General features: G+C 43.9%; 2 protein-coding genes across 2 annotated transcripts; one reads left to right on the top strand and one right to left on the bottom strand.

Annotated features, from left to right (window-relative positions):
- Positions 1-8,416: 8,416 nt before the first annotated feature.
- Positions 8,417-32,988, bottom strand: LOC112115857 (small RNA 2'-O-methyltransferase). Its single transcript, XM_029912365.1, has 8 exons — positions 32,880-32,988; positions 31,071-31,203; positions 30,369-30,498; positions 27,870-27,982; positions 24,820-24,954; positions 23,400-23,582; positions 9,851-10,028; positions 8,417-8,851 (listed from the first exon to the last, which is right to left on the bottom strand). Exons 1-8 carry the CDS (start codon positions 32,986-32,988, stop codon positions 8,417-8,419), a joined length of 1,416 nt encoding a protein of 471 aa, XP_029768225.1.
- Positions 32,989-53,881: 20,893 nt separating this feature from the next.
- Positions 53,882-65,846, top strand: LOC112115846 (pre-mRNA-splicing factor 38B). The gene is made up of 6 exons (XM_024213041.2): positions 53,882-54,270; positions 59,779-59,847; positions 60,176-60,327; positions 60,411-60,471; positions 63,220-63,443; positions 63,754-65,846. Exons 1-6 carry the CDS (start codon positions 53,986-53,988, stop codon positions 64,598-64,600), a joined length of 1,638 nt encoding a protein of 545 aa, XP_024068809.1. The 5' UTR covers positions 53,882-53,985; the 3' UTR covers positions 64,601-65,846.
- The last annotated feature ends 6,243 nt before the right edge of the window (positions 65,847-72,089 follow it).

The following is a 72,089-nucleotide window of genomic DNA, read 5'->3' as shown; positions in this document are numbered from 1 at the left end:
TGACAGCACAGTAACACTATTCTTGAATGTAAAACTCTGGCCCGGTGATAGGACTATAGATAATTAGCACAAATGGCTCGTGAAAATATGCCTGGCTATTTTAGCAATAGGGTCCATTCCATGCTACCCTTGCACAGTGAGGAATTAAGTTACTGCACCATAGTTGGCTATAGAAAATCAAAAACAAATACATCAGTATACTTTTGGATATTAGTAGCAATAAGGAAACTCAAACTCAGATCCTGTTAAGTTTTCTCTCAAGACACATTTGTTTAAATAAAAAAAAAAAAAAACCTTTTAGATTATGGACAGGATTGGTAGTTTGTGTAGTGGGCTTTTAAAAAAAAAAAAACCACTACTGCCTCTGCTTCTGTCCCTTTGTCTTATTTACTCACTCTCTTCCTTGGTGGTGGGGGGGGGTGTGTGATATATATATATATATATATAGTAGGATGTAAAATGATCATTACTATGGTAAGTTTAATTCTGGAGTTAGGGGAGAAAGAGACTACCTTTAAGGAACAAGAAATATGAATGTGTAAACACATTTGTTTGGGGGGGCAAGGAAAAGATGGCTATGGCGGCAGGGAGGGGGAATTTTCCTTCTAATGAAAAAAGGGGGGTAGGAGGGACATGAAATACCAGGTCTTACACCTTAGTACTGAACGCTTACATTTTACTATAACTGCATTCTCAGGTCAGACATGCCACAAATGGATAACATTTATCATCAGGAAGAGTGGGAAGTGATTTATTACTTAACTGGATTTGTGTATTAAACCACACATCCTCATGGCAGAGCCTAGAAAATCTAGTGATTTATATAAATACCTGCACACTAATCCTACCTCCTCCTGGAATTTTTCAGTTAGAGCTAGCAAATACATAGAGGTTTGCACTGCATAGGGCAGCAGATTCTCATGTAGCACCTTTCCATATCAGAGGCAGTAATGAGTAGGATTAGTGAGGGCATCTACTTACATTTTAAGACTCTCTCCTTTTGGGTATAATATAGCTTCTTTTTTGCTGATGTTCTTCAAAAACTACATGACTTTAAATATTGTACACATCTTCAGACCTGTGCATTTTTCTAAATTAACCAATTAAGCTTGGTCCAAAGTGGAAGTTACAGTTGTACGTAAACTTGGTGACTACAAATAAGATTGTTCTTGCATTTGGAAACAGGAATGTCATGTTCAGGGCTCAAACACCTCTTCCTTGCAGATAGTCAATATTCTTCTCTACTCTCTGATGTGTCTAACATTATGTGCTAGCACAAATTTACTCTTTTGGGGAAGGAAATTTTTTTCCTATTTAACTACACAGCTTCCAGGACATTGACTTTGATTTCTGTGGCAGTACAGAAATAAAGCTAAGGATAAAGCATGATTTTCCCATCCATTAGCAGATTCAAAGCAGGTGTAAATTGAGATTGTAATAGGTTTAAATTAATTAAAATTAGGAAGAGACCTATTTTATGATGGTGTAATACTTCCTACTACAAACAGTGATTGTCATAATAGGAATACTATTTAGCTCATATGGTGCTTTCAATCTATAGACCTCAAACCACTTTACAAAGAGGTAAGGATAATAAGAATACAGTATCAAGACAAACTCTTTTAGACAGTCTAACACAGGGGTCGGCAACCTTTCAGAAGTGGTGTGCCAAGTCTTCATTTATTCACTCTAATGTAAGGTTTCGCGTGACAGTAATACATTTTAATGTTTTTAGAAGATCTTTCTATAAGTCTATAATATATAACTAAACTATTATTTACTTTACATACAACAAATGGTTAAGAAAATGTTTAAGAAACTTCATTTAAAATTAAATTAAAATGCAGAGCCCCCCGGACCGGTGGCCAGGACCCGGGCAGTGTGAGTGCCACTGAAAATCAGCTCGTGTGCTGCCTTTGGCATGCGTGCCATAGGTTGCCTACCCTTGGTCTAACATGTGAGTCCCAAACAATGACTGCTAAGAGAAGTGTGCCATCTCCTGGTCAATGACAGTGTCACATGAAGACTGAAATTTTTATTCTGTACACCCCTTTGGCTTCCTCATTTATAGTATTAGGATTGACCTTTTATAGGGCCCAGATTTTAAATTGGTAAGTTATCTAACTGAATGCCTATATTTAAAACATCTAAAATCAAACTTATTATTATGAAGAGTCCTGTTTATCATTACAGGAAATTCTGAGGGAAGGTGTTACTATACTAGAGAACTACACTAGTTTAATTTAAAAATTGCTCTGGTTAAACCAGTACAAACCCCATAATGTAGACCTACCTGAATCAGTTTAACCTTTGCTTATGTCAGTTTAACTCAAATCAGTAAATTACCAACTTAAGCTAAATTAATATAAGACTATGGCTGCACTCCAGCGAGAGCTCTCCTGTTGACTTAATTAATCCACCCTTAACGAAGCAGGGAAGCTAGCTCAGGTCACAGCAGAGATGAGAAGCTACAGCTTACACATCCTGGGTGTCAGCGAGAGCAGATGGACGGGATCAGGAAGATTAACAGCAGCCTCGGGAGAAATTTTGCTGTTTTCTGGGTGGGATGAAGGACAACACCATGAGGGTGTTGCCATCCTTTTGAAGAAGGGAGTGGAGCATTCCCTGCTTTAATGGAAATCTATCAGCAGCAGACTCATGAGAGCCAGATTTAAAGGGAAACACAATAATATCACCATGATTCAGTGTTATGCTCCAACAAATGACCGTGATGAAGAAGTAAAGGACAAATTCTACCTTACACTACAGGCAGCGTTAGAGAGAGTACCACGCCACAACCTAACTATCGTCATGGGAGACCCGAATGCCAAGGTCAGTAAGGACAACACAAACAACGACAGAGCAATGGGAAGACATGGGTGTGGCACTATGATGAAAACGGAGAAAGGCTTGTTGATTTCTGTAATATGAATGACCTAGTCATCGGTGGAACCCTATTTGAACATCGTGAAATTCACAAGCTGACATGGTGTTCTCCAAATGGCAGAGATAAGAACCAGATTGATCATATCATGATCAATGGCAAATGGCGACGCTCACTGACAGATGTGAAGGTGAGAAGGGGTGCAGATGTTGGCAGCAACCACCACCTTGTGACAGCCTCCATCAAGCTAAAAGAGAGAAGTGTGGGACCACCAAACAAGGGACATAGACATTATGATATTGACAAGCTAAAGTCCCTTGAAATACAGAAAGCCTTCATTCTGCAGTTAAAGAACAGGTTTCAAGCACTTGCAGACCTTGATGAAGAGGAGGGGAATGCAGATGAGGAGATCAACAAGAAGTGGGACAAAGTAACAGCAATTTATAAACAGAGCAGTGAAGCCTGTCTAGGCTACAAGCAGAAGAGAAGGAAGGAGTGGATTACACCCGGCACATGGAATGCCATAGAAACCAGATGAGCCCTGAAGAAAAAAGTTTTAGACACAAAATCCCAGAAGTTAAAGGACAAATACCATGAGCAGTACAGCAAGGCACACTGGGAGGTCAAACGTCTTATGAGAGCGGACAAACGGCATTATATTGATAATCTGGCAACACAAGCAGAGGATGCAGCTGCTTGTGGTGAACAAGGAACCGTCTACAAAATGACGTGGCTTATCAGCGGTAAACGGAAGACACCAACAAACACTCATCAGGAACAAACAAGGACAGCTACTAACAACCGAAAAAGAACAAGAAATGTGCTGAACAGAGCATTTCAAAGAATTGCTGAACAGGGAGCCACCTAAAGAGGAAGCAAACATCCAGGAGGCAGAAGAAGATCTTAATATCAATGCAGACACCCCAACTAAGGAAGAGATCATTCAAGCCATTAAATCCTTAAAAAATGGGAAAGCTCCTGGTAAGGATAACTTGAATGCAGAATTGTTCAAGGTAAATCCTAAATTAGCAGCATCTATCCTGGCCCCTCTATTTACATCAGTCTGGGAAAGGGAAAGTGCCAGATGAGTGGACCAATGGGGTTATAGTGAAGATACCAAAGAAAGGAACTCTCAGTGATAACTGGTGTGGTATCAAACTTTTATCTGTGCCAAGCAAAATATTGTGTAAGATCATAGTCCAGCGTATATCAGAGGCAGTTGATAGCGTTCTCAGAAAAGAGCAAGCTGGTTTTCGGAAAGGGCGTGGATGCACAGACCAGATAGATCTACACTCTATGAAACATAATAGAACAGTGCTTAGAATGGCAACGGCAACTCTACATTAATTTCATAGACTTTGAGAAGGCTTTTGATAGCATTCACAGGACCAGCCTATGGCACATTCTGCGGGCATATGGAATTCCTTTCCGTAGAATCAACGTCATCAAAAGCTTCTATTTCAACTTTACATGCAGTGTCGATCAGTGAGCTCAGTTTTGAAGTCAAAACAGGAATACGTCAGGGGTGTGTCATGTCTGCAATCCTCTTCAACATTGCCATCGACTGGGTAATGCAGCATACAACAGAAGACATGCCAAGAGGCATTAAATGGATGCTCTTCTCATCCCTTGAAGACCTGGACATTCCAGATGATGTCGCTCTCCTATCATATATCCAACACCATATACAAGAAAAAACAACTAGACTCAACACATTCAGCCAGCAAATTGGACTGAAAATCAACCGCAATAAGACAGATATCATGACCTTTAATATTGCCTCACCATCACCAGTACGGATAGAGGATTATGTTCTCACCAATGTAGAAACGTTCACGTACTTGGGCAGCACCATCAGCCAGGACGGTGGAACACGCCAGGACATCCGGAACAAAATCAGTAAAGCCAGGAACACCATCAGGAGCTTAAATACAGTCTGGAAATCATCAAAATACAATACCAAAACCAAACTCAAGATTTATCAGAGCTGCGTACTTTCAACACTACTTTCTCATTCCCCAGCATTCTGCACTATAAAGTATGACATGTCCAAACTGTCTTTATTTCATACAACCTGCCTCAGAAAAATCCTCTATCTTTTGGCCCAGAACAAACTCAACCCAAGATCTATTGACACAGTGCAGCCAAGAGGATCTGAGCACCATCATTGCCAGGAGGCATTGGAGATGGATCGGTCATGTGCTTCAGATGGAAACTGATTCCATCAACAGAGTAGCAATAAGATGGACACCTGAAGGCAAGCGAAAATGAAGCCTCCCGAAAACAACATGGCGAAGAGCTGTGGAAGCTGAGCTGAAAAACCTGGGGCACAGCTGGGGAACCATTGAAAGACATGCCAGAAACAGACAGGAGTGGAGGAGCTTCGTCACTGCCCTAAACACCAGAGGCGTAATAGGAACGTGATGATGATGAACGAGCAGCGGTAGCATTGTCGGAGGGAGAAGCTCTCTTGCCAACATAGCACAATCCACACCAGTCCTTACATCAGTGTAACTTACGTCACTCAGGGGGGTGGCTTATCACACTCCTAAGTGACATAAGTGGTATTGTAGACATAGAACCATGGCTTAGGCTATCACTGATTGGCTGTAATAGCTTGGGCAAGTCACATGACTTCACCATGACTCTGAACACTTTTACAAAGAAGCTTACCTGCCTACCTCACTGAGATTTATATGTCTTAACATTTATGAGGTGGTTTGTCTTCCCATGAAAGGCATCACAGAAGCACAATTTATTTGTTCTTGGATTCTTTCTTCTCCCTTTAAGATGTTAACATCCAGTACTAATTCCTAACAGTCAAGATTATAGAAGGAAAAAGTAATCAGTGCTGCTATGTGTAAGTGGAGTTTTTTGGAGGCTATTATAAATCCTTTGGGATAAAGGTAGCCAACCCAATATTCAGAGAGACCAATTTCCAACTGGGTTTACAGAACAAAATGTTAGGGGGTCTGATCTTTTCAAGAAAAGTAAGTGTTTCTATGAGCACCCCTATAATTAGATGTAATGTAACATAATAGTCAAGGCAAATGTTGTTCCAATTCTGCCAGAACCACCTGTTCCTTATTTTAAATGACTAGGTTACAAAGTACACTAAATAAAGAAATACCAACAAGAAAAAACAGAGTGGGGAAGGAAGGAAGGGGGCGGGGGAACAAAAAACCTTAACAGATATAGTAACTGCTAAATGTGCCTTACAGTTCACCACTGAGTTGCACGGATATCTTCAAAAAAATGGCCAAGCTAATGGTACTGAACTCTGCACTAATTAAACAGGCTCATTATTAGCCAAAGAACAGTTTATTTACAAGCTTTGAAGTTCACATGTGTAACATTTAAGGCATTTTACAAGATAACTGTGCAGCCAAAAAAAAATAAACCACCGAGGAAGTAGTTCTAAATAGTTTTTGATTACAAGTTAACATTTAGTAAGCATAGCTGTTTAACAGGGATGAAAAAATTCCACACAAAACAAAGTAAAAGTATCAAGAAGTTATAAAAGCATTTGGAAGGAGGTGGAATGCTTCAAAGCATTTGTTTCTTTCAGAGAAACTCATCCTACTTATAGATTCTGAACCTATCCCTCTGCTCTAAGTTACTGCCTGCCTTTTCTGTCTGCTCTTTCACCATGAATGATTTGAGAGTTGAAGGAGGGCCAGAAGAGACAGGAGCCTCCCCACCCACAGATTCTGAAGGTGGAGCAAAGGTCATCCTCTACGACACTAGTTAGTCTTTACACAGAACTGCTTTACATTTTTGTAAATATCTCACAAACGTTAAGCCTGATCCTGCAGCACTTGCCCCCCCCCCCCCAAATCTGCCAGTGACAGCAGTGGGAGCATCCAAGGAGTGAGGCCTGTTCACTAGTTAATTGTGCATTACCCATGAGAAACATTTTAGCATTTATCAGATATTAACAAAAGAAAACCATGTTCCTTGACCTAGTCACATCAAAAATATTACTTATCTTGGACAAATTTTGCAACATGTGTGAACATGCTATTCTTGTGCATACATAACAGTTTTAGTTCTTGGAGATTAATAAATAGTTTGTTTACTACACATTTATATGTGTGATATATCCTTGCCTAAGGCAGGCAGGCCAGCTCTTTCTAGTAGAATCATCTCCATGGCCTAAATCTCACAGCTCCACTATCACAGGTATTGCACAGCCTTCTATTTCTATTGAGAGTATTAGGAATAGCATGTATTTTTAGGGAACAATTACTTATTACTTTGAGGGTAATTTTTCCTTAAAGCAGATCTAGGAAGTTTAAAAATCTTTAATAAAATAAACAGAAGTCAGAGATATTTAACAGAAAACGGTGGGAACACATTTTATTTAGTAATACAGTACTTTTACATTTTAATGCCTGCTACTTTCCCATCAGATTATTCTCATTGAACTTCTCCTGCCACCACTAACTAACTAGCTGTACCACTTTTCCCATTAACCTAGAAGAAGCATTTGACTTTCTCCAAGCCTGAAACTGTGCTCGGGGTTGCAATGACATCCATCGAAAGTGTTTTTTTTAATAAACACCACCTACAGTTGTGAGACTCTCACGTTAATGGGCCTTACACAAGTACAGAGGAGGACATATCCCTATGTTTCCATCAAGTTATGTCCATGGGTTCAGTGCTGCTACAATAAGATGACCAAAAAAGGGAAGGAGAAAGAAAACATATAAGAACTGGTACAATGGCTATGCCCATCTCTCCATTAGTGGCTGATTCTACAGGAATATTTTTACTTCTGTATTAGTCCAAATTTATGCTTTTTCTCCCCCTCTCTCCCCCCCTCCCATCCTGCTACATGTCTTCTACCTGCTGCTTTTATTTCTCTTCCAGCTACACTATACAGTGATCAATAAGATAGGCTTTCTGAATTTCCATTTCTCTGTCTTCACATTCACCCTTTCAACCAAAAAAAAAAAAAAAATTAACTTGCAAGCAAAAAAAATGTAGGTAAATTTTACCAAAAATATTAACATTTTGGTCCTCCTTACCCAACAGCTTGTTTTATAGCTGACATATGCTATAATTATAACTGTTGTCTAGGTTTTAGCATTAGAATCAATATGTGAAACCTATAGCTAGATAGGTGGTGACGCCGTAGTGCTCTACCACACCACCATTCACATGACTAGTCTCGGGGGACTCAGTTACAGCTAGTGAAATCTGTATATATACTCCCAACATACCTAAAAGAGTGTAATTATGATACTTGAGAGATACATAAGGGGAAAGCAAACAAAACATGGCTAAATAAACTATTGCCCTTCAATGGCAGTTGGATGCCTAACTGCTCCCTTTTGTGCCTTTGAAAATCTGCCCTATAATCCTTAAAGGTGCTGCCTTTAACAAGCAAAAATTCTAGGTCCTGCTGGAAATATTTAAAACTAAAAAAATAGTATAAGTGAGTGCGGTAACTCTAGTCACTATATAGAAATAACATCGGCATGAATCTACTAACAAGGTTTTCTTTGTCACCACAGTTTGAAGTGTTTTCTAATTCTCTTGTTCTTCATTTTCATATTCGATAGTGACTATCACAGCAGAACCATCATTGCTCAGTGCTACTTTGCCAGCAATAAGCTTGCTTAACTTCTCAAAGGTGCCACAAAGTTGATTCACTTTGGGAATAGAAAAGATTTTTGCCAGAGGTATATAAACTGTGTTTCCATCAATGAATGGCTCCATGCTTCTATCAGCAGCAAGTTTTTCAGTTTCAGCTAGAGAAAGGTTCTTTGAACACCTCATGAAATATTTAAATGGCTGGAATTTGAATTTTGTCTCAAGGCCATCACTATGCTCCTTCCACTCAGACTTGAAATTGCCCAGTAGTCGTCTTTTAATGATGTCTGCTCCGAAAAGAACTTCACTGACCACTGCATTCTGCAGGTACTTTTCATCTTTAAGACTTGGGTACACTGCCTTGAAAACCTTTACAATGTGCAAAAACCCAAAATATTTAACATTATGACAGACCCAGAAACAACAGCAGTCTCCAAAACAAAGCACACAAACGTCACCGCCCAAAACAAAGGCATATCCAAGGCCACTCAATAATTTGAACTATATGGGTGGGAGGCATTGCTGAGTACTGTTTTGGATAAGAGTGTGTGAGAGAGACAAGCAGAAGGCAGACAGTAACAGACTTGGGCCTTGTCTACACTACACAAAAGTCAGTTTTTGGCAACAAAACAGCGGCAGTGTACACACTGAAATGCTCCTCCCGCCAATGTAACTCACCTGCTATGCCGACATACTAAAACAACCTCAACAAGAGGCGTAGGGCTTATATCATTGTAATGAGGGTGATGCAGTGTCTGTGTAGCCACTGCATTCCTTACATTGGTTGTTGGCTGTCATAATTGTCAATTTCATGGCTCTGCTGGAGTCGTGAAATTGACAAGAAAGTCGGCTCCCGAGCCAGGGTGCTACCCGGTCTCTGCTCCAAGGTGGGCTGCCACCTAGGCTCCCGGCTTGGACTGCTTCCCGGGCTTCCCACTACCTGCTGGGAGTCCTACTGGTTCCCAGGGTCCGACTCCCTGCCGGGACCATGGCAGCTGACCAGATTCTGGGCATGGATCTCCCTGTCACAGGCAAGAAGTCATAACGTCAGTCTGAATGTTTGGTATTTTTAAAAACATAATCACAGGCTTATTCTTTTCTCAATGCTCTTGAGTATGAGCTGGTCTACACTGGGAATTTACATCAGCATAGCTATGTCTCAGGGCTGTGAACCCCTCCTGTCGGCGTAGGCAGTATCTACACTGAAGCACTGCAGCTGAGCCACTGTAGCATGTAGCAATAGTCGACTCTGGTATACACATAACCCTTATGATTCTGTCTCACAAAATTGTCCCTTTGTTGTTATTTATTGATCCCTATACAAAGTAAACTAAATGGATATGTAGAGGGAGAGCAGGAGATACTTACAGTTTTGTAAGCATGTTCCGTGTGTTTCTCAGAGTTAACAGTTTCACCATTCTTTGGATATTTTCTCACAAACACACCTATTTGGGTACAAAACCCAACATCCTCAGTTCCAGGTGGTGGGGTCCCAAGTCCAGTAAATTCCACTGTATAATTATAGCTAGTAGCTGCAGCTACTGCCCTAAGAAAAATAATGTAATCTTATTATATTGAATGGTCATATTTTTAATGTGATGAAGAAATATGAACACCAGTTCAAAAAATAAAACCCCGATCCTGCTAGCTCTTATGCACTTGTTTAACTTCAAGAATATTTATTTCAATGGGACTACTCATGTGCTCGAATTTAGGCACATACATAAGCATTTTCAGGATGAGAGCCTTAGTCTGTAGTACTGTGAAATAAGATTAAATCAGGGGTAGGCAAACTATGGCCCGTGGGCCTGATCCGGCCTGTCAGGGCTTTGGATCCAGCCTGCGGAATTGCCACCCCCATGGCGCCGCGGGGCTAAGCAGGCTCCCTGCCTGCCCTGGCCCCGCGCTGCTCCTGGAAGTGGCTGGTACCATGTCCCTGAGCCCCCTGGGGGCGGGGAGAATGGGAACCGCGGCCAATGGTTGCTGCAGGAGGCGGTGCCTGCAGGCGAGGGCAGCGCGCGGAGCCCTCTTCCCCAGAGGCCGCAGGACGTGGTGCCTGCAGCTTCCGGGAGCAGCGTGGGGGCAGGGCAGGCAGGCAGCCTGCTTGAGCCCCGCTGCGCACCGCTGCCACCTGGAGCTGCTCAAGGTAATTGGTGCTGGGCCAGAGCCTGCACCCCTCCTGCACCCTGCACCCCAACCCCCTGCCGCACCCCTCCTGCACCTCAACTCCCTGCCCTGAGCCCCCTGCCACACTCCAAACCCCTCCCTGCACCCCAACCCCCTGCCCTGAGCCCCCTCGTACACCCCACACCCCTCCTGCACCCTAACCCCCTGCCCTAGATTCATAGCCCTGCATGCAATGTCCCACCCAGATGTGGCCCTCGAGCCAAAAAGTTTGCCCACCACTGGATTAAATTGTTATCTCTGCATTTTTAAATAAACCAGAATTCCTTTAATATTTCACAAGCACCTGCTGCAAAATATACATATTCATTATTATGCCCTCTCTCTCTCTCTCTCTCTCAATAAAGCAGACAGAATGAATAAAAATACAACAGCTTATGGAAAACATCAGCTTTTTGTACTTTGTCAAGTTTTCAGAATTTAATCACACTATTATCTTTTGAGAAGAGTGCATTTAAAAAAGACAATACTGGCTAAATGATAGAAATATATGCTTGAATCTCGAAGTCTGCAGGCCCAGTATAGCTATACTAGTATCTGAAAGCCCACACTGTTGTAGAGGTGTAATTTATGAATTCATAATGGCTGAGAACTTAAAATTTGGATGGTACCAGACCATGAATCCCAGTGATTATTGAATCTGGTGATATTCTAAACAAAAGAATCTTTAGAGTCATGCTTGCAGCTGCTTCCTTTGCATCACACTTACTCAATATTCTAGACTTCAAAATGTTTGGGGTTAGAGTGTGCCGGTTGTGTTGTTGTGTGGGTGGTTGTGTTGTATTGCGAGATTTGTATTTATTTGTGTAGGTGGTAAATAAAGGGTGTGTGCTGTGGTGAGGGACTGTGTGTGTTTGGGGCTACTGTGTATGCTGGCTGTGTTTTTGTGTAGATGGTTGCATTGATTTGTGTCTGGGGGAGATGTGCTGGGAGATTTGTGTTGATTTGTACATGTAGAGAATGAGGGATATATGCTGCAGTGAGGAGCTGCGTGTGCTTAAGGTTATTGTGTGTGCTGATTGTGTTGCTGTGTGGGTGGATTTGAAAAACTGGCAGTTGGGTCATGTCTCCCTCATCTGTGCAGTCTCCCTTATACAACCAATTAAACTGCTACATGCAATATAGCTGTATGGGGGGGGAGGGTGATTGGTTTAGTTACCTCTGGTATCACAATGGTCTTCTGGGGACTCTTGGCATGGCATAGATACATGCCTTGCTGTCTAATAGATTTAATTTGTAAAGTCAAAATGGCTAAGAACTTAAAAACTGGACAGTAGCAGGCTGCAAAACCAACCTGATGATATTCTGAACAAAAAGAGAAGCCCAGAATGTTGAGTCAGTGTGATGCAAAGAAAACAGCTGCAAGCATGCTTGTAGCAGTTCCCATCACTTCTCACTGACTCTACAGACATAATAAGGCTTCAGAGTGACAGTCTTGGAATCTTATATAGATGAGGAGAACGGAGGCATCTCAGGTCCATAACACTGTGCATAGGAATCATATTAAGGTGAGAAAGAGATCTAAAAGGGCCACCTCTCTTCCTCTGCACTATTCCAAGGATACGGTGGCCAATGGGTATGATAAAGCTGGCAGACCTAAGAAGAAGCTCACTGGAGACAAAGCACCCAGGTGTAGAATTTTCTGCCACAGAAGATCAGGAATGCAAGACTCACACAATTCATAACACAAAATTTAAATATTTTCCTATATTTATTACACCAAAAACACAGACAGATGTTGTGACATAAGAACGCCTCAATGCCAACTGGCAAGGGAGTTACAGGAATATCCTAATTCTAGTATGTACATTCTGGTTTATCAAAGAAGGTCATCTGATGCCTTAAATGAAAGCCAGGGTCATTAATATTGTTGTGAAATGTAGGTACAAATATTATGTAAGGAACTATAGGTGTATACTGAAAATATTTCTTAGCATCTGTATCACAGCAGAGGCGAAGAGTTTTCCCGACAGAAAAGATGTTTATTCCTCTGTCTCTCTGTTGGCATGTAAATTAAGCATTGTAAGCTAACACAGTGGACAGGGCAGGCTTTAGGCCAATTCCCCTGAATCGGGCCCCGCCCCTAAGAGGGCCCTGCGCCCAAGCCCCGGTACAGCGTACCGGCAAGAGCCGGTGCACCGTACTGGGGTGGCCCGGCTTCCCCAGGGGGCAATTAAAAGGGCCTGGGGCTCCCAGCAGGTGCTGGAGCCCCAGGCCCTTTAAATTGCCACCAGAGCCCCACTACTGGAGCCCTGGGGTAGGGCTGCGGGGCTCTGGGGGCTATTTAAAAAGTCCGGGGCTCCCATTGGTTCTACTGCCCCAGCCCTTTAAATAGCCCCCGAGCCCCGGGCTGCTGCTGCTACCCCGGTGGGGGAGGGAGGAGGAGGAGGCACTTACCGTACAGGGTGGGCTGTACCCCCTGCTCCCGTACCCTCTGCCCGTAGCCAGCCCCTGCTGCACCCCCTGCCCGCACCAGCCCCGCACCCCCTGCCCTGCCCACAGCCAGCCCCTGTCTCCAGACAGCCCCACGCCCCCTGCCCTGCCCGCAGCCAGCCTCGCACCCCCTGCCCGCAGCCAGCCTCGCACCCCCTGCCCGCAGCCAGCCCGTCTCCAGCCAGCCCCGCACCCCCTGCCCTGCCCGCGCCAGCCCCGCGCCAGCCCCGCACCCCCTGCCCTGCCTGCGCCAGCCCCGCATCCCCTGCCCTGCCTGCGCCAGTCCCGCACCCCCTGCTCTGTCTCCAGCCAGCCCCATACCCCCTGCCCTGCCTGCAGCCAGCCCCCGTCTCCAGCCAGCCCCGCACCCCCTGCCTGCAGCCAGCCCCTGCCGCACCCCCTGCCCGCACCAGCCCTGCACCCCCTGTCCTGCCCACACCAGTCCCGCCCCCCCTGCCCTGCCGCTGCCTGCAGCCAGCCCTGCACCCCCTGCCCACAGCCAGCCCCTGCCGCACCCCCTGCGGCCCTGCCCGAAGCCAGCCAGCCCCACACACAGCCCTGCCCGCACCAGCCCTGCACCCCCTGCCCTGCCTGCAGCCAACCCCTGCCGCACCCCCCTGCCTGAAGCCAGCCAGTCCCGCACTCCTCTGTCTCCAGCCCTGCAACCCCTGCCGCACCCCTCTGCGGCCCTGCCTGAAGCCAGCCAGCCCACCCCACACCCCCCTGTCTCCAGCCAGCCCCGCACCCCTTGCCCTGCCTGCAGCCAGACCCTACCTCCAGTCAGCCCCTGCCCTGCCTCCAGCCAGCCCCATGTCCACTGGTGCCCCTGCAGTTCCCAGGACAGTAACCCTGCACACCTGCTTCAATGCGGGGGGCAGGGAGCAGCTGGGACCCACACATGTGCACATCCTAGGGTGACCAGACAGCAAGTGTGAAAAATCAGGACGGGGGTGGGGGGTAATAGGATCCTATATAAGAAAAAGACCCAAAAATCGGGACTGTCCCTATAAAATCGGGACATATGGTCACCCTAGCACACCCCCAGGGAGTGGCGGGGACCCACACATGTGAAACGGAGCTCATTTCTAGTTCAGGCCCATCTTTTTAAAAAAGAACTTTAGGTAGGGTTAACATACATCCGTATTTTCCCGGATATATCAGGCTTTTTGGTTCTTAAATCGCCGTCCGGGAGGAATTTTTAAATTTAAAAAATACGGATGTATGGTAACCCTCCTGGTACAAAAAATACATACTGTGGCACATCCCTTAAATCAGAACTTTTTATAGGGAACCGGTTGCTAAGAAATGAAAGGCTTTTTTTTATATGTTTTTTTTTTTTAGTCATCCCTGCCGGGGCCCCACCAAAAATGTTCAAATTGGGCCCCGCACTTCCTAAAGCCAGCCCTGACAGCGGAGGCACATTTACATACAAAATCAACAGAAAGATACGAAGTGAACCACAAAGAGCACACAATGGGGGAAGAGAACCTTGTCTTGAGCCACACTTCAAAGGTTTGCTGGACTATATTTGGGGAACAGAGAAGACACCTCACCCTCCTGCACTGAGGAAGTAAACAGGCAGTGTGTTTAGGTTCATGAAAATAGGATCTTAACCATCCTTGACTCAAATGCTTCAGAGGACATTTGGGGTGACAGAAGATTATCATCAAAAAGGCTGATAAAGGACATTATCATCAAAGAGGCTGATAAAGGAGGTGCTGTTGTCATCATGAACAGGTCTGACTACCAGAAGGAGGCTGCCAGACAACTCTCCAATACCAAATTCTACAGGCCACTTTCCTCAGATCCCACTGAGGAATACACTAAGAAACTGCACCATCTACTCAGGACACTCCCTACACTAACACAGGAACAAATCAACATACCCTTAGAGCCCCGACCGGGGTTATTCTATCTACTACCCAAGATCCACAAACCTGGAAATCCTGGACGCCCCATCATCTCGGGCATTGGCACTCTCACTGAAGGACTGTCTGGATATGTGGACTCCTTACTCAGACCCTACGCCACCAGCACTCCCAGCTGTCTACGTGACACCAGAGATTTCCTGAGAAAACTACAATGCATTGGTGACCTCCCAGAAAACACCATCCTAGCCACCATGGATGTAGAGGCCCTCTACACAAACATCCCACACACAGATGGAATACAAGCTGTCAGGAACAGTATCCCTGATGATGACACAGCACAACTTATTGCTGAGCTCTGTGACTTTATCCTCACGCACAACTATTTCAAATTTGGTGACAATATATACCTCCAGACCAGTGGCACTGCTATGGGCACCCGCATGGCCCCACAATACGCCAACATTTTTATGGCTGACCTGGAACAACGCTTCCTCAGCTCTCGTCCACTCACGCCCCTTCTCTACCTACGCTACATTGATGACATCTTCATCATCTGGACCCATGGGAAGGAGACCCTGGAAGAATTCCACCATGATTTCAACAGCTTCCACCCCACCATCAACCTCAGCCTGGACCAATCTACACGGGAGGTCCACTTCCTAGACACCACTGTACAAATAAGCGATGGCCACGTTAACACCACCCTATACCGAAAACCCACCGACCGCTACGCCCCTACCTTCATGCCTCCAGCTTCCACCCCGGACACACCACACGATCCATCATCTACAGCCAAGCACTGAGGTACAATCGCATCTGCTCCAACCCCTCAGACAGAGACCAACACCTACAAGATCTTCACCAAGCATTCTCAAAACTACGATACCCACACAAGGAAATAAAGAAACAAATCAACAGAGCCAGACGTGTACCCAGAAGCCTCCTGCTACAAGACAGGCCCAAAAAAGAAACCAACAGAACTCCACTGGCCATCACCTACAGTCCTCAGCTTAAACCTCTCCAACGCATCATCAGTGATCTACAACCCATCCTGGACAATGATCCCTCCCTTTCACAGACCTTGGGAGGCAGGCCAGTCCTCGCCCACAGACAACCCGCCAACCTTAAGCATATTCTCACCAGCAACCACACACCGCACCATAACAACTCTAACTCAGGAACCAACCCATGCAACAAACCTCGATGCCAACTCTGCCCACATATCTACACCAGCAACACCATCACAGGACCTAACCAGATCAGCTACAACATCACCGGCTCATTCACCTGCACGTCCACCAATGTTATATATGCCATCATGTGCCAGCAATGCCCCTCTGCTATGTACATTGGCCAAACTGGACAGTCACTACGCAAGAGGATCAATGGACACAAGTCAGATATCAGGAATGGCAATATACAAAAACCTGTAGGAGAACACTTCAACCTCCCTGGACACACAATAGCAGATGTAAAGGTAGCCATCTTATAGCAAAAAAACTTCAGGACCAGACTCCAAAGAGAAACTGCTGAGCTCCAGTTCATTTGCAAATTTGACACCATCAGATCAGGATTAAACAAAGACTGTGAATGGCTATCCAACTACAGAAGCAGTTTCTCCTCCCTTGGTGTTCACACCTCAACTGCTAGCAGAGCACCTCACCCTCCCTGACTGAACTAACCTCGTTATCTCCATACTGATTTATACCTGCCTCTGGAGATTTCCATTACTTACATCTGAAGAAGTGAGGTTCTTACCCACGAAAGCTTATGCTCCCAATACTTCTGTTAGTCTTAAAGGTGCCACAGGACCCTCTGTTGCTTTTTACAGATTCAGACTAACACGGCTACCCCTCTGATACAGGAGATTAGCCTGTTCAATTAAGTTTAGTCTCTAGAAAGCATGCTTTTTTTTTTTTTGCTTCCAATATCCTTACTATTTCTTGAATCTTGGGTCATAAACTTATCCTTGATTTCACTATAAATATATCAGAGTGCTGTGATATTAAGCTAGGTGCTGAACCTGAGTTGAATCCTACAAGTTGCTGTGTGTACTGTTTCCTTGGTGACAGCAGACCTGGTATTTCTGTGACTGTTCAGTGGATAAGAGGCTGGTACTACAGGGGAATGCTTCAAAGTGACTCCGAGACTGAGTCACACCTATTATTAAACTGTAAGGCAAAGTAAGGCTGGCATACCCCAGAAGAGAGTGCATGTGTGACTAACAGGCTGGTACTGTCAAGCAGATGACATCCAGTTAAACCTAAGCAAGCCTCCTCCTCACTGGAGGTCAGGGTAACAAGGTGACTCACAGTCCTGGGTATCCCAAGAAGGGAAAGTTACTTACCTGTAACTGGAAGTTCTTTGAGATGTGTGGTCCCTATCTGTAGTTCACTGAGGGTTATGTGCATGTACCAGGCACCCAGAGCCGGAGCTTTTTCTAAGTAGCAACATCCGTCAGTCCGTGCATGCACTCTTGCACCTCCTCGTGGTTTCGCCTGAGGCGATAAAGGGTGGGGCAGACCGACCACATCTTCAGTTCCTTCTCCACCACAGATCTACCAGATCTGCAGCAAAGGGGAAAGAAGGTGGGATTGGAATACAGATAGGGACCACACATCTCGAAGAACTTCCAGTTACAGGTAAGTAACATCCCCTTCTTCTTCAAGTGATGGTCCATTCTTGTATTCCACGGAGGATGATTAACAAGCAGTGCCTAGATAGGCGGTCGTTGCGAGGAAAATGACAAAATTGTGGAACAGAGGACCGCTGTGCCAAACAAGGAGTCCATTGCCGAATTATGCACTAGAGCATAATGAGAACAAAAGCTGTGTACTAAACTCCACGTGCCTGCCTTCTATATGTCTTCAAGGGGCAGTCGTGGCACACAACGGTAGTTGATACTTGTGCTCTCATGGAATGGGCCTGCATCCCACCTGGTGGGGACCATCCCGATAATTGATAGCAGAGCATAATGCACCCTGAGACCTACTTCAAGATTCTCTGGGTGGAGATGGCCTGCCCTTTAATTTTCTCTGCTATGATGACAGTCTGGGAGATTTCCGGGATGGCTTCTTCCTTTGTAGGTAAAAGGCCAGGGTCCTATGTACATCAAGAGAGTGAAGTTGCTGTTCATCACTTGAGGTATGTGGTTTAGGAAAAAAAGTGGGTAGATGTATGGTTGATTTAGCGGGAAACCAGTTTTGGTAGAAATTTGGGATGCAGGTGCAGTGAAACTTTGTCCTTATTGAACGTGATGAAAGGGGGGAGTTGCCACCATGGTCCCCAGTTCACCAGAGGTAATAGCAACCAGGAAGGCGATATTCATAGAAAGGACGAAAAGAGATTAGGAAGCCAGAGGTTCAAAGGGGGAGTTCACTAATGACATAAGAACTAGGTTGAGTTCCCACTGGGGAGTTATAGACTGAATGGGCGGGTATTTACATACAAGGCCCTTCCAGAATCCGTCAGAGGATGGGTAAAAACCCGAATGTCCCTCTACCAGAGGGTGGAAAGTGGTAATAGCTGCTGCGTGCTCCCTGATGAAGCTGAGCACGACCCTGAGGTTTTCAGATGGAGGAAATAATCTATGAGCATTGGGATGTCCACAGCCTCAGGAACAAGACCTCTCTGTTGGGCCCAAGAAGTGAAACGTGCCCATTTGGCTTGATAGGATTGTCTTGTGGAGTCCTTCCTGCTATTTGAGAGGACATCTCATACTGCTGACGAACACTCCTGTGCTAGCAGAGGTGTTCATCCAAAAACCAAGCTGTCAGGTGAAGCATCCGTGGATCGGGGTGACACAGTCTGCCGTTATGTTGTGTGAGCAGTACCAGAAAAGTCGGTAGCGGGAGGGGAGGATGCTTCAATATATGGAGAAGAAGAGGAAACCAGAACTGGCAAGGTCAGAATGGAGCGATCAGGATGACCATCACCCTCTCCTGTCAGAGTTTGTGAAGGACACGTGGCAAGACTGGTAGGGGAGGGAAGATGTAGTTGATTCGGTCCAACCAGTCAACAAGGGTGACGTCTTGTGAATGGGCACCAAGTCCTGCCCTTCAGGACAGGAGCGGGTGACCACCCCGCTACAGGGAGCATTTCACAACTTTAAACGAGCATGTTCCCTACTTGATCAGCAGCTTAACAACAAAACAATGTTAACCGGGACGACTTTAAGTGAGGAGTTACTGTACTAGACATTTTGCATGCATTGGTACCAAGTGCATTCAGTACTGTTCAAGGGGAGGACTTCCTGCCATGCTTATGCACATGCTTCCGTGACCCATGGCTAGGCCTTGGTGCGGGGTCCATAGCACTTGTACCAGCAGAGCCAGACTCAGGCTCCACAGTAGGAGGCACACTCTTGGACTGTTCAGGCAGGTGTATGGGGGGGGATCTGTGGCCCCATGGCGACTTCCATGAGGTGCTTCTTAAGACGGAAGACTGCTTTCCCAAGTACGAGCAGGGAAGGAGAGGCAGACACTGTACCTGGACGTAGTGTGGGTTACCCCCAAACAGTACAGACAACATTGATGCTCATCACTGAGGGAAAACCGATGAGGGCAGGAACTACAGACTTTGAATCCCAGCCTTTTCAGCATAATCCAGTATCTCAACCTGGATGGTGGGATGAAGATAATTTGGTGGGAAACTGCAAAAGCGGCACCCAAAGTCTTTAAGCATACCAGAACTTTCAGAAAGAAGAAAATTACAGTACTACAAAAACAGCAAAAAACAACAACCCTTGACTATATACAGTATCCAAAACTGGACACTGGGGGAGCAGAGAGGGATGGTTTAGGAATTGTTTGGCAGGAAACTGCCAAAGCAGTGTTCCCAGCCCTTAAACCTACAAAAACTCTAGAAACAAGAAAACTACTATGAAAACTGTAAGAATCCTGACTACGTACAAAAATCAAAACATTTTTTTCCTGAAAAGTTTGGAAAATGCATCACCAAAGACAAGAGACCAGCAGAAGTTCCAACTCAGACCATGCAGTGGTGAGAAGGAACTGAAGACACGGTCGCCTTGGGCGAAACCACAAGGCCGTGCAAAGGCGCATGCACGGACCAACAGACATTAGTCCTTTGAAAAAGCTCTGGCTCTAGGCACATAGTGCATGCACATAACCCTGAGAGGAATACAATAGGGACCATCACTCAAACAAGAACCATCACAGATGTATAGTTAACAGAAGGATGAATTGCAGACCACAAGCCTCAGAAAATTCAAAGCCAGAATACCAGTTCATACAGCAGTTACTAAAAATAAATAAAAGTAGTTATGGAAAAAAGTTTCCAAGACAGACATGAGAATCTCCCAATTTAAATTAGAACCGTAACAATATAATAACCTGGGAGATGGTTTTATTTTTATTTAAGTATTTTTTCACATTGCTGTGCAAAGTCCTTTACCTTAAGTTGTCCAAGATAACAGAAGTCCAATTCAATCTGTTACCTAAAATTGTCAGCAAAAGGTAAAGACAAATCGACTGGTTCAAACTGAATTGGTTAGGTTAAAAGAACTGTGATAAGAGGCCCTCCCCAGCACCATGGGTGCATTGTTTCAGGCACCCAGTGGAGAGGTATCAGCATGGTGGGGAGGGGAGCTGGGGACGCCCTGGCTAATGGCTCCTACGGGCTCAGCTGCTAGTCCCAGCTGGGCTGAGGAGGAGAGGACTTCCTCTTCCACTGCAAGGAGGGGACGGGTCAGACCCATCCCCAGAAACCTCCCCCAGCTGCAGGAAGCTACACACACACACACACTTCCTGTACCCATCGCTCCTCAACCGCGGGGTAAGGAGTCACTGTATGCTGGCAGTTGCTCCCCCATCCACCCAACCCCATGCATCCGGACACCCCCCCCCATATCCAACCCCCCACTGAGTCTCACTCCCCCCGCACCTGAACCCCACCCCACCAAGCTCCACCCTCCTGCATCTGTATACCTGCCGAGCCCCTCCTCCCTGCATCCACCCGCACCCCTGCACCCAGACCACACCTTTCTGAGCCCTCCGAACTCAAACCCCATCCTGATGAGCTCCACTCCCACTGCAGCTGGACACCCACACTGAGCCCCAATGACCTGGACTCCCACACTGAGCTCCAATGACCAGGACCCTCACCCCTCCAAGCCCCACTCCCCCAGCACCCAGACCCCCCGCCTCTTGAGCCCCCCAAACCCAGACACCCCTCCTACTTAGCCCCAACTACCTGCACCTGTACCCCCTGCAGAGTCCCATTCCCCCTGCACCTGGAACCCCCCCAACAAGCAACAAGATCCCCTTCTGCACCCAGATCCCCACACTGAACCGCTCACACCCAACTGCCCCACAGAGAACCCTCTCACTCCACACCAGGATCCCCACCTGGATCCTGCCGGGCTGAGCCAGCCTCACCTGGATTGGGGACCAGGGCTGGGCATGCTTGCGAGACTCTGTCCCTCTCGCTAGCTATCCTGGTGTACCTGGCGTGGAAGGGCAGGGCCCCAGGGTGATCCTGGGGCAGGCCTGGCCCTTGCACTGTGTCGGGGTCTGTTGCAGCCTCACCACCAAATCCATGTATTGGGGGGCAGAGGTTGCAGGGTGATCTCCCACCTCCTTGCAGACAATGGCCAGTGCTCCCCACTGCCATTCTGGAGCCTCCACATTTATTTATTGACAAATAAAATATGTAGAATTTTAAAATATTGTGCATAGAATTTTTTGGCACAGAATTCCCTCAGAAGTAGTCTTGGAGGCTCCTAGTAGGTCACAGGTTGAGATAATGAGGTGCAAATTTCTAGAAATGAGAGGAAATGTTTACAGTGAAATGTGTTTTGATTGATTAATGTTAATGGGATGAGATTGGCACACCTTTTTGTATGTAGTTTATCTGAGTGTCACTGAATGGTAGTATTATGGGCATGGATGGACTAGAAGGAACGAGCTTTACCATTCTGGCTGCCACCCACACCGTCTCCCGGGACCCACTATGACATATTGGGCCTTCATAGTCTGGATTGTGAGAAACAAGGGGGGAGGGAGGATAAAATTGAGGTCTATAAAATCATGACTGGTGTGGAGAAAGTAAATACGGAAGTGTTATTTACTCCTTCTCATAACACAAGAATTAGGAGTCACCAAATGAAATTAATAGGCAACAATTTAAAACAAACAAGAGGAAGTATTTCTTCACACAACACACAGTCAACCTGTGGAACTCCTTGCCAGAGGATGTTGTGAAGGCCAAGACTATAACAGGGTTCAAAAAAGAATTAGATAAATTCATGGAGGATAGGTCCATCAATGACTATTAGCCAGGATGGACAGGGATGGTGTTTGCCTCTGTTTGCCAGAAGCTGGGAATGAGCGACAGGAAATGAATCACTTGATGATTACTTGTTCTGTTCATTCCCTCTGGGGCACCTGGCATTGGCCACTGTTGGCAAACAGGATACTGGGCTAGATGGACCTTTGGTCTGACCCAGTATGGCCATTCTTATGTTCTTAAACATCCTGACCAGAAAAGGCCAGAGAGAGAGAGAACCGCTGCCACCACCAGAAATCCTGAATACTACCTGCTCACACCCTTTCCCTTGTGAGTTCTTTTCCTTCTTGCAACTTATTTCTTCCTCTTTTCTATCTCTCTTTTTTGCCTTCTGTTTAATAAGAGTCTGGTTTAGCCTGCATCTTTTGCAACACAGCTGTGAGCTCACAACTAGTGAGGCAGCTAAAAGCAATCCCCCAAACAACCCAAAGCTGGTACCATTTTGCCAGGCCTTGGACTGGCTGATAAGAGCATGTGATATGCACCTGTGTTTCTCCAGTAGTGAAGCTGCAAGTGAGAGTCAGCACCAGAGACAGAAGCTGCATTTTCTATATTTGGTATTCTTTTCTGTTCCCATTTGTGTGTGTTTGTCTTGTTTTGTCTTCAAGGAAACAGGACTGGACTTTAAACAACAACAGCTCCTAATCAGAACAACTAAATTCTTCTCTTTTCCCAAAAAAGGACAGTTATTACCATATTTACTACCATCCAAGACTGTCAAAACAGGGTATTTTACCCACAAAAAACTCTCTACAGCTAAAGGGAAAATTGGATATTGTTAAAATGAAAATCTTACTTAAAACTTCACATTTCAAATGTTTTAGCTGTTTTTCCTTCTTTTTCTGTATATTTACCCAAAAGTTTAAGATTTTTACAACTGTTGTTACAATGAGAGTAAGCCAGTGGCAACTTGACACAAAACCCAGCCCACACTTATCTGTTTAATGTAACAGTATACAAGGATTTCATTAACATATTATCCCTAGTTGGGCCCAAGACACTCACTTTTCAACACACCAACCACCCTCACACATAAACTGTATTTAAAAAGTAAATCTCTACCATTGCTTTTTACTGTTTTGAGTACAAATAATGTAATGTACAGTAACTAGCAAACTCACCAACTTTGAAATTGTGCTCGGTCCCATTCAAATTTATGGTCTGAATGTCTGAACAGTGTCACTCCTGGGAGCAAAGGGTTAAATTCTGAGTTTGGAGTGCTGATTACAACCATGGCTGGAGCCATAAAACCGAATACCACTTCTGGAAACTTTTCCAGTTCTGCTGCTTCCAGGTGCTCTATTCTGAAAAGGATAGGATTACATAGGTCCTTAAAGTCTCACAGGGTCTTTTGACTTTCTCTACAATCAATTCAACTAGACTATGTATGTCCTAATATTTTAGTCATGTGCTGCAAAGTGAATAAATATAAGTTGTCGAAGGGGATTCTTTACTATTTTTCATAATCTCTCCCTCTTTCATACTTTTTTTCACCCTTCTATCGACACACACTGCCCCAGGTTCCTAATATGATTAACTTCACACTTTAGAAAAGTCAGCCACATCTTGCTAATCTTCCATTTGAATTATGAAAGTGTTAAATGTACAGGATTGAACAAGTTTGCTAAGAGTAAAGGCTTTAAACTCTAATTTCAACCCTCCTGACCTCAGTGAGTCTTGCCACATTACAAAGTACAATGCAAAGGAAGAACAGAATGAAACATGGAATTCTGCTCTATGAATATTTATATTTACAACGTGTTGGATAAGAAAAATTTGAGTACTCATAGACTCATAGACTTTAAGGTCAGAAGGGATCATTATGATCATCTAGTCTGACCTCCCGCATGATGCAGGCCACAAAAGCTGACCCACCCACTCCTGGAATAATTCTCTCCCTTGACTCAGCTGTTGAAGTCCCCAAATCATGATTTAAAGACTTCAAGTCGCAGAGAATCCTCCAGCAAGCGACCCCTGCCCCATGCTGCGGAGGAAGGCGAAAAACCTCCAGGGCCTCTGCCAATCTACCCTGGAGGAAAATTCCTTCCCGACCCCAAATATGGCGATCAGCAGAACCCTGAGCATGCGGGCAAGATTCTCCAGCCAGACCCTCCGGAAAAAAGTTCTCTGTAGTAACTTTTAATATCCCATCATTGACCATTGTTACTAATTACCAGCGATGGCACGTTATTGACCTATTGACTAAAATCACGTTATCCCATCAAACCATCCCATCCATAAACTTATCAAGCTTAATCTTAAAGCCAGAGAGGTCTTTCGCCCCCACTGTTTCCCTCGGAAGGCTGTTCCAGAACTTCACCCCTCTGATGGTTAGAAACCTTCGTCTAATTTCAAGCCTAAACTTCCCGACGGCCAGTTTATATCCATTTGTGATCGTGTCCACATTAGTACTGAGCTGAAATAATTCCTCTCCCTCCCTGGTATTTATCCCTCTGATATATTTAAAGAGAGCAATCATATCCCCCCTCAGCCTTCTTTTGGTTAAGGTAAACAAACCGAGTACGTAAGCTTAATACTCACAATTCAATGCACGATACCAAGTCAAAACCAAGCATGCAAGGATCTTTATGAGCAACTGAGCCATGATGCAGGGTCACAGTTAGAGATCTTTCACTTGGTTGCAGATAATCAGCAGGAAGGGGAGACAACCTATGCCTAGGAAAACATTCAAAATTAAACAGCTGTTGACCTAAAAACTCTATATCCTTATAAAGGCTATTAGCTTGGCTATGTGAGCAAGTGTACCCATATGCTATGTAGTTGTGCTAAGAGGAGGAAAATGCCAGCTTGCTAGAAATTATTAGCTCAGGAATTGTTAAATAAGAATAAATATTGTTAGCAATATTCTTCACTAACCCCAACAAATACCAGATATTTAGGTTAGAAAAATACAGTAAGTAAATAACAGATGTTTGATCATGCAGTTGGAGATTTATTGGAAAGTTTGTAAATATGCTAAAAAAAAAGTCTGTCTGTGAAAAAGAGGAAATTAAAAAAATGAAACTGTAAACAATTCCTGTATAAAATATGCCATGTTGTAAGCAAAATTAGAACCAGACAAATAGGTCAAGCTAATCATTAGGCTGCAAGGAGCAGTTCTCACAGACTTGACAATGTACCTTTCTGTTATGCTCTGACTAACAAATTATTTAATAAAATCAATTAAAGTGACTAATCTGAGGTTTCTTTAAGTACTGAGTAAATTGGAACCTCACTCAATTTGTAACACAATACAAGAAGGATCTGGTTGAGACAAGATTCTTGTCCTGAGTCTGTCCTTAATAAGGGCCTCCCGTAAGAAGCTGTATACGCTTAACTCCTGTTGATTTCAATGGGAGTTGAGCGTGTTCTGCAACAAACAGGTACAGGAACATGCAAGACAAAAGGATAAGTACGCATTTGTAATTGTTTGGTGCTGAACAATTAATATGACTCAATCTTCCTAAAAAACATTAAAGTTAACTTTTTACCGAGGATAAGTACCTCTTAACAGACAAAACAGTTTCCAGTACAATTCTGTCTTTAATTAAAGACCATTTTTACTACGAGATGATTTTTGAGATGGAATCACTGCAGTCCCTTACATAGAAAAATATCAATAAATCAATAATCTTCTGAGTGTGTCAATAGACATCCAAGACTTAAAGGAAGCAAACAAAAGAAAAACCTACTATGTAAAGACTGAAGTTAATTGAAATCTATAAATAAGTGCACAAGCTGAGGCTCCATCTTTAAATTATGATAATGTTTAAAATCTATGGGACCAACAATAAGTTCCTGACTGGAAAAAAAATCAGCTTAGATGTTTTGCCTTGATGATTTGAAACCCAAAACTTATTTTTACTTTGTTTTTCTTTTGAAATTATGAAGATTCTTCATACATGTTTCCTTATTACCCAATCACTGCAGCCTGGAGATAGTAAAAAGACTAAAACATAACTACAGTGTCCTATGTGGACTGCACAGGACAATGGGGGTTTGACAAATGGTTCCTGCAGTAGTTGACTGATACAGGAAAAAATGGCAGATGAACGCTCAGCTTCACAACTATACAGAAAAAATAACATTTAAGTTAAATGTGGAGCCTGAAACCTTGACTGTGATGAAGCCTCAAGTGAGAACTGATACAGAATTTAAAAAAAAAAAATCTGAGCCCTTTTATAGGACCTGACCTTAGAGAGTCTTTCACCATGTGTATTGCAGAAGAGAACCTGGGCCAAATCTCAACCTTGAAGAGAAGACTGCACAACCAATCAGGAGAGTACAGTTCTAAGTTCACACCAAACCTATTAAAGTATGGGGGAAGGAAGCGGACAAGAAAGCAGCATTCTTAGCTGCCTTTTGCTTTGTTTCCAACTAACATACTGTCTTTGAAGTTCTTTGCTTCTTTCTGTGTTAACCTATCATATTTCTTGTGAATTGATATGGCAAAAAAAGGGGGGGGGCCAAAAAAAGCTTGTGATTTCTTCCCTTCAAAGGCAGTTTGACCTGGACATAGGTAGAACCCATAATTGAAAAATGGAAGTATGTGGGGTGTCCTTGGAATCTATGAAGTGCCTCTTATTGTTCGTTGGAAAAAGAAACAAACCTAATGCAAATTAACAGCCACCTGCCATGACTATCTACAATAAGACAAGAAAGTAAAGGAAGAATTGGACTTCAGCAATAGTCCTCCAAGATTGCAAAAATCCTACTTTGTTGCCAGATATCTTTGAACATAAGAGATGCTTTTGTCAGCTTTGATGCCAACAGAGTTCCAGAAACATAGCAAACTGAGATGCTTACAAAAACCAAACCAAAACTAAAAAAACAATCCTTATAATTTCCAATTAAAAAGTTACTATGCATGCATATTAACCTCCTTTCAAAACAAAATAACCAAAATAAATTGGTTATTGAAGACATTTGTAAATTTCCTTTTAAATTTTGTTTCTAAATTATACATTATCAAATAACATATACAGTAATAAAATAAATAAATGCAAAGCTCCTTCACCCCATGTAAATAACCACCACCAAGAAAACTTGTGTGTGGTACAATCTATAACCTGCAGCTATCACTGGAGCAATGGTACTTTCAACTTCAACTTTTGTGTTCAGGAAACAGTTTTTTCACCAACTGGTCCATAAATTTGGAACTCAGTCCTGAAGAGCTCATATAACCACAACCCCCCTGTGCCTTCTCAGCAAAATACAAACCCCATTTCTCTGACCTCACCTTCCCACAATAAAAACAGAAACAACAAAGTCCAATCCATATTGATTGGAAAGAAAAGAGAGCAAAATATAACTTATGCAAATGTCAATTTTGGGAAGTGCTCAGCTAATCATAGTGATGGGTGCCACATAAGAACATAAACAGATTTGATGCCAACAATAGCATATGGCATACCAGTAGTTTTACAAAACCACCATACCAATTCCCAATATACTCAATCTTTACATACCAAATAGTTCATAACTTTACATTTATCCTTATGCTGAATCTCTTGACAACTACTGCTGCAACATGCTGTTAGGCTGAACCAAATACTGAATTATTAAGAAAAATAATGCAAAAAGCATCTTACATTTTCTCCTTCATCACATTCTCCCTGATATCTAGCCCAGCTAGCACCTCAATGCATTTGCAGAATTTCAGCATCCAGAGTAATGTACAGTCAGCACATCCCAAGTCTGCAACCTATAAAGTAGATTTGAAAACAATGGCATTTTAATACCCCGTATTCTTAAGTTATTTGTGTGACTTAAAAAATGTTCTGTGTTCATATTAAACAACATTTTTATGAAATAGGAATTAAATGCATGGCATTTCTATGAAACTTTATAATTTAGTTTTACAAGAGTTACATGAATTGAAAAGATTCTTTACAAAGGATATTTAGGCCCCAGTCCTGCAAACTGTTCTACACAGGTTGGCCTTTATGCAGTTAATAGGCTCCACACGAGCATAAGGGTTCACTCCTGTGCAATAGTTTAGATCCTGATCCAGCAAAGACTTACACATGCTCATAGGTGCTGGAACTAGGGGTGCTGCTGCACCCCCATCCTGCTGCACCCCCATCCCCCAACCCAAATACATGGTTTCCGCCTTCAGCAGCTCCACTATAAAAACTGTTCCAGCACCACTGAACATGCTTAACTCTATGCAAAGAGTAGTCCATTGATTTCATTGGGACTACTCACAATGCATAAAGTTAAGAGCCTGCCCAGCACCATCTAGATTGCTAGGCAGGGCCCTATCAACATTGAATTGGTAGCCTCAATCCAGTTTGGGTTTTTGGGGTTTTTTTGGGGGAAGGGGGGTATCTATTGTAATCTCAAGGACTAGATGAGCATGCAAACTAAACAACCACTCTACACCCTGGTACTCCATGCAGATCAGGATTGAAGCACACTGAAGCTCAGCTGATGTGGGGAAGCCAAAACTGTTTCTACTCAGGCTAAATCTGACCTGTTGATAAACAGAGAACTCCAGTTTTTACACTAAATTAATTTACCAAAAAAAAATTTAAATTTTGCATTGCCAAGACAGGAGCATCAAAGCTTTATAGATACAGATGCAACAGAGCTACTGAACTGATCCTGTTCAAAACCAGATCAAAATGTCCTGATCTCATAAAGTGGAACAGAAAAGTGCTTTATAAAGCAATAAATTAGCTATTGGTAATATGAATACATAAGAAACACAATTGTCATTATACGACTGCCAAAAGCTCACATATTCCCTCAGACATTAAAATCTGTTTCACAGAGACCAAATGTTGGGGAGGACACTGAGGTTAACCCTAGATCCCAACATTTTTTTATTTCAAAATTTAAAAGGTTAGCACTTTTAATTTTTCATCTTCAAAGCTTTTTAAAACAGTAAGTGCCTTGGCATCTTAAATTTCCAGTGGGAAAAAAGGACTCTTTTATTTTTGCCCAGATGATTGCATACTAACACTATCCCAGATTCTTAATGTCTTTCTTTTGTGTGAGTGTGCATTTTTGTGTGAATGTGAGAGATGAGCTTGGCAGTATACTGGCACTACAAAACAGAGAGACTGAAAGATGTCTAGGGCTTGTCTTCATTGCAAAAGTTAGCTTAACTTGATGAGAGCAACCACTCTGCTAAGCAACACTGTATGTAGTTACACAGAGTGTAATTTTGATTAGCAGCACAGGGTACATCTACACTGCAGCTGGCTGTGTGCCTCCCAATGCAAGTAGACAGACACGTGCTAGCATTGCTCAAGCTAGCATGCTGAAAATCGCAGTGTGGCCGTTGCAACATGGGTGGCAGCTCAGGCTAGCCACTCAAGCGTGGCTGAGCTTGGACTCAGGTAGCTACCCCAAGCTGCCACCTGTGCTGCAATATCCATCACATTTTTTTTGGTGTGCTAGCTCGAGCAAAGCTAGTGCAAGTCTTTCTACCCACTTTGCAAGTCATGTTTCCAGATGCAGAGTAGACATATAGGTGGAGTGATTGGATTAACTGCTTCTGAGTTGTAACTTGAGCTGCTGCATCCCCACAGCATTACTAGCAAGCATCAGCAGCACTTGAGTTTCAACCCCACACCCACAAGCTACTTTGAGTTTAAAGCACCACTTAAAAATCTATAGCTTGAGTTATATGTGGACAAGAGTTGGGTTAGGGGCAAAACCTGAGTTAGTTCAAGCTAACATTGCAGTGAAGACATACCTTTAGGGGAAGGAGCTGGGACTAAGCCCTTCAAAGAGTCTTTTTAAATATTTTTCCTCTCAAAAGAAAACAATAAAATGTTCAGAAAACCACACGCTGCCCAGCAAGAGGCAAACATATTTTTATTTATGTTTTTTAAGCTCCAAAGAACACTTGAGTTCAAGTGTTTTTTCTTCAGTTGACTAGTTGTATGAGCCTAGAAAAAGCCAAACATGGCTGCCAAGAATAGTTTGCCAAGGTAACTCAGATTTAACAAAACTCCCTGAAGTGCTGGTTCTTGGCATTAAAAGTCAGACAACACTGGTATTTCCTGTTTCTAGATGTCTTGTGCCAGCATTTACTGTATCTTTTAAAATTTAAGCTCTGAAAAAACAAACATACCAACCTTCTTAGGTTTGTATTTAATCACTAAATCTTTAATGAATTGGTAACGTTGTTTATACAGGGGAGGTATGAACTTAATTGTTCCTGTGAGATCATCCTTTTGAAGATTCGTATCCATCATACTGTCCACGCTAAAAATTAAAAATAAATTATGTTTCTGAAACATTTTCACAACAAATTCTGTCAGTTTATTATTCTCTGTGGTACTCACTTCATAATTAAGCAAATATAGATGTGATCCTGTTTTCATATTCAGTGACAAAATTCTTACTGATGTCAATGGGAACAAAATGAGGCTTTCACCATATTTGACAATGAAAATACCCTTTACACAGTCATAATAGAAATCAGCCATTTCCCAACAGCTTGTTTGTCTTTGTCCATCCAAGGGGGGGGGAGGGGCAGGAGGGGAGAAGAGGTGTCAGCACAATCCACTCTGTAGTCTGGTTGGCTAATTTTTCAAACAATAGCATATCCTACCCAAAATATCATTTTCATGCCTTTCCTATTTCATCTGCTTTGTTTTATATTTACTGTTTGCGTATTTGTTTGGCTCAATATATTTTATGTAAAGTGGCAAATAACAGGAAGTGGTTTTTTTATGATTAACGCTCCTATATAACATGAAAGGTTCAGTCAGCCCTTAGCTTTAGATTTATTACAAATTAGAGGCATATAATCAGTGCCTGCAGTAAAGTTTTACATGACATTGCTAATAAAATGCAATGTCTCACTGGAAAGATAATCATTACTGCACTTCCAAGCTCTGCATTTTTCCCCATTACTTGTTACATCTTTGTACAAATAGATGTTTGGAAAGAAATATCCTCCTAAACCTAAAAACAAGGGTTTCATAATATTAATAACATGATAAATTATGAATGAAGTCAGCAGGAATCGGGTAAGCTAGGCAGTGCAAAGTCTTTTGAATAGGTGTCTTTCTAGTTCAATGCTCATAGTTTGCATCTGTGGTGAACAGCTCCCTGGCAGGTCTAATTAGAAAATAGCTATCAAACATGTTTGTGACAAGGCTACTGACAATGTTGCCTTTGCATGGCCTTCAAAGCCTTCTTGGGCTGTCTCATCATTGAAAGAAATGTGGTTTGGGATTTCTCTCAAGAAATACAAGAAATGAAGGGAAATACAGCTCTTTGTGCCGTGGGCCAGGCTCCAGGGTCAGTGCCCAGGCTTGGCAATTGTGCATCTTCCAGCCATTCCAAGCAAAATACCAGGACTGTTTTTTGTGGTATCACCAACTACTGAATTTGGAGTAAAAACCCACTCATGTCACATATCTTCCCCTGGAGCCCCAAATTCCGGGGCTCCACCCCTCAGTCTGCACCCACAATGCCCCTCCCTCAAATACTAGGAAACGCCCCCACCTCATTCTGCAGCCCCTGCACCCTCGGGCCTTTCCCTACACCTCATTCGCTGTGTTTCAGATCCTCGGGAACTCCTCTCCCCATCGCCTCCCCGGCACCGATCCCTGTCCCCACTCCTAGGGCTCTTCACGCTGCCTCAGCCCCAGGAGCCGCTCCTCCGCCCCCGCGACGCATACCTGTGGCCGCCCTGCAGGCCACGTGGCCACGAGGAGGCGGAGGCAGAGAGTGAGGGGCTCTGGTGGAGCCGTTCACACGAGGGCGGTTAGCCGGTGGCAGAGAGCGCCCCGCCCCTCCGTGTCTCACGGAACACCCAGTTCCTCCCTCCCCTCGCCTTGGCTACCGCATCTCTGCTCTGCTCTAATCCCCCTCCGGGCTTTCTGTATTCCCAGGGCCCCTTCGTCTCTCCCTAACCCCCAGTACTGGTCTGTTCCCCGCTCTTTCTCACCTTGACAGCCCCACCCCCAACGAAAGCCACCTTCTGTCTCTGCCTGGGTCACCTCCCAGTCCTTTCTGTCCCAGCCTTACCCTCCATATTTCCTTTACTTTAGGGATTTTTGTCCCCCTGTGGGGGAAGAAGGAAAAGAATTAAGCAGTCCTATTGCAGGTCAGGGAGATCAGCAATGCACAGTGACTGAGCAGCTGTCACCTTCTTCAACACAGCCCCATGATTAAAAGATTCCGGACTTGTAAGGGCTAGTACCATGGGATTTATTTGGCAATGGAAGAAAGAGTTATCAAATCCAAGTCACCACTCAAGTGCTGATGAGCTCCTAAAGGACTAGGTCTATTACTCAGCCAAAGCCAGAGTGAGGCTTCTTCTCTCTGTTGGAGCCAGGTCTTAAGTCTGTCTCCTTCAGTAAAGACTGTAAAATAAGTCATGTTAGAAGTTTCTTGCTTCAGCCGTTTTTTACTTATATGGCCACAACATTTTACTTTAGAATTCATGGGAAAGGAGCAAGAATTCCCTTACCATGTAAAATAGCAGAGCCCATTTTGCTCAAACTTTTTTTCAGCAAAATCTGTTTTTCAGTATGGAAAGTTTCACCCCCAAAGGATTTTTTTTTAAAGAAGTTATGAGTAGAGACTTGCAAATCTGAAGATATCTGCTTTGTATCTATGGATACACGCACCTGCGGATGCAGATATCCGTGGACCATTTTTGTGAATCACGGATGAGACACAGATACAAATTTTGTATCTAGAGTTCTGCAAATCTGCAGACACCTGGTTTATATCCATGGACCTTTTTTTTTTTTTTTTTTGTATCCGCGCAGGGCTCTAGTTATGAGCAAGTGGTGTAAGAATGGAAACAGCATCTCAGCATTAATGCAATTACTACTAGCAAAGTCTATTTATTTACATATGGTGTTCAAACTTTTTCATAGTATGAACCACAAGAGTGAGATTTTGTAGACTACGTCATCTTATAATTGCATAACAAAGAATGTTGTGTGTGTGTGTGAGAGAGAGAGAGTTTAGGAACAGCATCAGCTTGAATTCTAGTCAACATCCAAATACAAATTAAACTTAGTTTCAGGTAAGACACTTGCCCAAGCATCCTATAATTTTTTATTTTACAGCTGATTTTTTCTGTTTTAAAAATTTTTCTCTCCTGTTTCTATATGAAAAACCTGGACAAACAGTGAAAACTGACTTTGATTAAAATGATTACATGTAAAGGACCTGGATCCTGCAAGCTCCCTTTGCGGGGTTGGACCTTTGCATTTGTTTACTTTGTTGGGGCTCTGCCTACATAGTTCTTCTTGGAAGATCAGGGCCAAAGTGCTGTCAAATACGCAAACTGAAAGCAATAGAGAAAATGTTTTTCCTTGTAATATCTTTTAGTTGTAGTATTTTTTGTATTACTTTTAACCATAGTAGGTTTTAAACATGTCTCAGGCAGAAGTGTGATTATTGTATTAGTGGCATCCTTTTAACATATACTTGTATAATTTTAAACAAAATCTAAGTTAAAATTTGTATGAATTTTTAATTCCAAAATTAAAAATAGTTTTTAAATAGGTAGGTTGTTACAGAAATGCACTGGAATTACAGGCCAGTCACCAAGGCTCAGATCTACACAGGGACTGGTCACTAATCCCCAGGAAATGGCTTGACCATCAATTACTTACCTCATTATAAAATGGTTTTGAAGTTAGAACAGACATCTTTTTATACGGTTGTCAGTAATGTAAGGACCATGTCCATATTTTTTAAGTTTTTGGATATCACATTTTTAGGTTGTTATAGTTCCTGCATGTCTTGTAAATAACTGAGACAAGGTGCGTGAGGAAATATCTTTTATTGGACCAACTTCTATTGATGAAAGAGACAACTTTTTGAGATTTGAGATGCACAGAGCTTTTTTCAGGCCTGGGAAAGTACTCAGAGTGTCACAGCAAAATAGAACGTGGAACAGATTGTTTAGCATAGGTAATTAACATATATTCTAAGGGAGGTGCCCTGTTACATCTCTGCAGACATCAAACAGAAAAAGAGGGGTTAGTGGGTTACAGGTTGTTGTAACAAACCACAAATCCAAGGTCTTTATTAAGACCAAGATTGTTAACGTGTAGCAAAATTATTAATTTAAGCTCCCATGCTAGTTGTTTGAAGGTGTTGTGCATAGGGTTACCAACCCTACTGGTTTCGCTAGGAGTCTCCCGGAATCGGGCTCTGTCTCCCGGAGGCTGCTGAAGCCAAACTGGGAGATTTTAGGCCGCTAAAAGTCTGGTGGCGTGGCAGGGCTAAGGCAAGCTCCCTGGCTGCTCTGGTCCTGCGCCGCTCCCGGAAGCGGCTGGCATGTCCCTGCAACCCCTGGGTGTGGGAGGTCAAGGGGGGTCTACGTGCTGCCCTCACCCAGAGCACTGACTCCACAGCTCCCATTGGCCGAGAACTGCGGCCAATGGGAGCAGCAGGGGCAGTGCCTGCAGTCAGGGGCAGTGTGCAGAGCCCCCTGTTTCCCCCCCCTCCCCGGGGCTGCAGGGACATACTGACAGCTTCCAGGAGCGGCGTAGGGGCAGGGCAGGCAGGAAGCCTGCCTTAGCCTCACTGTGCCGCTGCCCGGGAGCCGCCTGAGGTAAGTGCCGCTCGTCTGGAGCCCGCACCTCTCACCCCCTCCCCCATCCCAACCTCAGCCCTGAGCCCCCTCCTGCACCCAAACTCCCTCCCAGTGCCTGCACCCCAACCCCTTGCCCCGGCCCTGAGCCCCCTCCTACACCCAAAGTCCTTCTCAGAGCTAGCACCCCCTCCCACTCCCCAACCCCCCACCCCAGCCTTGAGCCCCCTCCAGCACCCAAACTTCCTCCAAGAGCTTGCACCCCGCACTCCCGCCTGCACCCCAACCCCCTTCCCCTGACTCAGCCTGGAGCCCCCTCCCACACTCCAAACCCCTCGACCCCAGCTCAGAGCCTGCTCCCCCTTCCATCTCCCAAACCTCTGTCCCAGCCCGGTGAAAGTGAATGAGGGTGGGGGAGAGCAAGTGACGGAGGGAGGGGGGATGGAGTGAGCAGGGCGGGGCCTCAGAGAAGGGGCAGGACAGGGGTGGGGCCTCAGGAAAGGGCATGGCAGGGGCTGGGCAAGGGTGTTTGGGTTTGTGTGATTAGACAGTTGGCAACCCTAGTTGTGCAGGATTGCCTTGAGGACAAGGACTGACAGGTCAGATCATTTTGTGAAAAGTGTTTGTCCACAGGTGATAGGGTGGTTTTGTCTTTTATGCTAAATAATCTGTTCCACCTCATATTTAGCTGTGAAACTCAAAAGAGGTACTGTGAGATTTTATTAATATTTGTAAAACACTTTGAATTCTTTGGAGCAAAGGTTCTGTATTTCCTGTTTTGATTCATTATAGCCTGGTAGAATCATCACTGGATATAAGAGTCAGTATAGCATTTGTGAAGAGAGGAAAAGCGAACCCACAGACATAAAATGAATTTGTTGTAAAGGGGGCCTTCTCCACAATTACTAATTTTGAGGTCACTTCTCCCCTACAAAACAAAAATCATCACAAGAAAACATTTTTCTTGATTGTTAAATATTAGGTAGTGTGTATAGAGGTGGAGATGGGAACCTTTGAAGATTGTCAGAATGAAAGAAGTAGGAAGTGCTGTCAGCAATTTTCAACTTTAGTGTTTTGCTTTGAAGAATTCAAAAGTGAATGCTTGATCTCCTTTTGTCACTACTGCAAGTTTTGAAAAGCTTTTCTGATTAGAGGGGAAACAATTTCTTTAAATTAGTCCCTCACTTCATAAAAGCAGAGTTCCTCAGATTTAGTCTGTTATCTAAAATCTTTGTTTAATTTCTGTCATGCAGTGGCAGATCCAGCCATCCAAGAGGTTCTTCATTACACATTATAATCAGTAATTTCAGGCAGGGTACTCCTGCTTCATTCAACTCTAGTAGCATCTAAAGGTAAGTGTAATTGTTCTAAGAGTTTTTAAACTACCATAGTCTACAGAGAGCAATAAATTTAATTATCATACAGATTTCTTTGATATCAACACAATCCCATATCTCACATGCTGCAGGGATTTTTCTGTTCAATCACCTCCATTCTAGGTAAGGAGGAAGACTCAGATTTATTGCCCATTTTAGCTATTCTGTCAAATCTAGAAATTGGAGGGCTCTCTCCCGTCGGCATAGAACAGCTACACAAGCGATCAGACAGTGGTACAGCTGCATCGGTACAGCTGTGCCACTGTAAGCTCACCAGTGTAGACATGGCCTAAGTCACTGGAATTCCATAAGATGCTTCAGTAACTGGAACAAAAAGCAGGTAAGATAGGTTAGAATGATAACTATTGCCCAGATCCTCAATGGTATTAAGATTCCTAACTTCCATTGATTTTTGAGGAACTGGGTCTATGTCTTTTGCAATCTGACTGCAGATTTGTGTACTGTTCTCTATTAATTTCAGAGATAATGCATCTTGAAAACCAGGTGCTATCACTTGTCACATATCTTCCCTTTAAATGTGAAATATATGTAACTGAATGTGATTGCAAAGGAAACACTGGCAAAGCAACACTGTCAGACGACATTACTAAAGAGTAATATTTGACAAGAAAATACACATGGCAATATTGCTCTACTTATAATTCAAAGGCAAATGGACATTCTTCTGCAACCAGACTCAAGGGATGCTATGGTCAACAAGGTACTAAAGGGCTGGTCTACACTGGGGGGGGGAGGGATCGATCCAAGATACGCAACTTCAGCTACGCGAATAGTGTAGCTGAAGTCGAAGTATCTTGGATCGAATTACCTGGGGTCCAGACGGCGCGGGATCGACGGCCGCGGCTCCCCCGTCGACTGCGCTACCGCCGCTCGCTCTGGTGGAGTTCCGGAGTCGACAGTGAGCGCATTCGGGGATCGATATATCGCGTCTTAACGAGACGCGATATATCGATCCCGGATAAATTGATTGCTACCCGCCGATACGGCGGGTAGTGAAGACGTACCCAAAGACTGCCATTTTTCTTCTCTTTTTCAATTGACAGACTAAGCCTGTCTAGAAAAGAAGATTTGAGTCAGTCTGTATTATTGGGTAATGAGGCTTGCACTGAACCACAGCACATTTCTTTTAATGCAACTCCTCACTTTTTGCAAGTTAAATCACCTTTCTGATTGATTGGATTTGATAGTTTGAAGACCATCTGAGATCCCTGAGGGAAGAAATCTAATTTTAGACAGAGAAATTTATAGCTTGCAGTTGTACCAAAGGCCTCAGCATCACCACCAAGGAGGGCCTTTGTGGAAAGACAAGGAGATGCCACTTACACAAAGGGAGAACTTTATAAAGATATCAACTAAAAAACCCTGACAAGGACAGACAAATGCATGAGTAAATAACTTAGAGAACAGACAATAAAGTAAGGGAAAATACAGTATTTTGAAATGATTGTGAATGAAATGGAAAGAAGAGGGAAGGAACTCAGAGGATGGGGGACAATTTTAAAAATAAAACACCTTCAAAGAGGAATCACTGTTCACAGACTACATTTTTTAATTTGCATGGAAAATAAGTCCCTTCACAATTGTATTAGGATTTTTTAAATAAGGATACAAACCCCATGCTTCTAGGGTAAGCTAGTCGCTAATTGGCAGGGGTTAGAAAAAAAATTATCCTTTGGGGAGAAAGGATAGTCTTGGGTGTTTATAGCACTAAACTGGGTCTCAGAGGTATGGGTTAAGTTCCTGTGTCACCTTGGGCATGTTATCTTTTCTCTGTGTCCCTCAATTCCCCATTTGTAAAATGGGAACATTACTAATTCCTTTCTCCCATTTTGTCTTGTCTATTTAGGCTGGGGTTTTCAAATGAGCCTAAGGGAATTAGGTGCCTAACTTCCATTAGTCTCCTTTGAAAATTCTAGCTGTAGATTGCAAGCTTTTTGGGGCAGGGATCAAATCACAATGTGTGTGTATATACAATGCCTAGCACTCTAGAGCCCTGATCTTGGTTCAGGCCTCTAGGTGCTGCTGTGGATAAATAATTAATTATAATACAAAGCTAAGCTAAAAAAGCTTAGCTAAGCAAATCAAAGATGTTCCCAGGCTGCTAGGACTGCCATAAGGCAAATAAGTTATGGTTCTACATTCTTTCTTGGAGCAGTGGGTTCTAGAAACTCTTCATCATACAGACAGACTTGTTAATGTGGAACAGATATGGCATGTGCCTGATGGACCTCCACGAGAGAACGTGGTGGTTTTAAGACTTCAGTCCTTTGAGAAAGACAATGCATATTAGGTGTAGCGTAACAGAAAAATAAATTATTCTGGAAGTCCTTTGTACACATTTCTTCCCTGGCCAATTAACATAACCAAAATGGTGAGTATAGAATAAATATGAAATTAAAGAATTAGAGTTAGCTTAAGTTTCGTGAAAAAAATAAATGTGTTATAAAGAAAGGCCCTGACTAGCAAGTAGAAGGAAGGCCTTGAAAATAATGAGTCATAAGGCCAGAAGGAATGGAGTAGGGAGGATGTCTAGTTCAAAAAATAATTAAAGGCATAAGGGATTTTCTAAAGAGAAGGCCTCTGACTAATAGGGGTGACTGCAGATGGTTTTAAATAAGATAAAAAATGTGTCTTAAAAGGAGCCAACATGGACCATACCACCCCACAGATCAGTGTTATCTTAAAAGTAAAGTCTATGTGAACCTAAATGCAATGAAAAAGCTGTTGGTCAGCTGGAAGGGATGAGATAAAATTTACAACCTCCTTTATCCCCTTATTCATAAATTCAAGCATACAATTCACCATTTTAACCACCACAGCATGTTGGAAAGATATCTTTATAGACCTTTCCATGATAATACCTAGATGTTTTTTCTCAGAAGTTTATGAATGCAGAGGCCATCACTGTATATACAACATTCAAATTATTTTGTCCCACTCTGCACAACCTTGCAATTATCTTATTAATATTTAAATAAATGATATTCTATTATTAACAGTGCGATTAATCGCACAATTAATCGTGATTAATTATCCCTTGACAGCCGTACTTATTAAATTTCATGTCATCCTGTTTTCTAGTCATTCAAGTTTTAGATCTTTTTAGTTTACCTCCCAGTCCTCCCTTTACATTTTGTCTTAAAACTTTCCTTTGTAGTTTGGCTTATGACTGACTCTTTAAAGTAGGGGTTCTCGAACTTTCTTGAATCATGCCCCCTCAACTTTTTTTTTTACTTTGAGCCCCCCCTCCTCTACAAAATGGGACTTTCCAATGTAATCTAGATGGAACTGGGACCAGTACATTGATTCTAAGAAAGGGGATTCTACTTTAAATAAATCAGACCTTTGATCCTGCTGTCTAACTGTGCAGAGGCCAGGAAATCTCTTAAAAGCACATATCTTAACATCCACAAAGTTTTCAGGGTAATATTTCTCAGTGTCAGCATCAGAAAGTGCTAGTGGACATTGCAACCCTTTGTGTCAGGTCACACCACCACTCACTCAAATTTGCACAGTCATCCCTCCAACATCACAGAGGAGAAGCTGGGCCAAAATTGAATGGATGGTGTTGCGAGCCCTTGAGTTAGTGGGAAGGCTCGCCACACATTGCTATAAAATTTGACTCCCACCCCACCCCTGGTTGAGAGAACCACTATTTTAAAGCATTATGTGATACTGTGTTTTATTACTAAAGAATATTGGTGCTTTATAACACGTATATTTCAGAAACTGTTGGGAGCCTCTGAATAAACAAATTAGACTTATATTTAAGTGGAAACTCAAGCCAGAGCCCAAGCATCAGATATATTTTGTTAAACTTAGTCTAAATTGGTGTATTATGTCTTTTCTCCCTTTATCATGACAAACCCAAACTCATTCAAAGGCAGAAACAGTGACCTTAAATTCCACTGAGATTTGTGAAATGTTCTTTCTTATCTTTTGGATGCATTAACCCAATACCATTCATTAGAAGCAAGTGGAAGACCAAGGACAGGCTAGGTCCAATACTCAATGAGGAGCGGAAAAACAATAACAGAAAATGTGGAAATGGTAGAAGTGCGAAATGACTCTTTTGTTTCAGTTTTCACCAAAAAGTTTAGTAGCAATAGGACATCTAATTTAATGAATGCTGGTGAAAATGAGGTAGGATCAGAGGCTAAAATAGGGCAAGAAAAAGTTAAAAATTACTCAGACAAGTTAGATGTCTTAAAGTCACCAGGGCCTGATGAAATACATCCTAGAATACTCAAGGAACTGAAAGAGGAGATAACTGAGCCATTAGTAATTATCTTTGAAAAGTCATGGAAAACAGGAGAGATTCCAGAGAAATGGAAAAAGGTAAATACAGTGCCAATCTATAAAAAAGGGAATAAAGACAACCCGGGGAATTACCATCATCTTACCTTCAATGTCCAGAAAAAGGAAAAGGAAAAAGGACACTAAACTATCTAAACTGCTACATGCCACAAGGAGGCTCAACCGTAGTTCCCTTAACCCAGCCAACAATATTGTTAATCTTTCCAGCTATACTCTTAGCCCAGCAGAAGAGTCTGTCCTATCTCGGGGCCTCTCCTTTTGTCCCTCCAGACCCACGAACACGATACAGTTCTGCGGTGACCTAGAATCCTACTTTTGACATCTCCGACTCAAAGAATATTTCCAACATACCTCTGAACAGCATACTAACCCACAGAATCCTCCCTACCAGCACTCCAAAAAAAAAAGGATTCTGCGTGGACTCCTCTGGATGGTCGAAACAATAGACTGGACTTCTACATAGATTGCTTCCGTCAATGTGCAAAGGCTGAAATTGTGGAAAAGCAACATCACTTGCCCCATAACCTCAGCCATGCTGAACACAACACCATCTACAGCCTCAGGAACAACTCTGACATCATAATCAAAAAGGCTGACAAAGGAGGTGCTGTCGTCATCATGAATAAATTGGAATATGACCAAGAGGCTGCTAGACAGTTCTCTAACACCACATTCTACAGGCCATTATCCTCTGATCCCACTGAGGATTACCTAAAGAAACTACACCATCTGCTAAAAAAACTCCCTGACAAAGCACAGGAACAAATCTGTACAGACACATGCCTAGAACCCCGACGAGGGGTATTCTATTTGCTACCCAAGATCCATAAACCTGGAAATCCTGGACGCCCCATCATCTCAGGCATTGGCACCCTAACATCAGGATTGTCTGGCTATGTGGACTCTCTCCTCAAGCCCTACGCTACCAGCACTCCCAGCTATCTTTGAGACACCACTGACTTCCTGAGGAAACTACAATCCATCGGTGATCTTCCAGAAAACACCATCCTGGCCACTATGGATGTAGAAGCCCTCTACACCAATATTCCACACAAAGATGGACTACAAGCTATCAGGAACAGTATCCCCGATAATGTCACAGCTAACCTGGTGGCTGAACTTTGTGACTTTGTCCTCACCCACAACTATTTCACATTTGGGAACAATATATACCTTCAAGTCAGCGGCACTGCTATGGGTACCTGCATGGCCCCACAGTATGCCAACATTTTTATGGCTGATTTAGAACAATGCTTCCTTAGCTCTCGTCCCCTAACGCCCCTACTCTACTTGCACTACATTGATGACATCTTCATCATCTGGACTCATGGAAAAGAAGCCCTTGAGGAATTCCACCATGATTTCAATAATTTCCATCCCACCATCAACCTCAGCCTAGATCAATCCACACAAGCGGTCCATTTCCTGGACACTACTGTGCTAATAAGCGATGGTCACATAAATACCACCCTATACCGGAAACCTATTGACCACTATACTTACCTACATGTCTCCAGCTTCCATCCAGGACACACCACACGATCCATTGTCTACAGCCAAGCTCTAAGATACAACCGCATTTGCTCCAATCCCTCAGACAGTGACAAGCACCTACAAGATCTCTATCAAGCATTCTTAAAACTACAATACCCACCTGCTGAAGTGAAAAAACAGATTGACAGAGCCAGACGAGTACCCAGAAGTCACCTCCTACAAGACAGGCCCAACAAAGAAAATAACAGAACACCACTAGCTGTCACCTTCAGCCCCCAACTTAAACCTCTCCAGCGCATCATCAAAGATCTACAACCTATCCTGAAAGATGATCCCTCACTCTCACAGATCTTGGGAGACAGACCTGTCCTCGCTTACAGCCAACCCCCCAACCTGAAGCAAATACTTACCAGCAACCACACACCACTGAACAAAAACACTGACCCAGGAACCTATCCTTGCAACAAAGCCCGATGCCAACTCTGTCCACATATCTATTCAAGTGACATCATCATAGGACCTAATCACATCAGCCATGCCATCAGGGGCTCATTCACCTGCACATCTACCAATGCGATATATGCCATCATGTGCCAGCAATGCCCCTCTGCCATGTACATTGGCCAAACCGGACAGTCTCTACGCAAAAGAATAAATGGACACAAATCTGACATCAGGAATCATAACATTCAAAAACCAGTAGGAGAATACTTTAACCTGTCTGGTCACTCAATAACAGACCTGAGGGTGGCAATTTTGCAACAGAAAAGCTTCAAAAACAGACTCCAACGAGAAACTGCTGAACTTGAATTGATATGCAAACTAGATACAATCAACTTAGGCTTGAATAGAGACTGGGAATGGCTGAGCCATTACAAAAATTGAATCTATCTCCCCATGTAAGTATTCTCACACTTCTTATCAAACTGCCTGTACTGGGCTATCTTGATTATCACTTCAAAAAAAATTTCTCTTACTTAATTGACCTCTCAGAGTTGGTAAGACAACTCCCACCTTTTCATGCTCTCTGTATGTGTATATATATATCCTCAATATATGTTCCATTCTATGCATCCGAAGAAGTGGGCTGTAGCCCACGAAAGCTTATGCTCAAATAAATTTGTTAGGGTATGTCTACACTACGAGAGTAGTTCGATTTTAGTTAAATCGAATATGTGCAATCGATATTAGAAAGTCGAACGTGTGTGTCTACACTAAGGACAGTAATTCGACTTTGTGAGTCCACACTAATGGGGCAAGCGTCGACATTGGAAGCGGTGCACTGTGGGCAGCTATCCCACAGTTCCCGCAGTCCCAGCTGCCCATTGGAATTCTGGGTCGATCCGCCAATGCCTTCTGGGTAAAAAAATGTGGCGAGGGTGCTTTTGGGTAACTGTCGTCATCCGTCAGTCACTACCGCCCTCCCTCCCTCCCTGAAAGCACCGGCGGGAAATCAGTTCGCGCACTTTTTGATCAGTGACAGCGCGGACGCCACAGCACTGCGATCATGGATCCCGCTGCGACCATCGCTGCAGTTGTGGCCGTTCTCAACGCCTCGCAGCTTATCATACACCTTTCCCTGAGGCAGATGCAGAGAAATCAGGCGAGGAGGCTACAGCACCGCCGTGAGGGCCAGAAGTCGGAGAGTAGCACAGAGCTGTCAGAAACCACGAGCCCCAGCGCCCAGGACATCACGGTGGCAATGGGGCATGTGGATTTTGTTGAACGGCGATTCTGGGCCCGGGAAACAAGCACGGACTGGTGGGACCGCATAGTGCTTCAGGTCTGGGATGAATCCCAGTGGCTGCGAAACTTTCGCATGCGGAAGGGGACTTTCCTCGAACTTTGTGAGTTGCTGTCCCCTGCCCTGAAGCGCAAGGACACCCGCATGCGAGCAGCCCTGACTGTCCAGAAGCGAGTGGCCATAGCCCTCTGGAAGCTTGCAACGCCGGACAGCTACCGGTCAGTCGCGAACCACTTTGGCGTGGGCAAATCTACCGTGGGGGTTGTTGTCCTGCAAGTAGCCAAGGCAATCGTCAAGGTACTGCTGTCAAAGGTAGTGACCCTGGGAAACGCGCAGGCCATCATAGATGGCTTCGCAGCGATGGGATTCCCAAACTGCGGTGGGGCTATAGATGGGACTCACATCCCTATCCTGGGACCGGGCCACCAGGCCAGCCAGTACATCAACAGAAAGGGCTACTTTTCAATGGTGCTGCAAGCACTGGTGGACCATCGGGGACGTTTTACAAACATCAACGTCGGATGGCCGGGCAAGGTTCATGACGCTCGCGTGTTCAGGAACTCTGGTCTGTTTAGACGGCTGCAGGAAGGCATTTACTTCCCGGACCACAAGATAACTGTTGGGGATGTGGAGATGCCTACAGTGATCCTCGGGGACCCAGCCTACCCGCTAATGCCCTGGCTCATGAAGCCCTATACTGGCGCCCTGGACACTGCACAAGAACTCTTCAACTACCGGCTGAGCAAGTGCAGAATGGTCGTGGAGTGTGCTTTTGGCCGTCTCAAGGGGAGATGGAGAAGCTTACTGACTCGCTGTGATCTCAGCGAAACCAATATCCCCATCGTTATTGCAGCTTGCTGTGTGCTCCACAATCTCTGTGAGAGCAAGGGGGAGACCTTTATGGCGGGGTGGGAGGTTGAGGCAAATAGCCTGGCTGCTGATTACGCCCAGCCAGACAGCCGGGCGATTAGAAGAGCCCAGCGGGACGCGCTGTGCATCCGGGAGGCTTTGAAAGCCAGTTTCAAGACTGAGCAGGGTACCCAGTGACTTTTAAGTTTGTGGACACAGAAGCTGAACTTGCCCCCGTTTCTTTACCCGGTTGCCGTCGACTATCCTCTCCAGTTACATACCCCCTTCACCCCCTTCCCAAAAAATAAAATCTGTTCTGTTTTGTTAATGGACACCGTTGTCTTTATTACTGTTTTCGCGGGAATGTTTTAAACCTGGGACGCAGACTGTGGCATAAGATCTGTAACTGCCCTCCCCCGCCACAAAGTCACAGAGCAACCCCCCCCTCCCCCCCAGGACATGAAAACCACCTCCCAGACTGACCAGGGTAACTAGTCACTGCACTGTATATGTGCCCTGCTGCTGGACCTGCCCCCTGCTAAAGGTGACTGTCCTGTCCAATTACCAAGCCCCTTCCCCCCTCTTCAGACAGACTCTCCTCCAAAAGAAGAGGATGGAAACAGTAATGAACAGAAACGTATTTTTTATTAACAACCGCACATGGAACGGGGGGGTGAAACTTGGACGGGGTCTTGTGTGAGGCGGGTAGGAAAGGACTTTTCAAATTTTGGGGAATGAGAGCCTTCTAGTGGTAGAGCAGTCCGCAGGGGTGGAGTGAAATTTTTCACGGACCCTGCCGCCCCTCCGTGTTTGGACTTTGGGTGAGGGGGGTATGGGACTTGGTGGCGGGGCAGGGCAGTTAGAGAGAGACTGCAGCGGGGCTCTCTCCTCCTGCCTCCGGTCCTGCAGAACATCCACAAGGCGGCGGAGCATGTCCGTTTGCTCCCTCATTAGTCCAAGCAGCGTTTGAGTAGCCTGCCAGTCCTCCTGTCGCCACCTCTCCTCCCGTTCCATGTTTGCCCGGTGCATTTGGGACAAGTTCTCCCTCCACTGTGTCTGCTGGGCTGCCTGTGCTCGGGAGCATCCCATTAGTTCAGCAAACATGTCTTCTCGTGTCCTCTTCTTCCTCCTCCTAATGTGCGCTAGCCTCTGGGCAGATGTGGCTGTGGGAATTGGAAAAAGGGAGTGAATTCCTGAGACAGATCAATGTATCTGTGAACAGAGAACATAGTCTTTCTCTGTGAACAAGACCATGCAGAGCACCTATCACACGCGCACTGAGGACAAGGTCGAATTTTCGGCCCTCGCGTACAGTGCCTGCGGTCTTGCTGTGGCGAGCTGAGGAGCGGGGCAGGACACCGGACTTTGTCTAGCTGGCAAACATGGTAAGCCGTAGACTTGGGGCTGCTTAAAACTTTAAGAGTGGCACTGGCCTCCTTTCACATAGAAAGCAATGCGAGTCTCTGCTGGCAGCAATCCTGCAAGCATGAACTCTGGCCCTGTCCCACCCCCTCGCGGCTGTAAACCGCGTGGCTGTAAACCGGCGGTTGCAGTTCTGTAAAGGGACGGGCAAGCAGTCCCAATACTAACTTTCCCCTACCTAATTCACAGCAGGGAGTCATGCCAGACATCACCCTCCTGAAGGTCTCGGAGAGCCAGAAGGAGCGGATGCTTCGGGACAGCCTGCAGAAACCGGGGCCATTTGCTGCAATGCTCTGCAAGGCCATGATCCCCGAGTACCTGCTGGCGTTGTGGCAGGGAAACGTCTCATACCACGGGGGGCCTAATAAGCTCTCCCTGCCCAGGAACCTGCTCATGAGGCTTGAAAAACACCTGCAGGAGGCCTATGAGGAGTTCTCCCCGGAGGATGTCGCCTCTATCCCCGGATACATTGACCAGTTTTTGGCTTAGGTGCCCTTGGAGGGACAAAAGAGTGGAGCGTTTTGGGCAGTATAATCATGAAGCGGACATTGTGAAATTTTTTGAAAATAGTTCGGACTATATATTGAAGCGCCCAAAGACAGACTAATCATGATACCCTTTGCACATATTCCCGTTTTGTTGGACTTTACTCTTTACATGTTTTGAAGCACTTTACCCATTGTTAATATTTTAAATCTTCCTGTTCTGTTATAAATAAATGTTTACATGTTTGAAAGCACTTTAGCTATTGTTAATATTTTAAATATGCCAGTTATGTTATAAATAAATGTTTAGATATTTAAAACACTTACTGCTTGATCCTTCCCCTGAATCTGTGTCTGGGATAACGGCTGGGGAGGGTTGGTAGGGGATCTCTGTGAGGGTGATGAAGAGCTCCTGGCTGTCGGGGAAATCAGCGGTGCCAGCGCTGTCGACTGCCTCATCCTCCTCATCTCCTTCTTCATCTTCCCCGTCTGCTAACATGTCGGAGGAATCGGCCGCGGACAATATCCCATCCTCAGAGTCCACGGTCAGTGGTGGGGTAGTGGTGGCGGCCGCACCTAGGATGGAATGCAGTGCCTCGTAGAAACGGGATGTGTGGGGCTGGGATCCGGAGCGTCCGTTTGCCTCTTTGGTTTTTTGGTAGCCTTGTCTCAGCTCCTTGATTTTCACGCGGCACTGCGTTGCATCTCGGCTGTATCCTCTCTCTGCCATGGCTTTAGAGATCTTCTCGTAGATCTTTGCATTCCGTCTTTTGGAGCGCAGCTCGGCAAGCACGGACTCATCTCCCCACACAGCGATGAGATCCAAGACTTCCCGATCAGTCCATGCTGGGGCCCTCTTTCTATTAGATTGCACGGCCATCTCTGCTGGAGAGCTCTGCATCGTTGCCACTGCTGCTGAGCTCGCCACGGTGTCCAAACAGAAACTGCGATTCAAACTGCCCAGACAGGAAAAGGAATTCAAATTTTCCCGGGGTGTGGCTGGTCAGAGCATCCGAGCTCGGACTGCTGTCCAGAGCGTCAACAGAGTGGTGCACTGTGGGATAGCTCCCGGAGCTATTAGCGTCGATTTCCATCCACACCTAGCCTAATTCGACATGGCCATGTCGAATTTAGCGCTACTCCTCTCGTTGGGGAGGATTACAGAAATCGATTTAAAGAGAGCTCTATGTCAAACTAAATAGCTTCGTTGTGTGGACGGGTGCAGGGTTAAATCGATGTAACGGCGCTAAATTCGACATAAAAGCCTAGTGTAGACCAGGCCTTAGTCTCTAAGATGCCACAAGTACTCCTGTTCTTTTTGCAGAAAGATAATGGAGCAAATAATTAAAGAATCAATTTGCAAACACCTAGAAGATAATAAGGTGATAAGTAACAGTCAATGTGGATTTGTCAAGAACAAATCATGTCAAACCAACCTAATAGCTTTCTTTGACTTGATAACAAGTCTTGTGGATAGGGAGGAAGCTGTAGATGTGGCATATCTTGACTTTAGTAAGCCCTGGTCTACACTATGAGGTTAGGTCAAATTTAGCCGCGTTAGGTCGATTTTATAAGCAACGTGTCTACACATCCAACCCCGTTCCATCAACCTAAAGGGCTCTTAAAGTCGACTGCTGTACTCCTCCCTGGCGAGGGGAGTAGTGCTAAAACCGACCTTGCTGGGTGGAATTTGGGGTAGTGCAGATACAATTCGACAGTATTGGCCTCTAGGAGCTATCCCAGAGTTCTCCAATGTGACCGCTCTGGACAGCACTTTGAACTCCGATGCACTAGCCAGGTACACAGGAGAAGCCCCGGGAAATTCTGAATTTCATTTCCTGTTTGGTCAGCATGGCAAGCTCAGCGGCACAGGTGCCCATGCAGTTCCAGAATCACAAACGAGCCAGTCGCGTAGCTAGTGGGGTGCAGGGGAAGCAGCCGCTTCCCCTCAGCACATTTTCCAAAAGTGGGGCCCACGCGCCGCTCTGAAGCTTGGACTGCCGGGCGGGGCTGGGCTCCTGCAGGCAAGGGAGGGCAGCACGCCTGGAGGAGCCACGGGGAGGGGGCGGCACGGCCGGAGGAGCGAGGGGGGGCGCAGCATGGTGGCCCGCAACTCCCCCCCCCTCCCCGCAGACAACTTTGATGCGGACGGTTTGGCGGACGGGCCCCTTGGAGCGCTCTGCGGTGCAGAGGCAGTGGCAGAGCCCGTGCATGGTGGAGGAGCGGATGCTGCGGCTCTGCACTGCTCGTGGCAAGCTCCGCGCACAGCCCGCTGCGAGGGCGGCTCGGTGCCCGCCCCGCCTCCTGCACTGACCAGGTCCCGGGGCGCCCCCGGGGCAGGGAGGGTCTCTCCCACCTCCTCGCAGCAGCCACACCGGGCGGACCCCGCGGCCGGTCACTCCCAGCAGGAGCCTCGGCGCCGCCCTCGGCTCACCGGAATAAAACTCCCCCAAGGAGGGGAGAGCGCTCCCCCCCTCCCGCCGCAGCCTGTCAGCACAACCCGCCCACAGCCAGGCTCCACCAGCAGCCCCGGGCAGGGCAGCGCCCCCGGGCTGAGCAGGCGAGCCGGGCTGCAGCTCGCTCGGACCGCGCCTGGCGGAGCTCGCTGCCTTCTGCCCCCACCCCCCAAGGGTAGGGCCAGCGCTGAGCCTGGGCTGGTGTTGCATGCGGCGAGCCCCTCCGAGGCAGTGACAGCGTGAGGGGTACCGTGGGAACCCAATTTGCAGCCAGCCTGCTCCTCCTCCCCCCAGAGATGTGGGTTTGGAGACTGGAACTGAGTGGGGAGATGCCCCGGTGTCCCGCTACGCAAGAGCCACTTGCACAAGCAGGTGGGATGACACAAAAAGCGGCTCTCCCGTCACCCGCACAAACACCACGATGGCTCTGTGCTCCCGGAACAGGGCCCCGAACGGGATCCTCTGCCCGTCTCTGTCCACCACCAGGCGCCTGGCGGCGTCTCGCAGCTCCCCCGGCTCCTGGCTGCTGAGCCACGTGCGATCTCGGCTACCGATTTGCCGTGTGATCGGGGCTGCCGTGAGATTCGCCATGGTGGGGTTTGCTCTCTGCTGCTGGCTGGGCCGGGCCTAGCGGCCGGGCCCCGGAAAGAAGCAGCGGAACGGCAGGCAGTGGACTCCCAGGCTCTCCCGGTCCCTGGGGCAGCTCCAGCCCCCTCTGCACAGAGAGCCCCGGGGACCCCAACCCACTCCCATCCCCGGTAACCCTTCCCCAAGCTCCATACCCCGTGTATCCCTCCCATGTACCCCGTGCCCCTGCCTTTCCCTCCCCTTCACCTCCCCTCGTATCCCGTCCTCTGCCACCCTCCCTACATCCTCCCTTCCATCTCCCCTCAAGTCAAACCCCCTGTCCCCCTCCCTCCACATCCTCCCCTTCACCTCCCCTCGTACCCGTCCTCTGCCACCCTCCCTCAACATCCTCCCCTTCACCTCCCCTCAAACCCCCTGTTCCCTGCCACCCTCCCTCTAGATCCCTCCCCTCCACCTCCCCTCAAACTCCCTGTCCTCTGCTAGCCTCCCTCTACAGCCACGGGGGGGCGGCGCACCCGGAGGAGCGAGGGGGGGGGGCGCAGCATGGCCGCAGTGTGGCCCGAGGAGCCAGCCAAGGGGGGGGCAAGGCGTGGCCGGAGGAGGAGCCAGGGGCATGGCCAGAGGAGGAGCCGGGGGGGCACCTTTTTTATGTTTGCTCCCCCTGCTCTTAGAACCTGGCTACACCACTGAAACGAGCTCCAGCATGGACCAAATGGGAGACACTGGATCTGATTGCTGTATGGGGAGAAGAATCTGTGCAGGCCGAACTCCGATCAAAAAGAAGAAATGCTAAAACATATGCCAAAATCACACAGGGCATGGTGGAAAGAGGCTACAACAGGGACACACTGCAGTGCCGCATGAAAGTTAAGGAGCTCAGGCAAGCCTACCAAAAGACAAAGGAGACAAACGGTCGCTCCCGGTCAGAGCCCCATACATGCCACTTCTATGATCAGCTGCATGGCATTGTATGGGGGGGGACCCTACCACTACCCCACCACTGTCTGTGGACAACTGCAAGGGGGGAGTCTCACGCAACAGGGAGGAGGATTTTGTGGATAAGGAAGAGGAGGAGGAGGAGAATGCGCAGCAGGCAAGCAGAGAATCCATTCTCCCTGGCAGCTAGGACCTTTTCATCACCCTGGAGCCAATACCCTCCCAAGGCAGCTCCCCGAACCCTGAAGCCGGAGAAGGCACCTCTGGTGAGTGCACATTTGTAACTACACTACAGGGTTTAAAAGCAATTGTGTTTAATGTTTGATTTGCCCTGAAGACTTGGGATGCATTCCCGGCCAGTACAGCTACTGGAAAAGTCTGTTAATGTGTCTGGGGATGGAGCGGGAATCCTCCAGGGACATCTCCATGAAGCTCTCCTGGAGGTACTTTGAAAGCCTTTGCAGAAGGTTTCTGGGGAGGGCTGCCTTATTTCATCCTCCACAGTAGGACACTTTACCACGCCAAGCCAGTAGCAAGTAGTCTGGAATCATTGCAGCACAAAGCATGGCAGCAAATGGTCCTGGGTTTTGGTCGCATTCAAGCAACATTTGGTTTATATCTTTCTGTGTTAGCCTCAGGAGAGTGATATCATTCATGGTTACTTGGTTGAAACAGAGGAATTTTTGTAAGGGAACAGTAAAAGGACCCCGTTCATGCTGGGCTGTTTGCGCTTGGCTAAAAGGGATAATCCCAGAGAATAGCCACCTTTCCCGGCCATCCCACACTGATGTCGGTGAAACGTCCCTTGTGATCCACCAGTGCTTGCAGCACCATTGAGAAGTACCCCTTGCGGTTTACGTACTGGTTGGCAAGGTGGTCCGGTGCCAAGATAGCGATATGTGTTCCGTCTGTCGCTCCACCACAGTTAGGGAACCCCATTGCAGCAAAGCCATCCACTATGACCTGCACATTTCCCAGAGTCACTACCCTTGCTAGCAGAAGGTTAGTGTTTGCCTTGGCTACTTGGATCACAGCCCCACAGTAGATTTGCTCACTCCATATTGATTCCCAACTGACAGGTAGCAGTCGTTGCAAGCTTCCACAGGCCTATCACCACTCACTTCTCAACTGTCAGCAGCTCTCATCTTGGTATTCCTGCGCTTCAGGGTGGGGGAAAGCAACTCACAAAGTTCCAGGAAAGTGGCCTTATGCATGCAAAAGTTTCACAGCCACTGGGAATCATCCCATACCTGCAACACTATGTGGTCCCACCAGTCTGTGCTTGTTTGCTGGGCCCAGAAGCGGTGTTCCACTGTATCAACCTGCCCCACTGCCGCCATGATGTCCCAATTGCCACATCCCGTGCTTTCAGGAACGTCTGTGTCCATGTCCTCCACACAATCGTCCTCGTGCTGGCAGCTCGTAGCCAGGTTCTGCACATACTGCAGGATAATGCGTGAGGTGTTTACTATGCTCACAACAGCAGCGGTGAGCTGAGCGGGCTCTATGCTTGCCGTGCTATGGCGTTTGCACGGGTAACCCAGGAAAAAAGGCGCAAAATGATTGTCTGCCGTTGCTTTCACAGAGGGAGGGAGGGCGGGGAGGCTGACGACATGTACCCAAAACCACCCGCAATAATGTTTTTGCCCCATCAGGCATTGGGAGCTTAACCCAGAATTCCAATGGGCAGCGGAGACTGCGGGGACTGTGGAATAGTTACCCACAGTGCACCGCTCCATGAGTCGATGCTAGCCATGGTATTGAGGACGCACTCCGCCGAGTTAATGCACTTAGTGGGGATATACACAATCGATTGTATAAAATCGCTTTCTAAAGATTGACTTCTATAAAATCGACCTAATTTTGTAGTGTAGACATACCCTAAGGCTTTTGATACTGTCTTGCTTGACTTTCTCACATACAACCTAGCCGGAGCTACTATAAGGTGGGTGCACAACTGGTTGGAAAACCGTTCCCAGAGAGTAGTTATCAGTGGTTCACAGGCAAGCTGTTGGGCATATTAAGTGGGGTCCCGCAGGGACCAGTTCTGTTCAATATCTTCATCAATGATTTAGATAATGGCATTGACAGTACACTTATAAAGTTTGCAGACAATACCAAGCTGGGAGGGGTTGCAAGTGCTTTGGAAGATAGGATTAAAATTCAAAATGTGTGAATGTTAATACTTAGTCCTGCCTTTAGTGTAGGAGACTGGACTAGAAGAACTCTCAAGGTCCTTCCAGGCCTACACGTCTATAATTCTTTCTTTCTATCCTTAAGTATAGTAGTAGAAACTTTTTCTGGAGGAAAAGATATTCCTAAATATTTCTGCTCATTTTTAAATTTAGCAGCATGAAATATTTCTAATTATCCTTTTTAATATTATTTCACAGAAAACACTAAGCTAAATAATTTGGCTACAAGAGTCAATATCAGACAATTGTCAGGCTAGACTAGAGAGGTTTCATATTTTTAGACTCTAAATCTAATCCTGCAGTCACTTGTACACACTGCTCTTGTTGAAAATGATATCTGCATGAGATAGAAGTGCAGAATGAGACCTTGGTATCCCAGTTCATTCAGATGTAGCACAACACATAGATGCTGGAACTAGAAGTGCTGTGGGTGCAGCAGCACTCCTTAGTTTGAAGGGGTTCCTATCATGTACGGGGTTTACAGTTTTGTTCCATGACTTTCAGCACCCCCACTATAAAACTGTTCTAGCACCTATGGCACCAGGTTTTATATATTCTCATTCCACTAGCGTCTGTTATTTTATATTTTTACGGCTACGTACCCGAAGCTGGTAATTTCCAAATGTGCTACTCTATTACAGTTTGTGGACCTAATTTATTAGAGGCTGCTATTAACAGGAAGCTTTCAGTTTAAAGGATTTTGGTTAGCAGTCCTTTTCATGGAATTATGTCCTAAAACCCCCAAGAGAGAATTTATTTCCCATTTGTTGTAGCCCTGACTTCAGTGTGTGCTCTCCACTGGTGCCAGAAGCAGGGGCTCATAGCTCTTCAGCCAGTTTGTTCTTAGGATAGGCCCAAGCTGCATGAGACACGTCCCAGGCCGCAGAAAATCATTTCCTGCCAAGCTGGTTTCAAGCAAACGAAATTACTGCACAGCCCCAAAGAAAGCGACGGTTAAGGAGCGGGGAGAGACCCCGCCTTACGGATCCTCTGCCCGCGGCGAGTAGGGGCCCCGGGAATCACTCGTCTCCCTGAGCAGAAGGGGCCCTAATTCTCAGCACAGGGAAACGGCGCCATCCCAGGTCTCTCAGAACCGGGGGTTTCTGGGGCCATAGCGGCCGGGTCGGTGCGATTGGTCGGCGGTGCGGTCGGTCCCGGAAGACGAACTCGTCACTTCCGCAGGGCCCGCCATCTTGTTGGCAGTTAGTGGAGACAGCGCCCGGCTCGGCCACTCGCCTTTCGGTGCAGCGAGTCAGTCCCCCGCCCCGGCCGGAGCACTGAGCCGCCGTGGCACAATGGCCAACAATAGCCCCGCGGTAGGCGCCGGCAACTGCCAGCAGCAGCAGGCGGCCCAGCACCAGGCCGGATCCGTCCCGCCGGCCCAGCCGCCGCTCCAGAGCGGGGCCCCCAAACCGGCGGCCTCGGGCAAGCAGGGCAACGTGCTGCCGCTGTGGGGGAACGAGAAGACCATGAACCTGAACCCCATGATCCTCACCAACATCCTCTCCTCGCCCTACTTCAAGGTGCAGCTCTACGAGCTCAAGACCTACCACGAGGTGGTGGACGAGATCTACTTCAAGGTGAGGCCAGCGGGGGCGGGGAGGGCCCATCGTGGAAGTGGCTTGGGGCCCGGGCCGGCTGGCTGCCCCCGAGGCCTTCCCCCTGGTCTGCGTGCTGCCCGTTTCCTTCGGGGGAGCGGGTCTGGTGTGGGACTGGGGGCGCTTCCGGCCTGCGGGTTCCTCCCTGCACGCCCTCGCTCCCGGTGGCGGGGTCCCCTTGTCCTTTATCTCGGCCCTGCAGTGAGCGGCATCCTCCTTCCCTGCGCTTGGGCAGGGGCTGCCTCCTGCGCCTAGCCGGGCTCAGTGGCGCGGCCCCCGCGAGAGCGAGTGGAGCGTTCCGGTGCTGAGCGGAACGGTGGGCGCGGGGGCTGTGTCAGCGCTGCGGGGATGAAATGGCCGCTCGCAGCCTCTCCTCAGGGCCCTGGGCGCGGGGATCCGCGGTCTTCCCGCACAAGGGCGCGTGGAGCCGAGTCAGTGAACACGGTGAGTAGGAGGCTGTAAAAACCATATGCAGCGGTTGAAGCACGAGCGTACGTCTCCGAAAGGGAGCCTGTCTGCTCAGTGCGCAGAGCATAGGAATCTCCTCAATTTGTGCCCCTTTTCCAGGGGGCATGGCCAGCCCCCACCACCTAGCGATTGCTAGGACGTTGTACTGTTGGGGTGTAAAAGGGATGGCGGTGCCAGTCAACGGTCCCAGTAGGAGCTTGCATGCGGCCTTCCTTTCCAGTTAGAGATTGGGGCATCCAGGTATTGAAACGAGATCAGATTATAGTGCTGCTGTTGGCATTAGTCTGGCTGTGCTGGGGAGATAAATGAACTCCTCGGTGCATCCTTGTCTCAGTTCTTGTTTCGTTAGCAGGATTGAATCAGTCTTGCTGCGAGGCTTCCATCAAGCCAGGGTACCAGGTAGAGGTATGCAAAATTAATGCTCATCAACACAATTACATGCATTGTCCTGCTAATGTGTACAAGTTTAGGGTTATTTAGGCCGTTGTTTTCAATCATTTGTACTCTGGAAAATATTGACACTCTTTTGGCGTGTATTGACCCTACTCCTCAGTTCCGTTGTCACTATAAATATAGTACTTTCTTGTTTGGCTTAAAATATTATTCATGGGTAAGTTCATTGCTTAAAGAATAGTGTTCTCGAGTGATTCTGTAATAATAGCTGTGTGGGATTCCATGTTTGTGTGTCGATTATTTCTGTATCAGGTTTGCTCAGTTTACTGGTTAAAGAGGATGGCATTTTTCCCTAAATGCTAGAGTGCTGTTAACTCAACCTAGTCTCTTGAGAGTCAAGATGGACTCTTTCCTTATCATGCATAATTTCCAGTAACACAGATTCTGGAGGCCAGATTATTGTTCCCAATTACATGTGTTACTCATTACAGTCAGTGAGATTGCATAGGAATAATCAAATGGGATTCAATAAACAATCCTGTTGATGCTAAAGAAGTAACAGAGCCCATTTCACTTTCCTAGAGCTGTGTTGAAAAGTGTAGGACTAATAGAAGTGGAAGGATGTAAAGACTATTTTTGTCACCTACATTGAGATTAAATACTGAATAGCATATCTGGAATGAGAAGGTGTTGTTTTACATAGTCACATTTTAGATATATTCCAAAATATTTTAAAATTAGTACATATAAATTGCTTTGTACTAAATTAAATACTCTCTAAAGTTTAATTAGGGTAGTTGAAATAGTTTGCATATTCATGTTGAAAAGCAGTGTGTTCTGTAGTTTTGGACCCTTGGTGGTTATTTAACTTAAATCTGTGAAAACCTTTAAAGGAAATAATATTTTCCATTCTTCTTTCAATAAAAATGTCTAGTAGATTAATTTGACACACAGAAATGGTACTCCTGATATTTAAAAATATTTAGATGTTTATGGCATAGAGGTTCTTAGTTGGATTGAAACTAACAGAATTCTTACCTGGCATTTACATGTAAAGTGGGTGTGATTAAAAAGAATGTTTTTTGTGGATGAGACACTGGGGCGCAGTAGATTGAGTGCAAAATATTTGGATTTAATTCTCTGCTTTGTCACACACTTTCTGAGTAATAGTGGTCAAATCACTTATGGCCCCATTTTTCAAAAGAGTTCTATTCCCATTTTGGCACCAAAATAGTCAAATTTTTATGATTTCATCATGTTGGGTGCTGAGCTATTGGCAAAACTGACCTGCTGTCACGCTCTGAACTACTGGCTGTTGAGCACTACTCAAAATCTGGCCTCTGTTTAGATGCCCGAATTAGTTAATTTTAAAATCTATCCCCTAATATGTGTGTGTTTCAGTTCCGCTCTCTAAACTGGTGCACTTCCTTTCTCCTACTGTTTTACACAATTAGGTACTGATCCTGCACACACTCAACTTTAGGCACTCTGAGTGGTCCCATCAAGTTAAGCACATGCATCAGGATCTGGACTGTCTCCTATTACATGTTTGTACAATACCTAGCACAACAGGGCCCTAGTTTTGGTTGGGGCCATTAGCCACTTCTGTAATACAAATCAAATTTGAAGAACATCTTTTTGTGTTCAGTGTTTATTATTTGGTTCTTGTCCTTTGACTGAAAAAAGAACTACTTTATTCAGCCCATTAGTGCCTTGCTGTGTGAGATAAAAGGTACAATTCACAATGAATAATATGAAATATTCTTTCAGTATAATTTATATGGTACTTGGTATTTCTGAGCTCTTCAAATGTGCTGCTGGTAGTATGTAGGATGTATGTGATAAAGCAGGTTGAATGGGTTTCCATATTATTGGTATGAGACAAGTTCACATTTTTAGCAAGATGGCTACTGTCAACAGTAATTTAGCTGTTTGACTGTAAGATAAACCTTGGACTACTTCATTGGATTTCAGCATGCTTTATGCATGTATTCAAAGTTTTATTTCACAGGTTCTCTTAAATAATTCTGAGTAGGGCTGTTGATTTAATCATAGTTAACTCGTGATTAATTCAAAAAAGTTAATTGTGATTAATCACACTGTTAATTGCATACCAATTGAAATTTATTAAATATTTTTGGATGTTTTTCTACATTTTTCAAATGTATTGATTTATATTACAACACAGAATACAAAGTGTACAGTGCTCACTTTGTTATTTTTGATTACAAATAAACAAGATATTTGCACAAATAAACAAAAGAAATGTATTAGGTGAACTGAAAAATACTAAGTACGGAAGTGCAATCAATCTCTTTATCATGAAAGTGCAACTTACAGATGTAGGGTTTTTTGTTACATAACTTCACTCAAAAACAAAACAATGTAAAACTTTAGAGCCTACACGTCCAATTAGTCCTACTTCTTGTTCAGCCAATCGCTCAAACAAGTTTGTTTACATTTGCAGAAGAAAATGCTGCCTGCTTCTTGTTCACATTGTCACCTGAAAGTGAGAACAGGCGTTTGCATGGCACTATTGTAGCCGGCATTGAAAGATATTTACGTGCCAGATGCAATAAAGATTCATATATCTCTTGATGCTTCAACCACCATTCCAGAGGACATGCGTCCATGCTGATGACAGGTTCTGATCAATAACTATCCAAAGCAGTGCAGACTGATGCATTTTCATCATCTAAGTCAGATACCACCAACAGAGGATTGATTTTTTTTTTTAATTTTATTATTATTTTTTTTGGTGGTTCGGGTTCTGTAGTTTCCGCATCAGTGTTGCTGTTTTAAGACTTCTAAAAGCATGCTCCACACCTCATCCCTCTCAGATTTTGGAAGGCACTTCAGATTCTTAAATCTTGGATCAGCTGCTTTAGAAGTTTTACAATTGGTATCTTCTTTGTGTTTTGTCAAATTTGCAGTAAAAGTGTTCTTAAAACGAACAACATGTGCTGGGTCATCATCTGAGACTGCTATAATATGAAATATATGGCAGAATGAAGGTAAAACAGCAGGAAACATACAATACTCCCCCAAGGAGTTCAGTCACAAATTTAATTAACTTTTTTTTCTAAACGAGCGTCATCAGCATGGAAGCATGTTCTCTGAAACAATGGCCGAAGCATGAAGAGGCATATGAATCTTTAGCGTATCTGGCACATAAATATCCTTCGATGCCGGCTACAATAGTGCCATGCAAATGCCTGTTCTCACTTTCAGGTGACATTGTAAACAAGAAGCAGACAGCATTATCTTCTGCAAATGTAAACAAACTTGTTTGAGCGATTGGCTGAACAAGAAGTAGGACTAATTGGACGTGTAGGCTCTAAAGTTTTACATTGTTTTTTGAGTGAAGTTATGTAACAAAAAAAACCCCTACATCTGTAAGTTGCACTTTCATGATAAAGAGATTACACCTCAGTACTTGTATTAGGTGAATTGAAAAATACTATTTCTTTTTTTTTTTACAGTGCAAATATTCGTAATAAATATAAAGTGAGCACTGTACACTTTGTATTCTGTGTTGTAATTGAAATAAATATTTGAAAATATAGAAAACATCCCAAAATATTTAAATAAATGGTATTCTATTGTTTAAAAGCGTGATTAATCGCGATTAATTTTTTAAATCACTTGACAACCCTAATTCTGAAGTGTAAAGTGAAGTAAAATTTTACCATTTTATATTTGGACTCGAGCATTACACAGCATCAGTGTAAGACCAGTGGATTTTTGTCTTCCAGTTTCTGAACCAGGTAGTGAAACTGACCCATATTAAATTGATGAGTTTATAAAATTTACATACCTGTGTAATCAAGTGATTACTTCCTCCTCTATGGATTGCTCAGTTTCTAATGTAACTTGAGCAGATCTTTGTGTCTGACTCTCATTACAAGAGTCCAAGGCTGGTATTGGTCAACATAGTTCTAGCACTGATCATCTAATCTTGTTTTAAGATGTACTTGAACTATGCTAAAACCCTTCATAAAACTAAATCTGCCATTATTGTTTAGTATGCAGAGCAGGTCGTTATCTGAGAGAATCATCACAATCTACAAAAAAGCCATTAGCTTTTTAGATTAAAATATTACAGTTCATAGTTGTTTTTTCTCATTGTCTTAGATTTAGGTTATAACGAGGAGAGAATAAGAAAATATTAATCTCTTATTAAACTGCGTAAGTAGTGGAGTATGTACCCCATAGTCATGTGCAGTAAGTACCACAGACTAAAATGCTCTATTAACAAGCATAATGCTAATAGTATGTTTAAGTGGAATTAGTCAGCATTGACCATAGTAATGATTGTTTTTATCCCCAGATAAATACTTGGGGGAGACTGCAGTGCAATATAAAAACAGTTACTTACTTTGACTTTTTTTTTTTTTTAAGCTTTTAAGGAAAGATTATTAAAATCTTGAGTAACGTTTGTTTGCTGAAGTATCCAGCTTGCCTTTAATTTGGTATGCATTGATGAGACCTACTGAAAATTGGTTTAGGACATTTTTTTATGAACTTAACTGTATTTATTTGGGCACGTGATGATTGTTTTATGTACTTGTAGATAATCTGTGAAGCTAAATATGATGGCTGTGATAGTAATCTTTTTTGCACTTTCAGGTTACACATGTTGAACCATGGGAGAAAGGGAGCAGAAAAACAGCAGGACAGACAGGGATGTGCGGAGGGGTAAGTAGAAGTACGTGCCTTCCTTAATACTTTTGTGTGGTAAATAATCACCTGTATAATCACCTGTGAAATGTCCCAGTCTTGTCTACACATGAGACTTGAGTATTGGATCAGAATGTAGATGACAAATTTCCAAATTACAGAGGACTGAGATACCCCCTTTGACTCTGAAGGATGTGAGTTTGGGGAGGCAAGCAGTAATAGTCTTGCTTTTCTCCAATGGAAAAGCTTCATTCTTTTTAGGTTCTTCTGCCACTGAAAATCTGGAGTAATATTTTGGCGACTGGCTATGTTAAACATCTGGTATATCTTTTTTCTGTCACTAAAGGTGCGAGGTGTTGGAACTGGAGGAATTGTGTCTACAGCTTTTTGCCTGCTATACAAATTATTTACTCTAAAACTCACTCGTAAGCAAGTGATGGGCCTCATTACACACACAGATTCTCCGTACATTAGGGCTCTTGGATTTATGTATATTAGGTGAGTAGCAATGTATTTAACTATAAACTAGTTTAATACACAGAAAATTGTATTAAATTTACACATTCTCTTTGTACTTCAAGGTACACACAGCCTCCTACTGATCTATGGGACTGGTTTGAATCGTTCCTTGATGATGAAGAGGTATGTCGGCGAGGGTAATACTTTGTTTTCTTTTGTTTCCTTTCATGCTGCTTTTTTAGATTAAAAATGTTGATACATTTTCCTGTAGTTTGAGCATCTTCAAGTTGTGATTTTCTTTTAATTTAATTACATTAATAGATTAATGTGGGGAGTAGGTCTGATCTGGAAACAAACTTTGTTTTTTGTTATCAAAAGATTTAATTGAATTTTCCACTGGCTAAGACTAATGATTGTTTTAAACTTATGACATATGTTAGAAACTGATGTGAAAAAAGTTTAAATAAATTCTTTAAGGTGAGACCTTTGGGCTGCATAGTGTTGTCTCTAATGGCTTTATACTCTATACTGTTACACCTTTTTTAAAAAAGGGGGAGAGAAAAGGATATGTTAAACAGATCACAATAAATAAGAGTTTATGGCCAGGACTTTCAAAAATGCTTTTGAAAGATTAGGCTCCTAAATGTATGTATTGTGTATTATTGAAAAAATTAATCTTGTACTTCGGATGGAGAGAGGTGTGTGATTGGGATCAACCATTTTACAGCAAAACTTTATCGGCTCATTTCTGTGGCTATTATATCCCAAGTCACTAGAAACTAAACTTCACTAACCAGAAGCGAACAGCTTAATTACTGGGTAGGATGGTGCCACCTGTACTTGTCTGATGAACATTCCTGTTGATCCATGGAGTAACAAGAGGCAATTTTAAGTGCTAAGTTCCGAACTCCTTCAGTCAAACGGATTGCATTATTATGCAGTAGGGAGGGAGAATGAGAAAATAGTGTGTTATGGGAATTATTGTTGTCCCTTATCCCCAAATTCCTAGCTAGAAAAATTGAGTGGGAGCATATGTAACACATTTCTAGGGTTAGAGGATTGAAATACACAATCCTCAAATTGCAGTAATATGTAGTATTTACTGAGTTTGAGTCTTAAGTTATTTACTAGATTTAAGAACATATTTTCCTTGACTGGTTGAGACTAACACCCTGTATTACAAGAAATATCAAACTTCATGTTTACAGGAAAGCCCTATTTTTAATAAAAATGCAGTGTAATACATACGCATGACTACAACACAGTATATTTATTTTACACAGCTACTTTCATACTAAGCATCAAATACAGTACAAAGGAGACATTTGTTAATCCAGGTAAACCTGTGTTATTGTATATTTGTAATGTGCTCAAAATATTCCTTAATTAAGAATTCAGTTGTGGGGTGATTTCATAATTAATAGTTAGCATCCCCCCCCCCAAGTGGGTGCTACTTTAATTCTTGGATGTGAACATTAACTATATTTCTATAAAGTGCTGCCCTGTAACTTTTTTGGGGGAGGCTTCAATTCCAGTGTCCTACAAGCTACTTAATTCATAGGACAAGTTGAACAAGAAAATGAGTGAACTTGCAGGCCTTAATTGGTGTCTTTACTATTAAAGGCCCTACTTTTAGTTTATACATATGACATACTACACAATTTTTGCTCTAATATTTTGAATAGCAGCATACATTCATGTCTCCTATCTCTCCAAACTGTATGTTAGAGGAAGCATTAGAAGCAGTCTTTCTCTGCTGCTTCCCCAGGACTTCTTTATGTAGGAGGAAGTGCTTACAGCTGGTTCATATGCATTTTTTTGCCAATGTTGCACAAACTCATTTAAAGATACGGTAAACATTTATAAGAAGGATAATTTTAACCTCAAGTTTTTTCTCTAGTCCATAAATCTAATATGTTGAAGCTGTTCAACATTGTCACACTTTCCTGTAACAGAAGGCCTCTTTCTGTTCCACGGTTATTTTTCTAAATGCTTCTAATGTTTGTTCTGTTTAACCATGTAGATACTCGCGAGGTGCTACATTTAAGCTAACTCATTGTTTTCTTCTTTAGATCTCTGTGCAACGATTATATTTGGAAATACTGTATATCTGAACACTTAAATGTGTGTGAGTGCAAGCAGTTTTACATTTAGATTTTCTCTTCATGTTTAGATAACAAATCTCACTTTCCTTGTGTGCTTGCACTATAGGTTTGGGACTTGACAATAGCTGACTAACATGTCCTGAGCTGTGAGAGGGCATAGCAAGAAGGCCTTCATGCGGTAATGACCCTTTTCAGAGACAATGGTCATCATGGATTATGCGTTTCCAATTATTTGTTCATTTATTTATTTTTTTACATATTTCTAAATTAGAAACCTCACTGCTTCATGGCAGTTGGTTTGCTATTGCTTCCAATTTTGTTAGGACGCCATTTTGTATTACAACTTTCTATATGATCATTTGTAGACAGGAAATGAAGTAGTTCTTATGTGGATAGGCCACAGTGTTGGCTATCACTATGTACAGTCATGCACCCATAAAATGAGGTATTAAATATAGTCTTACAAAGAAATTCTCAGTTTTGTAGCATTTAAATAAGATACAAGATCATATCATTCAACTAGACAGAGTAAGAGGATTACACCTTAATCTGTTCATTGAGACAGTCCCTTAACATCCAGATGGCTGCAGGCTTTCTATGGACCTGCATGCATGTGTATTAAGTCCCACTCCCTATCTGTAACATTTATTGCCAAATCCAAAGGGTACAAGAATTGGAATTTTTTCAAGAACATTTATTAAAGTGTGAAACAAGTAAATTTTCATAATTATGAGACTTCAAGATGGCAATAAATATATCAGCATTTGTTTAAATTAAGCAAAGAACTTTTTTGACGGTCAGGATATTTTTTCTTTGTGTTTTGTAGGACCTGGATGTGAAGGCAGGTGGGGGTTGTGTTATGACCATTGGGGAGATGCTTCGTTCCTTTCTTACTAAGCTCGAATGGTTTTCAACATTGTTTCCAAGAATTCCTGTGCCAGTCCAGAAAAACATTGATCAGCAAATAAAAACCAGACCTAGAAAAATCAAGAAGGATGCCAAGGAGGGAGTGGAAGAAGTAGACCGACATGCAGAGCGTAGACGTTCAAGGTTATACATTCTTTTCAAAATAGTGCAATTGTAAAAGCCAATATCTAGTGCCTTACACTCTGTATTATCAGAAAAAATAGTGTCCTACCTTTGCTGGGACAACTAATGATTCTAAACCAATCAATCAAAAGAGTTGATTGATGGTAATACTAATGAATAAACTAATGAAATGATATTGAAATAAATGTGTAATGTTTGGCAATTAAGGCTAGCATGTGGAACGTGAAGATTCATAAAACACAATCTGGAAAAATCCAGAGAGCTCATTGTTAAAAATTTCAACTTGTAAATCCCTTTATTTTTCATGTAGGTCTCCAAGAAGGTCTGTGAGCCCCAGGAGGTCTCCTAGAAGATCCAGAAGCAGAAGTCATCATCGGGAAGGCCATGGATCATCTAGTTTTGATAGAGAACTAGAACGGGAGAGAGAACGGCAGAGATTAGAACGTGAAGCTAAGGAGAAAGAAAAAGAAAGGCGAAGATCACGAAGTACTGATCGTGCATTAGAGCGGAGGCGAAGCAGAAGCAGAGAGAGACACAGAAGCCGTAGTCGAAGTCGTGATAGAAAGGGAGATAGAAGAGACAGGGATAGAGAGCGGGAGAAAGAAAATGAACGAAGCAGGAAAAAAGATAGAGACTATGACAAGGAAAAGGGTAATGAAAGAGAGAGATCGAGGGAACGGTCAAAAGACAGGAAAAGTAAGGGTGAAATAGAAGAGAAAAGACACAAAGATGACAAGGATGAAAAGAAGCACAGGGATGATAAGAAAGATTCCAAAAAAGACAGAAAACATAGCAGAAGCCGAAGCAGGGAGAGGAAGCACAGGAGTAGGAGTAGAAGTAAGAATACAGGTAAGCACAGTAGAAGCAGGAGCAAGGAGAAATTAAGTAAACATAAAAATGAAAGTAAAGATAAATCAAATAAACGAAGTAGAAGTGGAAGCAGAGGAAGAACCGATAGTGTTGAAAAGTCCAGAAAACGAGACCACAGTCCCAGCAAAGAGAGATCCCGAAAGCGTAGTAGAAGCAAAGAACGATCCCTTAAACATGATCACAGTGATAGCAAGGACCATTCAGACAAACATGATCGTAGAAGGAGCCAAAGTACAGAACGAGAGAGCCAAGAAAAGCAACATAAAAACAAAGATGAGACTGTGTGAACTCAATGAAAAGTGGATCACATTGAATCCTATAAATCTTTGATTAAATCCTGCTTATTTTTTTCTTAAAGTTGAGATTGTGCAGTAGTTGAGCACTCTTTTTTCAACCTCCCTCTAGGCTGCAGATTGTCATTTCCTATGTTGGGTAGGGAAGTGCCTTTGTAATCCCATTTGATGCATTGATGGTTTCAACCCATGTGTTTAGTTTAATTCATAATGCAAAGATTGTTCTTGCGTTTTTATTGTTCAAATGTTTCTCAAATGTACAGTCTGTACATATGTCCTGAAAATGTTTTAATTCCTTTGGTATGGTTGCCATGTTGGTTAAATTTGTATAAGGCAATAAACTGCCACTAATTCTACTTTTGTTTTGTAGATGTGGAATTATGGTTTATATCTAGAAATTAGCATGGCTGTGCTTTGCATAATAGTATGACAGAAGCTTTGGGGGTGGGTCTTGATTGTGTATTATAGCTCAAATATTTATGTGCATATGATGTACATAAGGGCTGAAGATTTAGAATTAACTTGTGTCCATTGTATCTACTGTCTTAGAAAGCTTTTTAAAATGTATTATGTTTTAATCCCCAACAAAGTGTTATATTCAGAGTAGGTTTTCAAGCAGGTAGCAATTTTTAATGCAGGGATTTAGATTATGCTGTGGCTTATTTAGTAACCCTCTTAGAAATGCTACCTCAGAGGGACACTGTTAAGGTTGGTAGGCGTGTACCATAACTACCTATGCATTTTTTCTTACTTGTTTAAAAAGTCCATGTAAATTTGCTCTTCTTTTCAACACTTTCTTCAGTTTGTTTTGATTATAAAAAATCAGTGCTGTCAACCTGTCACTCATCATAATCCTAGGCTAACAAAGGTGTGTGAGAATGGAGGAGGGAGGGAGGAAGGAGAATTTTTGCCAAGAAACAGATTTGAGTTTCAGGCTTCCAAAGCATTTTTATAAATGAAAAACATTTAAAATAAGAAATACCTTGATAGTGTCCTTTTTTAATTCATAATGTTTTCTACAAATAGTAAAGATTGCTGTTCAGAGCTGAAAATTTCATCTCCAGCAGTGGGAAAAGTAAATAAGTTTTTAAAACAGATTAGCTAGTAGGAGGTAATACCAAAATGCACTATTGAAAAACCATATAATAAAAGTCCAGTTCTGCTTGATAGGTTGTTCTGATGACTTGTATATTGAGTGAGGAGAACCATCGGTCTGGAATAAACACTGGATTAACACCTTTGTGCTGGGTGTCAGCTTTTCCCCGTATTGAAAAGCTGTGTGTGTGGATTTCTTTGCCTTGATCTAAAGGGAAATGATACTATGTATGGACCAGGACTTCAAAGTAATAGGTCAACATATAAAGACTAACCTGGTTAACTCAGGGCTTAAGGCTGAAATGTGGATCATTTGTGGTTTGAGTGACGTGAAGGTGAAATAAATTGAGGTTTGTGTCATCCCTCTCTTCCCCCCCCCCCCTTTTTGCTTTTGTATGATGTAGCACTTCTAGGTATTAAGTTTAAACAAGTGTTTAATACAATCACTTTCCCTCTCCTGTTCTTACTTTCATAGTATATGTCAATAAATCTAGTTAAGTTAATTTACTGTAGTAAAACAACTTTCTAATTGTCTCTGATCTTGCAGAATAAATAGCGAGTGCCTGAATTACTAAGGCAAAAAGAAAATATTTTGGAGGGGGAAAAAATCAGCTCATTTCTGTATTAAAGAAGCAATGGTAGCACAAGCTCAGTTTCTTCCCCCTCCTCCATCACCTTTAATTCTAAATGTATTGTTAATCTTCCTGGTTTTCCCTCCAGCAGTAGAAAAACTTACGTGATTTTTAAATCGATAGGTAATTGAGTTTGAAATCTGAGTTTGGGGAGAAACTTGTATGGGTGTAAGAGTATCCACTGCAATAGAAAACCCAGACTGCTGTTGCCATCTATCTTGTTCTCTTGCTTTAAAAACTACAAACAAACAAAACATTTGAGGCTTTTTATCAGAAAATGAATGTATAATCAGCATCTTATTCGCAATTTTGATTACTTTAGTTTCTACTTGTTTTATGGGGTGGGAGGGGCTAGCAACAACATCGATAGTTCAGATACTTGGCTTTAAATGATTGACTGCTACTCCTCTTTTGTAATGATCTCAGTCGTTGCCTGGTTCTTTGCAAAAAGTTTTACTTCTCTCGATGAATTGGATACGGGGCTTAGTAGATAAGTCTGTTAACACATCTTTCCATTTATTTTCCTCCTTGGCTGTGCTGATTGAGAACAGGTTTCTGTTGTTAACATTTGGTTAAATATTCCATTCAGTAATACAGACATGATGGATACTTCAGACAAATAAGTACATGCCCTGCTCTGTAGAGCTTACAGTCTGACTGGAGATATGGTGTAATGAATGAAAACAGCTCAGTGGTTTGAGCATTGGTCTGCTAAACCCAGGGTTGTGAGTTCAATCCTTGAGGGGGCCATTTAGGGATCTGGGGCAAAAATCTGTCTGGGGATTGGTCCTGCTTTGAGCAGGGGGTTAGACTAGCTGACCTGAGGTCCCTTCCAACCCTGATATTCTATGATTCTAAGTTAGAAAATAAGGAGACAGAGTTGCAAGGTTACATAGTTTAGTGAAAAACTGGTAACAGTGGGTGGTCAAGGAGCAGGTAGGCCTATGGTGTCTCTTCCACAACTCAGCCACTGCTGCCTTGCTCCTAATGTGCAGAACCCCTGTTGTAGTCCTGTAATTCTTCTGTGTAGATTCTCTCAATCATAGCGAGTTGGATAGTTTATATGGTGGATAAAAGTTGTGGATGGTTTGGCTGTAGCCATAAGTAAATAGTGGCTTAAGTTTCCAGAAGTGAAAACCTATGCTTTGTAATTTACAACACTGCATGCTGATTCATTGCCAGTGAATTACTATATCCTTTATATAACCATCAGCAGTAACAATCTGCCAGGTAAAAGTGAATAAAATCCTAAACTTTTGCTTTCAAGAGAACATGCAAATATACCCGAACTTCTAAAAGTGCAGCCTCACATATTCTTTCATTTTTCAGATTTTGGATTCACATTTTAATAGAGATTCTTATGGATAATCTCCCCTTTCACATGTGATCATAATCACCTTGTGCCAACTAAAGTTTGCTTGCATGGACAAATAAAGTGTATTTTAGTAGTCTTAATGATATTTAAGAGCTGTCACCCTCTGAGTCGGTTTGGCAGACCACCAGCAAATACAAGAAGACTATAGTTTGGCAATAGGTCTCAGCTGCCCTTTTGGTTGCTTAGCATATGAGAACACCAAGCATTACACTTAAATTCAGAATCTTGACCTGGCATGCCATACCATAGAACTTTTACTTTATTCATGCAAAAAGTATGTATCTGGGAGGATGGAAGTGAGAGAGAAAGTGATGTGCTGAGAAGCTTTCTGTTTTCATGACTTGATTCCCATGTGCTCAGAACCCTGTTTTTCAGTTGGCATCCCTGTGGCTGAAGAAAATCAGGAAGAATTCTCTAAGTCTGAGGTTGCTCTTTAACTGTCTAGTCTAGTGATTGGTGTCCAGTAATGATGGGGCATTTTCTCCTCTGAGAGTATCATCACACTGCTGTATACAATAATCATAGTATTTTTCAGTTAAAAATTCAGTGATTAGTGTGTTCTAAATGCCTAGAGTTAAATCCTTTAATGCAGTAATTGCTTATATGGGGCAAGTAGTACATTTCAAGCACTTGTTCCAGTAGATGAGATGCCACTTAATACAATGGTTAATGTAAATTGGGGAAAGGTATAGCAGTTGAACCCTTGCCAAACACTAGAACAGATAAACATACTACAAATAAATCCTGCCATCTTTTATGCAGTATTGTACCCTTTCCTGGTAAAACCTGTGGGGGAGAAAACGAATGAGGGCAATAAAATTATGCAAAGCAAATATGGTAGTGCTTCTGATTAATACCTCACTTAAAAGGGGAAAGGTTTTGGAAAATGTAGGTTCTGTGGTCTCCCAACCCAGCTGAACCCAAGGGAAGGTGGGGAATCAATTACAAGCCCACATTAATACCTAGTTCTTGTATAGCCATCTACAGACATCTCTTTGTGCCACCTTCCTGGCAGCATGACTCAAGGAAGTGTGTTGCCATTGGCCACATTAGCTAAGCCTTGGCTGTCCTGCTAGGTGTGGAATGGGACATAGCCAGTGTTAATTCCCACTACTTTTGTTTGTTGTATTTCAGCTGGCTTGGTAAATATCTGGAATATAAATTTTGTTTTTATTGGAGGACTTCTTGGGACATCTCAGAAGCATGTAGTGGGAGCTTACTCAACGTTTAGGGTGAGTGAGGGTTTGAAACCTTAAATCTCCCCCTCCAAGTGTATTTTAAATTGCTGTTAAAGGCAAATTGTCTTAAGGGGCTTGAATAAAGATCACTCCCATCAGGTTTCATTTTGTGTGTATTTATGATGCCCATATCCTATATTAGTTATCCCATTATCTGTAAACGATTCCAGACCCAGCAAAATTTCTGCTGTAACAAGGCAAGAAAAACCTTGTGTGTTTATACATTACTTGCACTTTGTGGTTCTTTATAATGTGGAGCAACAAGGAGCCAACTCTTGCTTAACTTATTCATGTGAATAGTGCTAAGTGAGCAGGATTTGTCCCACTGTCTGTACTCTAATCTTGGAAGTTTTGGCAGATGTTCAAATGTCTGGCTTCTTTAAACATCCCTCTTCCTCCTCCTCCCCCAATCTAGGTTAATGGTGTGGTGAGCCCTGCCAATTTTGTCTGGAAAGGCCTAGATTTTACAAAAATGAGCTGCATGGATGGAGCCCTGTGCCTGCACAGAACCCCACTGACTTCAGTGGGGCTCAGGTAATCTTGCAGTAGTGGGGCCTACTATAGCAAGAGGTTTTGCAGATGTATACTGTCCTTCTATAATAGATAGAAGCAACAGATAAAGCATGGGACACAGTAGATGAGGACTCCATAGTGTCTGTGAAGGGGGGGAAAAACCCCAAACCCAATTGTTTATACACAGTAGTAATCAGAGATGGAATCTGCGTATTTCTAGTCATAGGACGCCTTGATGGTGGAACCTTTTAATAGCAGTACCTGGGTGCTTGCCCCCTCCCCACCTTTGATATTCTTAAATTCTGAAGGCAGAGCTATAAAAGGAAGCATTGTGCCCCAGCTGCCATTAGGAGTTAACATGAGTGGGGAGTAAGACTCTACATATATTCAATCTTGAAAAACTCTGCTTAAAGGTAAGTAACCTTCATTCCTTAAAGAGTAGGTTGCTGTTTGTAGCTATTCACCTACTACATATTTAATTCTAATTAAAGTTAGCTCATTCTCAAACAGTCTTTTTATTAAGTATGTTTGAGTTTAAATGAGAGCTGATATGTAATTAAGATATGCAAATCTTATGCAGCTGGTTGTTTTGATTCAATGTAATTTGATTTTATCAAGGACCATCAAAGGTATTCACTTACAATTAGTGTACCTACACTGTTTAGCAGTATTTTTCTTGAAATCTATTGATTTCTCACTTTATTAATATTATTCATGCAGCCTGCTACTTTACTAACAAAAAATTCATATGTGGACTTACAGATTTTCTATAGCAAAGGTGAAAAGTTAAGTCATTTAAACTTGTGCTACTGGTTTCATTAAAACTAATGTCTAGACATCCTCTTTAGATAACATTACAAGGATATGAGGTACAAAAATTATGAAGCAGCATAGCTAGACATCCATTGTTTTCTACATTTAATTTTTTAAAGTAAATTGGTAGCTGTAATAGTGACAAAACTTTCAAAGCATTGCCCTCCTCTGCAATAATTTTTCCCTGTGAACTGACTCATCTCAATGGGTGGTAACTTACATGCCAATAATGACACTTTAAATATCAACATTAACTATTTTACAGCCTACCAAAGCCTGTCAGAAAGGAGAGGGATTATGTAATGCAGATCTGCATTCATGTTTCTGTGTATGTGAGTGGGGGGTGGGGAGAGACAGCCACACATGAGGACTAGCCCAAGGGAGGGTGCAGAAGACATGTATATTAAGAGTTGTGCCTTAAAATATGAGGTGATTGGTTCCATACTCCTGAAGGTATGGTTTAGTTTTCAAAAGTGGTTGCAGCCTGTTTTTATTTTTCAATTGGAGGATAAAAAAATAGTTTAAAAGTCTGGGAGCCACTAGTGAATGCAACCTACAGGCTAAAGCCAGTTGGCCTTCAGCTGGAGAGCGTCACTCATTTAAGCTTTTCTACATCTATAAAAACGTACAATGCACCCATCTAAACTTATCTTACGTCTGGAAGAGGTGAGAGAACTGCTGTCCCTACCAAACTTCCAGACTCTACAAAGAAACTTTCAGAGGGCATGGGGCTCAAAAATGTAATAGAGCATAGGCTTTATTAATCGGCACAAACTCACTGCCTGCATATTATGAACTTCTTGGGAAGAGAGGTAGCTTAGTGACAGTGGCTGACTGAGTCCATAGTACCTATTGAGTTTCTGGGAGTGGACAGGCACAAGCCTGCCCCCCTCTGAAGACCCCACCAGTGGATGTGGCCCAGGGGAACTGCCCAGATCCATGATCTAAGGGAAGAGCAGAAATAGGCCTGTCTCAGAGTACTTCCCTGTCCAGCAAACTCCTGGTATGGTGGATGGCCACCTTGACCAGGATTAGGAGGTCGTAGACAAGGAGATCTTGTAACTTTGTGGGGCTATGGTTGGGTGAGTGTAGATCAGGAGCTGTGGGGGGAAAAGTGCAACCAGAACCTAAAGAGAAGGTGCCGGAGCAGCCATAAAAGGGGTTGCAACCTGGCACATGCCAGGGTCTCCTTCATGCTGCAAAAGGAGCAAATGTGGGGGAGGGTGGTGAACCATGCCAAGTACATGCCTGTGCTCATGCCTCAGTGAAGGAACCACCAACTAATATCCCCAGTGGGCCACAGCTGAGTGCATGGTAGCAAAGCTTCCAATGTACCTGTACAGCCAAGATGGGAATGTGGGGCCAGAGGATCTGTTGCAGAGGCACGTGGCCTGTGGATGGAAGAACCTGGGTTTCAGCCAGCCTCCCACAAATGGTAGGTCTTTGGTTTGAATCTCATTGTTTTTCCCCCATTGGGGGTGGGGAAGGTAAACTGCCTCAGCTTCATAGAAGAATTCAGAGGGGAAAAAAATCCATATTTCCTTTGAGTTTCTTAGCTTCCCTGCAAGTTTTTCTGCACAGGATCATGATCTGATCCTCCACTATTATGCTTAACTTGTATCAGTGGAAACATCTGAGGATTAAAAGCAACACCAACACAGAAATAATATTTGGCCCACATGATAATGATTATAAGGGTGTGCAATTTGTCAAACCTGTCCAACCAATATACAAATTCCTGGATTTAAATTAAACCAACTGCCAAAAGTCAATAGTGCTTTTGTATGGAACCCTATTAAAAATATACATTAGAATAC

Source organism: Terrapene carolina, unplaced genomic scaffold (assembly GCF_002925995.2).
Source record: "Terrapene carolina triunguis isolate 2854851 unplaced genomic scaffold, T_m_triunguis-2.0 Scaffold210, whole genome shotgun sequence".
NCBI classification, from domain to species: Eukaryota; Metazoa; Chordata; order Testudines; family Emydidae; genus Terrapene; species Terrapene triunguis.
The sequence above is the reverse complement of the archived record's forward strand: the minus strand, read 5'-3'. Positions and strand labels throughout refer to the sequence as shown.

What these genes read in the sequence shown, in the direction of transcription:
- LOC112115846 (XM_024213041.2), top strand. Translation starts at nt 53,986, where the DNA reads ATGGCCAACAATAGCCCCGCGGTAGGCGCCGGCAACTGCCAGCAGCAG. An exon ending in AGACAGGGATGTGCGGAGGG is followed by an intron (nt 59,848 to 60,175) that starts GTAAGTAGAAGT and finishes CTGTCACTAAAG; the next exon opens with GTGCGAGGTGTTGGAACTGG. An exon ending in CTTGGATTTATGTATATTAG is followed by an intron (nt 60,328 to 60,410) that starts GTGAGTAGCAAT and finishes TTGTACTTCAAG; the next exon opens with GTACACACAGCCTCCTACTG.
- LOC112115857 (XM_029912365.1), bottom strand. Translation starts at nt 32,988, where the DNA reads ATGGATATAAACCAGGTGTCTGCAGATTTGCAGAACTCTAGATACAAA. An exon ending in ACGGATATCTGCATCCGCAG is followed by an intron (nt 31,204 to 32,879) that starts GTGCGTGTATCC and finishes CCTTGTTTTTAG; the next exon opens with GTTTAGGAGGATATTTCTTT. An exon ending in AATGTGATGAAGGAGAAAAT is followed by an intron (nt 24,955 to 27,869) that starts GTAAGATGCTTT and finishes ATGTTTTCCTAG; the next exon opens with GCATAGGTTGTCTCCCCTTC.